General features: G+C 32.4%; 1 protein-coding gene and 1 pseudogene across 2 annotated transcripts; one reads left to right on the forward strand and one right to left on the reverse strand.

Annotated features, from left to right (window-relative positions):
* The first annotated feature begins 16,740 nt into the window (after positions 1-16,740).
* Positions 16,741-20,630, forward strand: LOC114183660 (trifunctional UDP-glucose 4,6-dehydratase/UDP-4-keto-6-deoxy-D-glucose 3,5-epimerase/UDP-4-keto-L-rhamnose-reductase RHM1). 2 transcript variants are annotated; one of them, XM_028070749.1, is made up of 3 exons: positions 16,741-16,894; positions 18,050-19,624; positions 19,709-20,630. In XM_028070749.1, the coding sequence occupies exons 2-3, from the start codon at positions 18,062-18,064 to the stop codon at positions 20,153-20,155; spliced, it is 2,010 nt and encodes a 669-aa protein (XP_027926550.1). In that variant the 5' UTR covers positions 16,741-16,894; positions 18,050-18,061; the 3' UTR covers positions 20,156-20,630. The 2 variants fall into 2 exon arrangements, with proteins under 2 accessions (XP_027926550.1, XP_027926551.1); XM_028070750.1 differs by having other exon boundaries at positions 16,752-16,894; positions 18,053-19,624.
* A 33,251-nt stretch (positions 20,631-53,881) lies between these two features.
* Positions 53,882-60,285, reverse strand: LOC114184641 (annotated as a pseudogene).
* Positions 60,286-60,948: the final 663 nt, after the last annotated feature.

Raw genomic sequence — 60,948 nt, forward strand, 5'->3', positions numbered from 1 at the left:
ATCAAATCATACATACACCAAAACAACCTACATACAAGCTAAAAGAAGAAAATATAACTTAAAATTTGAGGAAAAAAAAAATTAACCTTATACAAATTTATCACTATATGTTTTAAGCTTACTTATATCTTAAAAGTATGAAAGAAGGAGAAAAGAAGAAACTTATTGAACTTCTAAAGAGAAATCGAAGATTTTTTTTTTAAATAATGAAATAAAATAGATGAAGAATCAAACTTGTCCTTACATAGCTGAAAGACCCTCTACAAGAAAGTCCTCCTCACACTCTTCAATCTTCACACCAAGATGTTTCTCCTTCATTTCTAGGTAATCCGAGACGTATCTAGTCCCAAATGTTGTTGACAATTGAGATGGGGGTATGCTTGCAAAAGACACTCTAACACTTAAGTCAATTATGTGTTTTAGACGATAATAGATATTTTTATGAATGCGTAGTATTTACCTCCTGAAAAATGTTATATATGGTGGATTCATAGGCTTTTAACTGGTTGCACCTAGGTTGCCTAAGTGATTACTTTTCTTAAGCTTTTTATGTTTTCATTAATCCATCTTATGTCTTAGTCTCCCTGTCAATCATCCTTGATTCTCATTAGCTTTGATAGAGATGTTTAATCTTTATTAACCTTAGCTGAGATGTTGTCACACTATATTGTTCGAGAAGTTCTTGGTCATATATAGTACATAGTACAAAACTGACTGTGTTTTATTTATAGCCTAAACTTAAGACATAATTATCATTTTTCATTTAACTTGTAAACCTTCTCATCTAAATATTTTATGAAACAAGTCCTCATAATCTAGTTAAAAATAATAAAAAAATGTTTTATGTTTTAAAAGATAATGAAAAAACAAAGTGGTAAAAAAAGAAAAAAAGTGTGCTATCTTTATAAAATTTTCACGTTTTGAAGTTAAGTCCTTATGTTTATTTTCTATTTGAGAGTTAAATTCTTGTAGTTTAAACATTTATTTATTTGTATAACAAGAAGAAGTGATAATTTAAATATTACTAATGAAAGTCATAAGTGATTTAATGTAAAATAAAGAGTATTTGTATCTTTTATCTTGATAAAAATTTAAAAATTACTTAATGTATACACGGGAGTACTTTAAATAATATTTGGTTATAGTAAAATCTTTTAGTCTTAAAAGGATTTAAACAAAAATAAGATCGAATGAATCAACGTAAAGTAACTATTCGAGTGAAGGATTTTTGTTGCAAGTGAAAATAGAACAAAGATTAAGACGTTACTTTTTACTCTATTTAACCTTGTTTTTCTTTTTATTTTCGCTCAGGCAAAAATAAAACTGTAGTACAACCTAGTTTCTACCCAATTTTTTCTCAAGCAAGCATATTTTTGTTCAAGCTAAAAAAAATGAATGTTAATTTTTTTCTTTTCTTCTTATCTCTTTAATTCATTGAATATGCTCTTTTATATATGAAAAAAATTAATATTAATTTTTATATTTGATTGGTTTAATTTGAAAAAGTTATATTGTATTATAATGCTTATTTAGGTTGATGGAACTTGTATTAATTTGAGGCCATACATCTTGGATGATATGTGAATCATTATTGTAGTTGTCGATTAAGTATTGACATTTATATTGCAACAAAGATCTCCTAATTCTATTGATGGTCTTGATAACGTTGTTTTCTACCTTTTATTGGTGTCAACTTTCATGAATAAAATTAACTTCTCCATAACTTTTATCTTGTTTAAAATCCTCAAGTTTATGTTGTTTCTACATTGTTTTGTATTTTAGTTGTTTTATGCTTTTTTTTTTACTTCTAATCTCGATTATGAGTGTGCGAAATAAAACAATAGGAAGCAATTCTGGTGGAGGAAAACAAGCTGAAACTCAAGGAAGCATGATTGGACAAGAAAGATTGATTGTTAGACAAATACCCATGTTGGGGGGCACTGAAATCAAGCCCAACATTGCAAACATGGAGAAAGGACTCACCTATAGGTATATTTGCCTTGGACCAATCTTGGAATGCTAACAATAGACCATTGGGCGCCAGACTAACTTGCTAGGCGAGCTGGTGACTCGTTGAGCGAAAATGATAGCCCATAACTGTAGTATTCGAGTCGTTGGGCGAAAATATGGCTCGACTAACGAGTTACAAGTCTTAAAGCGTCGATTTTAGGCCTCACTAGGCAACAATGAAGCTGTTGTGCGAGAATATCGACCATAATATGCAAATATGATTATTTAATCATGTTTCTACAAGAGTTTTAGGGGATTCCTCATTTTGCACGAATAGAAACACCTTGGGTGCTTGAGAGAGGCTCTTGGGGGTTGCTAGGGGTGTTGGAAAACTATTCTTTCTCCTTCTTCATCCATGAAGGTTTTACTCCTTTTGGGTTGGAAAGGATGATGGATTACAAAATTGGAGATAGAGAAGCGAATGAGAGGGACAATTGGAGCATGAAGCAGTTGTCAAAAACCTTGGGAGAGGGATTCTTCTACTTTATGGTTCCAATTTCTTCTCTATTCTTCAATTTTGTAAAACCCTAGGTTCTCCATCATGGAGAGCAATTTCTATTTGTTGAGATTAGATGTAAAACATTGAATTCTTGTGTAAAATTGTGTTGTTAGTATATATATATATATATATATATATATATATATATATATATATATATATGTATATATGTATATATATACATATATGTATATGTATATATATATACATATATACATATATATATATATATATATATATATGTATATATATATGTATATATATATATATACATATATATATATATATATATATGTATGTATGTATGTATATATGTATGTATGTGTGTATATATATACATACCTATATATATATATATATGTATATATATGTATATATATGTATATATATATACATATATGTACATATATATACATATATATACATATATATATATATATACATATATATACATATATACATATATATACATATATACATATATATACATATATATATATATACATATATATATATATATATATATATATATATATATATATATGCATTTCCAATTCAAGTTAGTATTTGATTTCCATGCTTAATGCTTGATGTGGATTGTTCTCATGCTTGATTTGTGATTCCTGAGGTGTTGGGAAACATCTTTAAAATCTAGACTTGAAATTAAATACCTAATGGATGCTTGTATCTAGGAATAGAACTTGGTTCATTAGTAATCTTAGATTCTTGAAACTAATGAATGATTTTACTTGTTGAGGATTCAAGGGATTGAAATTTGATGAGTGATCATAGACTCAAAAGCTCTAGGAATAGGATTTGAGTATTCTTGTGAATTGATTTTAACATGAATATGGAATTGGGATAATTTAGAATGCATGAGAATGAAGTGGTTGAAGTCTAATCTTTACAATCTATAAATACACTATGTTAATTTCTTGTTGTACACCAATTGTTTGATAAAATACAAAAAGAGTTTCTTAGTGTTTTTGTGAACTTTGTATGTAATTGAATCGTGAATTGCGAGAGTTGTCATGCGTTGCATAAGTCCCTTGGGAGAGAAAGATAAAATACTTATTACTTACTATGTGCGAGAGACCCACTTGCCGTGTTGGTTTTTCACTAACAGGTCTAAGTCACATAGATTAGTTAGAAGTCGAGGGAGTAGTTCTCACATATTGTGACATGTGTAAATGTGCAGACTTGAGTTGTGATGAGCTTACCCTAATTTCATAATTCGTGGTTTTGTTTATAATTCCACGTCTTGGATTAAATCAAATGTTAGTCTCTAGTATACTTAATGAATATCCCAAAGCCATCAGTTGATATTCTATTGGTCGAAGATCTTTGATGAATAAGATCATGTGTGATGTTTATAATTTTAAAATAGATTAATTATGTCTTTTATCCCTAAATTATAACAAAATTTTGGTTTTAGTCCTTTTTTGAAAGTTTGATCCTATTATGTCCCCATACTTAAGAAATGCATGGATTTAGTACTTAATGCCCAAGAACATTAATTATTTTTTGGATGTGGCAAATAATGTGCTATTCCACCCCTTCGTTGGACACATGTCCTATTTTAATTACATGTGTGAATTGAAGAAGACAATTTGTATGCACTGTGTTTTTGAAGTTAATTTCATCTCTAAGGAATGCATGAAATGAAGAAGTCGAAGACAGTGGTGAATTGAACTGGGCTATATGTAGAGGAGTACTGCATCCAAATTTTCATGAACATTTGACTCATGTTCAGAATTAGGATCAAAACTTTGTGGTTGTGGAGAAAAATTATTGCTTCTAAAAGCAACTAAGTTGAAGGACAAAGGAAAATTATTTTTGAGTTGTAGAAATTGAGTCATAAGTCACAAATTACAGTAGTTATATTTAAGTATGATGGTACTTCTTTTCCCTTTGTTAATGGTACGTTGTTTTCATTGAATACCAATAAGCATTGTAATTACTTGAAATGGGTTGATGAAGAGGAATCTGACATGGAAGTTAAGGTAGAAACAAAAATAGAAGAAGAAGACGGTTTTGGAAGGGAAAAAATTGTACTTGGATTGTTGAAGAAGAACAATAAGTGGAAGAGGAAATTACTAGCAGACAAAAACATTGGAAAAATTGAACTATTTTTGTCTGTTGTATCTTGGGCATTAACAATAATATTTTAAGTGATTTGTTTTGTTAAGGATTAATTGTAAGTATTGATTGTATTAGTTACAAAATTGACAACTATATCAAATTGTGCAAGTAATACAAGGGACAAGTTTAAGTATAGTTTTCCATAAAGACTAATGTGATTTAAGATAATTGTGTGTTTACTAATAAATGGTAACAGTAACAAAACATTTTGATGTATAAAGAATGAATTCAAAATTAAACAAAATTCACGTAATGGAAATAATTAATTTGATTTAATAAACTATATGGTAAAGGCTTCATTAGGATTGGTTTCATGATTCCATTAAAAGAAAAACACTAAACAATATATTTCTACTTACTTCTCTTGCATTCAAACCTTTTGTAACAAGCCTCAATTTTGTTGTAGACAGACCTAAACTTGAATAATAAAAACTCTATGTCTAAAATTTTTCATTATTAAGTTTGCATTAATGAACAATATTATGATGTTATGAATGACCAATGTCCACATCTATGTCTAGCATATGAAATACATTAGTTGTTCTACCTTAATCAGGTTTCCCAAACTATCTTTTGGATTAATAGGTACTCCTGCATGTGCAACATGTCTAGACTATGCAGTTAAAGCAAGAGTAGAACACAAGACACCATGGAAGAGAATTATATTATGGGAAATTCACAAAGTTAAGAATACATTACGCTCAACCCCGTGAATGAGGGAGGTAGTTACTCCTTGACATACTTAATGCTATAATAATGATGAAATTGAATGCCTCCAGCTTTTAGAATGCGCTTCTACCATCAAGTGTTTTTAGATAAAGTATCTTTCTCCCCAAGAGTGTGTTTTGATCTATATCAAGCCTTCAATTTATAGATTTTTCGCAACACACAGCTCGCTAGGCGAACTAACTAGCTGGTAAGTAGAGCATGATTCGCTAGTCGAATGTATCTTCGATGGGCGAATGGCTCGAACTGGACTAGGTCTACAACTTTGTACTTTATCTTGTATTGGAATATTTTGAATATTTATCTTTTTAATCTTCTGAAACTCAATATCTTTGAGATATTATTCAAATATTCTGACTAGTAGTTGAATTAACTAACTTGGTGGATAAATGATGTTGATAATCATCCTAAATCTATGTGATTTTCATTTATTTACAAAATATAAACCAAATATTTATCTTTTCCATTTTTATTAAATAAAATCTGAAATGTCCAAAAAACCAAAATTAAAATAACAATAAAAGATAAAAATAAAAAAAAATAAAAACATGATAATGCTAATTATTAGTGACGTCGTAAGGTGTATCAAGCTATATATAAAGTGTGTTAGTTGCAAGGTGTTGACAATTTATGATGAAAAATTTCTGGCTTTTTATTCTTCTTTCCTTTCATTTATTAAGGTATATAATATTGTTAGTGATTACGTTGTTATTTTTAATTTTTTGATAATCATATATGTATACAAATGATTAGCTTAATATTATTGCGTAACATGAAAGTAGCTTGAAAGAGGCAGAAATTATACAACTTTTAATCAATCACAATTTGGCTTATACAATCAATCAATCATCATCATTCAAATTTAGTTGATTAAGAAATAAGTAGACAATATTGAACTTATATTTAGGTGATAAAATATTGTGCATGATACAACAAAAGTGGTCTAACATAAGTGGTCCATCATATGTGTTCTATAAGTGGTTGACAAAGTAAATACAATTACCAAAAGTTGTTCCAAATTTAAATACAACCAAAAAAGGTAGTCAGGATAGGCCCTTAAAAAATCACATGGGTGTCTATAGGGTCTATTAGAACTAGCTTGAGACCCTAAAATGCTTCTGTTCGTGCTTGTTGGTTCTTTGTTGAGTGTAGTAATTGTAGCACTTCTCAGGTTCCTCCTCTTTGATGAATATGCAAATATGGTACTGCCACTTCCACTTGTTGTAAAGTCCCATTTAATAGATAAATATAATTAAATAAAACATCGCACAAATTATATCCAAAGGGCACGAGATTTAAAATATAAAGGATTTTACAGTCATCCAAATATATCCACATCAAAACAGAGGCACTACACAATGCCAAAACAAAAATAACAGTTTCAACAAATGACCAAAAGCTTGTTCATAGAGCAAGAGATTACAATATAACAAAGGTCCTTCAAAACATGAGTCCAACATCAACCCATGACCATCTAAGTTGTAGTATCCCCATTGTCACTACGATCACCAGGGGTTTCCATATCTGCTCACACCAAGGAATTGGTGATCATTGCAAAAAGGAAAAACTACACAAGAAGATAGACACAAGCAAGAAAGGTAAGCTAGAGTAAAGGTTTTTATCATACAATTAAGCATGCAATTTAAAAGTCAAGAACACATCAATCAACCAAGCATGTGATAGCAAACAACAAGACTCTAAGACTCAATTTATTCAGATACATATAATCGGTCGGATTCACTGGATGCTTGCACTTGTGGTGGCCTCTACTACTCTGCAGAGCCATTGCCAATAGGTTTCACCCTACCACGCACAAGGTTAACCTACAAACATCTAAAACCATTATCTTGCCAAAGACTAGGGCTGCTACTCTCACCACTTGAGTCAATCCGCTCTACGTGAGACTAACTGACTCTTTAAAGTTTCAGGATGCAATCCTTACTTGAATCCTTACCTAATTATATACACTACGACACCACCATGAAACCTTACCAAGAGATTAATGGAATTACGTCCATCACATACAACACCACCATGAGATCTCACCAAGAGGTTCATGGAATTACGTCTATCACACCTAACACCACCATGCAACCTCACCAAGAGTTTCATGGAATAACGTCAATCTGATACCATAGCCATGTCCCACCAACCAACCATAGATTTATCAAGTATAACAATCTCATGCCAATATCCAACCAATCAACCAATCATGATTCATGCACTTATTCATACCAAGCTCATCAATTCCAGCCCCATACAATAAGAGAATACATGCATATTCACATATTTCATGCTTTAAATAGGGTAATCCAATCAATCATACAACCAACAATCGAAAACATGGAAGAGAACAACCATAGAGCAAGTTCCTGCACTAGTCTCGCTCAAGCCATGGGCCCTCACTCGGGCGAAAGGGGTCTTTCGCTCAAGCTACAAGCTCTCGCTTAGGCGAGATTGCCAATAAAGAGTCCTACAGGTTTTGTGAGTTTTCACTTGGGCAGGACCTCCTTGCCTGAGCGAGACTGCTCTTCGCCCAAAGGTGAGGTCCCTCGCCTGAGCTACAATTGAAGCGAAACACATCAAGCTCCCACGGATTCTTGCTTGGGCGAGACCTTCTCGTTTGAGCGAGATCACTTTAAACAGAAGCTCGTCGCCTAAGCGACAATTGCAGCAAAAATGTAAGGTGAACCTCTACTATTCTCGCCTAGGCGAGACTTGCTCGCTTGGGCGAAAACAGCGGGGTTCTTCCTTGCTCGCGCATGCAAATTAGGCAACACAGTCCAAAGCAAAATATGGATCATCCCCAAAGCACACAACACAGGTCCAGTACATTTCACACTCAAACTAAATCGAAAACCAAGCAAACAGTTTGAGAATCTTTGAGTTCTAGCTTCCCTTACCTTGGTTAAACGCTAACTCGAAGAGAATGAGATCCTTAGCGGACTAGCACCTAAACAGGAGCAGCTTACGAAACTGAAAACAACATATAGGTGAACTAAGATAAGGCTATGATAGAGACTAGTGTGAAACCAAAACCTGGAAACAGAAAAGGAACACATGGGAGCTTGAGATTCAAGTCCTACTTACTCGGTGAGGGAGTGTTCAACAGATTCGGAGGGGGAAAACTATGCCCTAGCAGAGCTTGTTGCTTCAGCAGGGGAAGGAGGAGAGGAATAATTTTCTAAGAATGGGCAGAGTGAGAGGGTTAAGGATGGAAAATGGTTTTGGGGCACCCTATAGGCTGGCCTTAGGCCCAACAGAATGGGTTAGGCCCTTAAACATTAGGGAGGTAAAAAAGTGGGCCTTACACTTGTAACTATCTTCTTATTTATTTATGTATTACATTGTTAATGATGTACTATAATTAAGTAAATAACAAAAATATAAAAAGTTGTAAGATATTATTTTACCTTTATGGATTTCTTCCCCTTTATGATCCACCATTAGTAACATTAGCTTTCTCCTTATCCTCATCATAATTTACACCCTCCACTTCCTCTTGTACAACTTCACTAACGTCTTTCCTTAACTCTTCTTCTCCTAACTCTTCATCATTTACCTCTTCTTCCCTTACCTCTTCTTCCCTAAGATTTTAATTGTTCTTCCTTTAACTCTTTTTCTCTAACATCTTCTAGTACTAATTGCTCTTCCCTTACTTCTTCCTCCCTTACCTCTTCTTCTTTTGCCTTTTCACCTTGTCCAATGACATATATTCAACTTCCTCTTGATTAGTCTTTGCTTAGTTAGCTAACTATTGCATCACTATCCATACTCAGTAGTTTCAAATTCTTATCCAATGTTTAACATCCTTGTCACATTTGAAGTCTATTACTATACCTAATGCTTCAAAATATGATCATACATTAGATTTAACTTTTTTAACCACATGTTTTTCCCTACCTAGGTAATGCAATCTCTTATTCTTTACAAACTTTCCCATATGATGAAAAACTACACAAAAACCCATTTCAAACCCTACAATTTAAATCAACAATCAATTAAACAAAGCCAAACAATCATAACCCAAAACTACATTGTTAACAATACAAACTAACTTGACTTGTAGAGCCAACACATGCGATTTCACTATATGTAATTCCCATTTTGCGGTTCCCCTTTTCTGATTTCCTCTTCTGCGATTTTGTAACCTTCATCAATGAAAACCCTTGCTTTCATGTCCTTCAATTTTCATTCAACGTGCAACTTTCCCTTCTTCGTTCAACTATCCTTCAATGTTGTTCTTTCTCTTCAATTGAATTTAAATTCTAATTCATATTTTTGAACATTAGATTTCCAATAAAAATAATAGAATAAAAATTTCAATTCCTTAAATTCTGAACTTCTCTTCTATTCTTTAATTCACACATGTAATTAAAAACAAAACATGTGTCCAATTACAGAGGGATGAAGTGGCACATTGTTTGCCATGTAAAAAAAGTTAAGGATGTTAGGCATTGAGAGCTGAATGGACGCATTTCTTAAGATAAGGACCTAACAAAATTAAACTTTGAAAGATGAACTAAAACTAATATTGTGTTATGGTTTAAGGACTGATAACATAGTTAACCCTTTTAAATATTAGTATCTAACTACAATGTTATCTTTATACATTTCTCAAGTCAAAAATTATTTAATAAACTTATCTTTTCATGTGTCGTTTGTGTTGTGAATTGCGATGACAATATTATGTATACGAGTAAATATAGGTGTAAATGTAGGAAAAATGCTTGGAATATAATATACTTATATAATTTTTACTTTATTTTATATGTATATATTTTTATGTTGTAATATTTTTAATATAATCTTTGTACATAGTCTCACTACAACAAAAATGACTTTAGACAACACTAAACGAGACCACGTGTAACATCCTGGTAGGATATTACTTAAAATAATATTAAACAATAAATTATATAACTAAAACCTCATTTATTAATGAAACTATTTCCAAAACCACGGAAAATTTAAAAACTTTAAAACATTAATAAACCAAAACCATAAAAACTGTAATCCAATTACATGGAAATCAAATAAAAACAATTATAAAAAAACCCTCGTGCGCTGAGCCCCCTCTCCGCCACTAAGCGTCTCCTAGTTCACCTGAAACATCATCTGCTCCCGGATAATAAATTACACGATCATCGCCACACACAAATAGATAGGGTGAGCTATGCACATAAACATAATTAAATATGAAATTAAATCCCCAATCCATTCATAAGTAATCATTTGTTTATTTTCCAAAAACACCCACATTCCCACACTCATATGCAATATGAGTTCATGCATGTACTCTAACTTTAGGATTTCATGTGCTTCCACGACCCTCTTCGCTCGTGGTCCAACCTACAATCCTATCCCACTTGTAGTCCTACTTCATGGACTCCTTCGCCCGTCATCCGAACTTCTCGCTCGGACTCGGACCGCATACCCGCTTTTCCTACTATGAACTCCCTCGCTCATAGAATTCTCAAGTTGAGCATGAAATGAACTCCCTCGCTCATTCATCCCAACAAAAGTACCTCCGGTGAGCTAAACAGTTCACGTTTCGCATGCGATCCACCCATCACGAACTCCTCGCTTGCGACTCAAACCAAGCACATCCCAAACACCATAAACACATGCATATAACTTCCTATAAGTTAGGAAATACCAAACAACAAGCCAAACAGTGCATAAGAACATGGATTCTCGCCATTCTCGCTTAAGCCATGCTTGTTCGCCCAAGCTAGAACCTCAGTCTCGCTTAGGCTAGCCCACCTTGCTTGAGCGAGCGTGTAACAATGGTTGTACCTCTTCATCTCGCTGAGGCGAGCTCTTCTCGCCTGAGCGCGACCTTAAGTCACTCAATACATACAAAGCTCCTCGCCTGGACGGGGATTCAATCAACAAAAACACCAAATCCCATCGCGACCTCGCTTAGGCGAGCCATTCTCGCCTAAGCGAGTGTATCCGTCGCTTAACACTCCAAACTCCTCGCTTGAGCGAGAAGTCGTGCTCAAACCGTCCAGGTTTCCTCGCGACCTCGCTTAGGCGAGCCACTCTTGCCTGAGCGAGACTGTGTTTCGCTCAACCCCAACCTTGGTCGCCTGAGCGAATTGCTCGAGCCTAAACCCTGAATGAACTCCTGCAACTCTCGCCTAGGCGAGAAGGATTCACTTGGGCGAAACATGCAGAGTTTCGCCACTGCTCATGCACCAAAGACACCAAAGCACTGCCAAATTTACAATGCAAACATTTTCATTCAATCTGTTTCATTAATCAACTATAAAAACACATTGTAAACACGTTTGGAACCTCAAAATGCATGATTTGGCCATAAATTAAAATAGTAGTACCAAAACCCTCATCCAATTCTGATTTCATACCAAAAAGGCTTTCACTCCACATTCCATTCATAAATTCTCAATTTGCAGTGCATATGAATACCACAGTCATACCACATTGAATCCAATTGAGTATAAAACGTAGACACACATACAAAATTCGTAAAAATAAACTCAGCACCCCTAACCTAGAATTCTTGGTTCACCAATGCCTTGCTTCAGCCCTTTGCACACCTAAACTTCTCACTTCTCACTCTCAAACTCGTGCTCCTTTCAAAGTTCAACTATTAGCACTGCCAAAACCCTATTTTTTCCTCAAATTGTCCCTTTTATACGTGTCTCCATTAAGGGTTTAAAAATAAAATGAAAATAGGCTTTATGGTGGGTTTAATTCCTATTCAAGGGTAATTATTCAATTGTTTTTCAGCCCTAGGTTTACCCCCACCTTTTCACATTCACTCCAAGCTAAAATTTGCAAAAATAAAGGTAAATTATTGTCTACCAAGGTTTGAACCCATGACCTTCCACTCATAAGCCCAAAGCATAACCATTATGACAATTCACATTTAATGATAACTATTATAATTCTATGATTATAATATTACTCGCTATTCACAAATATACTATCAAAAATAAACAAGAATGATTCAAGCAACACACATTTATAAGACTTGAACCCAAGTCCTCTTACACATATAAAGTACTCTCAATCGTTTAAGCTAGTACTTTTCCACATCATATCTATTAACATTTGATGACTTCAAAGTTTCCCACCACCTGCATTTATTACTTAATTAATTATTTAATTAATTAATTTCCACGAGTCTTAAGTGTGGTCTAAACATAGTAAATGCAACATTTTATTTAGATGTGACTTATATAAATCTAAAATACACTAAAAATTAAAGTTTTTAGATTAGAAATATCATCTTCCTCATTTCTTGATTGAAAATGGAAAACTTACTTCCAAAAACGCAAAAAATTGAATTTCTTCCTTTCCTTTAATTTTATACCGAAAACGTCAAGAGCTCATAGTATTAAATTGTGAAGTTTTGGAAAACACGTACATTACAATTGTTGCCTTTTATAAGGATTTTAAGCAACAATTTTAAAATTGTTGTCGTATTGAAAACCGTGGCCTATTACCTACAGCTACGCTTACTTAGACTACGCCTAAAAAATTGTTGTCTAAACTTTAGCCCACAATTTTTGTAGCTTAACTCACAATTTTGTGTTGTTGTCTAAAGTGATTTTTTTTTGTAGTGTCTTTTTATAGATTTATAATATTGTTAATACTTCAAATGTTAGTGTTACATGTACTTTTATAAAGTTGTTATTGTTGTTATATTAAAAGTTATGAATAATTTTAATGTATAATCACGTGTTATTATTCAGATGAAACAAAGAATGACTATATATACCTAGCACACTAGGAGTTAAAATTCAAGTGAATACATGTTACAAAAGTTATGCATATATAATATTTCTTAGATATAAAAATATGGATTAAATATGTTTTTGGTCCCTTAACTTTCAGTAAAAATTGGGAATTAATTCCTCTTCGAAATTTTGGTCTAATTTAGTCCTCTAACTTTATAAATATGTGAATTTAGTCTTTTTAACTAAATTTTGTTAAGTTTATTTGACCTTTTAAACATGTTTCATAATAACATTTGAATTGTTTACACTGTTTAATACATTTCCGTTTTAATGTTAGCTAAGAAACACATTTGAAACGTCAAATAAATTTAACAAAATTTGGTTAAAATGACTAAATCAACTTATTTTTAAAGTTGGGGGGGTGGGGGGTGGGGTTGAATAGAGTCAAAATTTTGAAGATTAACTAATTCTAATTTTCACATAAAGTTAAGGGACAAAATATATATTTAACCCTACAAATATTATATAAAACATGACATTTTGAATATAATAATATCTTTACTTAATACTAGCGAAAACACATGCTCTCGTGCATGTGTGTTCGCATTTTATAATTTTCATACAAATTTAAGTTAAGATTAATAAAAAATATATAATTAATTTTCAAAATATACTTGTAAAATTAGAAAAACAAAGTATGTACACAAAATAAATTTTTAAAATAAACATTTAACTAAAATTTGAAAAAACCAAACTCATTATACAAATTAGGCAAATCAAAATCAGTTACGAGGGAAGAAGTTATCTTTGGTATGACTAATTTTTCCATGTATGTGAATTGCGTAATTAGATTTAAAATTAAACTACAATTTGATTACAATCTTATCCAATTAAGAAATTAATAGTTAATTAGTTACGAACACGTATATAACCAACCATAAATGTCTTGTGGTGTAAATTATTTAGTTTCTCATAAATAATGGCGTTAATTATTTTATGTTTCTTATTTTAAAAACATTAAAATCATCCCAACTAAAAGTAAACCATAGAAGTAGAGGGAGTGATTTCAGTTATTAATGAAATCCGCATTTCCACACGTTTAAAATTTGTTATTTCGACAATTAGTAATAATTTCAATGTATCGTGTTTTACAAATAAAATATTCATTAATACGATATTATAAGTTGATTATATATATATATAAATTAAATATAACTCTTTTTTCCTTTTTCTTACTTATCTCTCCCACGTTAAATTTATGATTTGTCATCCTGATTCTACTTAATTGTTGGATCCACACAAATTATGACTAACATCTGGATTTTACTCAGTCACTCATTCATCTTTTAGTTCAAAATTATAAAATATTTATTTTCTTAATCTCGTACAATCACATGTCTCATAAAAAACAATTTTAAACTAATATAAAAGAAATTATTTTCACAAGTTTTTCATGGTGCAAATCTCAACTCGTCCAATGAAAGACATAAACAAAAATTCTCGCTCAACATAGCTTTGGCTTGTTGAGCGAAAGAGTACTCGGACTAAAATTCCTCAAAACTTGTACAATGTCCACTTTCCTCGTCCAACAAAAGTAAACTTGAGAGCTTTTTGAAATTTTAGTTTTGGTTGATGCCTAGTGCCATAAAATCACGGCCAATGACACCTAAGTTGTGCCTAACGACCTAAATCCTTGGAACTCACTATAATTTAGTTTCTCCTTGGCAGCCAACGCTTTTGAGGTCTCGTTGAATGAAACTTCAAACAAGACAAAAGTTTAGTACAAAATAAATTAAGTTAAAATGATCAATTCTTCCAATTATCCTTACTTAAATTGGTAACTAAAACATTACAAAAAAAAATTAGAAAAGAAAGATTCTATTGAATAAATAGAAACTTACTCTATTTTGAAATCAAATTAGTTTGGAATATTCATTAATCCTTGAGTTACAACATGGTGCAATCAAATTCTGAAATGGATGAAGATTTAAAGGTGGATTTAATTGAAAATGGAAAAAGGAAGTATGACTATGCACGGAAAGAGTAAAAAACATAGACTCAAAAGTGCATATTCCTATCTCTTTCTTTCCTTTTATTTTTATTATTTTATTATTATTATAAACTACTTTACAATCTCAACGAATTTAGGTAAAAAGTATTACTTCTTATGCGAAATGAAAAAAAAAAATTACAAATGAACATTTGTTTTCTTAGATCTCAATTGAAAAATTTGTTTAGATACGATCAGTAGACAAATCTAAAAGCAATTTAAATATATTTTCTTCTCTTAATAATTTAATTAATCTTTTAAAAAGAAAAAAAATAAGGAAAATCAAAACTTGAATAATATCTCAAATATGATAATTTATCCTAATATTAGTACGATATGGTGATTAAGTCTAATAATATTATTTTAATAAACATAACATATTCTTAAATAATTATTATTTTTAAAATTCAGAGAACATTAGTTATATATTTTTTATATAATATTTAATTAAGTTACTTAAATATATTGATGATGGTTAAATGTATTATTTCTATGTAAAATGTATATAAAAACTGCGTAAGTGCTAGAAGTCTTAACTATTTTTTTTTCTTTGGGTATATTATGTAATAAAAGAAATTAAAATATAGATAGCATCTCATTGTTATTGTTACCTAATAGGAGGGAAGCCACGAAAGATAGAAACCGTGTCTGTCGGTGGTCCACCATTTTTACATGTTCTATACACGTCTACCGGTCACACCCCTTCAAACTACGTCTAATTATGAATTATTAAGATTGTAATTTTATAATAATAATAATAATAATAATAATAATAATAAATTTAAATATATTATAAAATTTTTTAAATGAAATTTATAAAATCTTTCAGAAGTATATGTTCAATTTACTAGTAGAGTGATTTAAAAAGAATTATTCTTCACAATTTTAATATTTTGTATTTTTTTTTACTTAAGTAGCAATAAAATATAAGCTACTTAATACAACAATTAGATTGAAAGAGAATAAAATACTAGACGAAAAATGAATCTTTTATTTATTTATTTTTGAAAATCTTGATTTCTTAGATGATATAAAAGATGGTAAATGTAAAATGTTCTTAAATAATCAATATATTTCTCTTCTTAATTATTTAGAGGAAATAAAATATTTTTTTAGTAAAACTAACATATAATATTAGATTTAGAATATATTTATAAAAATTAAAATTATAACATACAATCTAAAATTTTATATTCCGATTGAGTAGATAATTAAAAATAAACTTAAAAGGAATGAGATAATTGTGAGAGATTCTTCTAATAATTATAAAATTACGTGAAATATACTTAATTTTAGAGATAACAGAGAGAGTATGGAAAATCAGAATGTGATACTTCACATTGTTGAAATTTCTTTTAAAAGAAAGAAATTTTGAGAAAACAAAAGTCTAATCTACACTCTGGCATGCAATCAATCTACAAACAACAAGGCTAATCATAAGACAAATGTCATAAATGAAATGGAATTTAGTTTAATTCATACAATTAGAAATAAAATGGGAGGTGGGACCCTCGTAAATACACCAATCTGAAAGGGTATTTTAGTTATTTTATATGATCCTCTGGCTCCCCTTAACTGTCTCAAACTCGTTGTTGATCATATTTTCATACAGAGTGTGTGTATATATATATACATACAAAGTGTGTAGAGTCCAAATCTAAATCTGAGAACTACCATTTTCCATCTTCCTCTTTCTGAAGAATTTTTTTCTTGCCTTCGTCTTTTCTCCTTTTTCGCTTCACTGGTCTACAATTCGTAAGTTGTTTTTCTTATTCCTCTGTTTTCCCCTGTTTCTCTCTCTATTTCTGTATCATCTGGGTGCCGCTGGCCCCATTTGGTGTTTCTGAAATTTGCTGCGTAAATATTTGATATTTGGGCTAATGCGCGATTTTTTGTGATCTGGGTGATGCTCTTTTTGTTGGATCTGTGATGATTATGAGGGTATTTTTGTTTGGTGATTCCCTTGGGTCTTGATCCACGTGATCGTTTCGGTTTAATGTTGTGAAATAATCAGATCTGTGCTTGATTTGTTATTCTTAGCAATGGTAATTGGTTTGTGACGATTTCATTGCATTTCGTAGCGTTAGTGTGGAATCTGAGTCATATTTTGTTTATTAATGTCTTTTTATTATGATCTTGTTTATTTGTTTATTTATTTATCTACCTTTTGTATTCATTACCAAGGTAGAGTTGAAGTTTAACTATTTCATTGTTCGTTGTTTTCCTGAAAGTTGGTTGCAGAATAATAACGATAACAAAATTCCCTTGTCTGTTTTTGTTTTTGTACTTTTGATCTCTAAGAAACCGGATCAAGAATATATGTTCCCATAATCCCTTGGTTGTTTTGTTTTACTCTTTCCATTGGACTTGTGTGAACCTGCTATACCCTCTGGATCATTTCATTTACCATCAAATGGACACTATCCTCATGGTTCATTTAACCCTGCACACAGGGCAGGGAGGTTTCAAACTATCACCTCGTGCAATGCTGAAGATTACCATAACATCTATCGTCGTTGGTTGATTTCCTCGTGTTACTCTCTTAAATGCTTATGCTAAACTGGCTAACCTTTAATGGGGCTGTCTAACTTAAACTTATCCAAAATTGGGGTTCTGATTGCAAATCATATTTGGAGTTTCACCTTAATATGATGCAATCACCTTTAATGGGATTCTTTATCATGCATATTTCCACAGTGGAGCCCCCATTTGATGGGATAACACTAGAAAGAAACTGAACCTATGGTACTGTATGTAGGTTTTTACCCATTTGTACTTTGGATAAGTTAGGCAATCCTTTGCTTGATGTGTGATTTAATACAAAATGGATATTTTGTTCTTACTTTGTTTATTTTTTGATGATTGTGATTCTGATATGAATTTTGGGATTTTCCCTTATTTTTATTGTAGAAGTTGGTTGACATGGCTACGCATACACCAAAAAATATCCTCATTACTGGAGCTGCTGGATTCATTGCATCTCATGTTGCCAACCGGCTTATCAGGAGTTATCCCCAGTACAAAATTGTTGTTCTTGACAAGCTTGATTACTGTTCAAATCTGAAGAACCTCATTCCTTCAAAATCATCTCCCAATTTCAAGTTTGTGAAGGGAGATATTGGGAGTGCTGATCTTGTCAACTACCTACTCATTACCGAGTCCATTGACACAATAATGCACTTTGCTGCTCAAACCCATGTTGACAACTCGTTTGGCAACAGCTTTGAGTTCACCAAGAACAACATATATGGCACTCATGTCCTTTTAGAAGCTTGCAAGGTAACGGGCCAGATCAAGAGGTTCATCCATGTGAGCACTGATGAGGTCTATGGAGAGACAGATGAGGATGCTGTTGTTGGAAACCACGAGGCTTCTCAATTACTTCCCACGAATCCTTACTCTGCAACAAAAGCTGGGGCAGAAATGCTTGTCATGGCATATGGCAGGTCATATGGGTTACCTGTGATCACAACACGTGGGAACAATGTTTATGGGCCGAATCAGTTTCCTGAGAAGTTAATTCCAAAGTTCATACTCCTGGCCATGCAAGGCAAGCCTCTTCCAATCCATGGGGATGGTTCTAATGTAAGGAGTTATTTATATTGTGAAGATGTTGCAGAGGCTTTTGAACTTATCCTGCACAAGGGAGAGGTTGGGCATGTTTACAATATTGGTACTAAGAAGGAAAGGAGAGTTATTGATGTTGCCAAAGATATATGCAGGCTTTTTAAGATGGACTCAGAGACTAGTATAAAATTTGTGGAGAACAGACCATTTAATGACCAGAGATACTTTCTTGATGATGAAAAGCTGAAGGTCTTGGGTTGGTCTGAGAGGACCACTTGGGAAGAGGGCTTGAAGAAAACCATGGACTGGTATATCAACAATCCTAATTGGTGGGGTGATGTCAGTGGTGCATTGCTTCCTCATCCAAGGATGCTGATGATGCCCGGTGGATTGGAGAGACACTTGGATGGAACTGATGAAGAAAAACCTGCATCATATGTCTCAACTAATACTCACATGGTGGTTCCATCATCCAAGAATGTTAGCTCTTCTCAGAAGCCTCCTCTGAAGTTCTTGATCTATGGAAGAACAGGTTGGATTGGGGGTTTGCTGGGGAAATTGTGTGAAAAACAAGGGATTTCCTATGAATATGGAAGAGGGCGCCTAGAGGATCGTACATCACTTGTGGCTGATATTCAGAATGTGAAGCCTACTCACATTTTTAATGCTGCAGGAGTGACTGGCAGACCCAATGTTGATTGGTGTGAATCCCATAAAACAGAAACCATCCGCACCAACGTTGCTGGGACTTTAACATTGGCTGATGTCAGCAAAGAGCATGGAATCTTGATGATAAATTATGCTACTGGGTGCATATTTGAGTACGATGAAGCTCATCCAGAGGGTTCTGGCATTGGCTTTAAGGAGGAAGACAAACCCAATTTCATGGGTTCTTTCTATTCCAAAACTAAGGCTATGGTAAGCTCACTTACATGTTATTGCCTCATTCCCTTCCGTTATTCTTGCAATTATATCTTATAATTGGATGTAAATTTTTATCAGGTTGAAGAGCTCTTGAAAGAATATGACAATGTGTGCACCCTGAGGGTTCGCATGCCAATTTCATCCGACTTGAGTAATCCACGTAACTTCATCACCAAAATTTCTCGTTATAACAAAGTCGTCAATATTCCAAACAGCATGACCGTTTTGGATGAACTTCTGCCTATTTCGATTGAGATGGCGAAGCGAAACTTGAGGGGCATCTGGAACTTCACAAATCCTGGGGCAGTGAGCCACAATGAGATTCTTGAGATGTACAGGGATTACATTGATCCAAGCTTCAAGTGGGCCAACTTCAACCTTGAAGAGCAAGCTAAGGTGATCGTGGCTCAACGGAGCAACAATGAGATGGATGGAACCAAATTGAAGACAGAGTTTCCTGAGCTTCTTTCCATCAAGGAATCACTGATGAAGTATGTCTTTGAGCCAAACAAGAAAACTGCTTAAAAGCATTAAGCAGTTTCACGATTTAGACATTACAGGTTATGCATTTTTGTAGCGGGCTACATAGATCACTCATTATTTCATTGTTATGTCATTGGGTTTTGATAAAAACCATATTGCAAAACTAGCCGATGTAGTTCTTGTTGTCTTAGCTATAAGTGCTTCCAGTTTCAGCATATAGTTGCATCACGTTACTTTGTTTAGAAGGTGGCAAGTATTATAATTGTGCCAGATGTGGTTTCTAAGTTAACATTTCAGCTGCTTTATTCTAGTTTGTAGGATTTCTATTAGAGCAGCTTTAGATAATATAGAGGTTTTGGTACTTAAAAGCTTATTCGTGCAACTTTTGCATCTGGAAAACATGTATTCTTTTATTGCTCATATATTATATCGTTTTTCTGGGGTATGTAGTTATGCTTGTATGGCATTTGCATGTATATTATGCAGTGAAATGGATGTTTCTGAGATATTCATTTAATTTCCTCCTGTTAAGAGTAAAATATTATGTTGTAAAACTATTAAAGACATGGAAAATACCAAGTAGGTACAGAAAATGTTTGGAATGGGAATTGAACCAGAGTAAGATTTACATGGTTATGGGAAATTATCTAATTGAGTTAGACTTATTTTTTAAAAAGAATAAGCTGTAAGAAAAGAATAGACTGTGAGAAGGAGTTAGATTTCTAGAAAGAAGAATAAACTGAGGTTGAGTTACACTTTTACTTTTTTAAAGAAGAATAACAAGGTTGTGGTAGTTACTTCACAGTTTTACATGTGAAAATATTAGGTGATACATTATTTATCATTTAACTAGTTTAATTATCTCAACATCCATATTTTGTAATAATGTGTGTGATAATGTATTACTGATAAATTTTTTTAACCCTACAAAATTTAATGCTTTATTATTCTTGAATTGTAACACAAACGAAGAAAATAAATTGTTGCTTCTGGTGGCTCTTTTATCTGCCAATTTTGCTCCCTGTTCTTTCAGGTTTTGCGCGTCCAAAGCAGAGAAAATAATAATAATAAAAAAAAATGGAAAGACCTTTTTCTAAAGTCGATGCTCTACAAGGGTTTTATTTTCATTCTTTAATCTTACCCTCGATTTCTATTTTGTTTAAGTTTATTCTCAGATACTTAGTTTGACTTGTATTTCTTGACTAAGTACAGGGATTAAATTTTGATATTGACTTGTCTCTCTTGGTCAAGTTTCGAAATTAAATTTTAATGATAGTGAAGATCTTCGATACATTAATTTTTACTTTCAATGATGGTTAATTTTTTATGTAAATTAATTTTAATGGTAATCAAATAAACTGTAATACAAATTATTAAAGTTTATTAGGCCAAAAATTGTGACCAGCAGCTTCATTCTAGTTTACTAGGCTGGCGTCACGTTGATTTGAACTTAGTTTGTTCTTGTTGATAAAAAATACAAAGCAAATTAACAAAATCATTTGTGCGTGAATACTATTATGAGTGATAACTATAATAATTAATTTAATGATAGTAATTGAAGTATGATACTAATTATGATATTATTTACCACTATAAATATTGTTTAATAATTCTAATAGAAAATTACTTTGTTTCATAATTTGGATCACAATTAATTTAATTTCAATTAAAAAGATATCATATATCTGTCGTGAAAAACGAGTTATTAACATAAACAATTTGATTATCAACTAAACATATCTATAAAAAATTCATTTTAACATTTGTACATAATAAATAAAATAATTTTTGGTAACAATGTTTGATTGATAAAAACAAGTATTAACTACTATAAAATATTAAATCAAATTAAAAGAAAAGAAAGAACTTTAAGTATAAAAAAAGAAGGAATGAAAAGTTGAAGAAATACATTTGAAAACAAATAATTTTATAAATAATTATTGTGTCAGGATGTTTTCACATAACTAAATGTTTTATAAATGTATTAGTTTTAAACCTGTATTTACGCACGGTTGGTGTTTGTTTGTGTGTTTATTAAAAAAAATTTAGAGGCTGAGAAAAGAAATAATAAATATTTTTGAGTTTATAATTAAGTTTTGAATAGACACTACTAAAAAAACTTATATTTCTTTCCAATTTTGTTTTGAATTTTTTTTTATAGGAAATACTTATAAATTTTGTTATGAAAAAAAGATTTGCAGGAAATTACTGTCAATTCTTTTGCAAAATATTTTATATAAAACACTTTTCGCAACAAATTTTTTAAGAAATACTTGCGAATTTTATAATTTTGTAGGAAATAATTACCCACGAAAGAATTACCTACCAATTAAAATTCTTATAAAAAATAGCAGGAAAAAGCCTTTTCTTGCAAATTTTTTCAACAAATTTGCAAGAAAATTCCCATGTAATATGAGAATTTGTAGTAGTGAGAATCAATGTGAAAAATAATGTATAGGTTTAAAAAGTCAATATATCTATAAAATATGTAAATAATAGATTTTTGAAAAGAACAGAGAAGGGTAAAACATGTACAAAAGTATAGAATAGACTCTCTAAAAATAGAAAGGATGCATGCAAAAATATGTAGAGTATACTCATTAAAAATAAAAATTAGTGTATGAACAAACTAACGTAGTTTTTCTAGACTTGTTTAATGTGTATTGCTAAATTCATCTAATAAGTGCATTGATAAACTCATCTTATATTCGTTGTTAGATTCATCTAATCAATATATGGATACACTCATTTAATGTGTATTGTTAGACTTGTCTAATCATATGGACATGGACAAACTTGTGTGATGTATATTGTAAGACTCGTTTAATCTGAGAATTGGTAGAGTCATCTAATGTGTATTAATAGACTCATTTAATATGTGTATGAATAAACTCGTCTAATGTATTATTAGACTCGTCTAATTAGTGTATGGAGAAATTCGTCTAATGTGTATTGCAAGACTCATGTGATTAATGTATGAACATATTCATCTAATGTGTACTCTTAGACTTATATAATCAATGTATGGAATGACTAATCTAATATTTTTTTATATACTCATCTAATTAGTGTATGAACATATTCATCTAATGTGTATTGTTAGACCTGTCTAATGTTTTCTCTATACTCATTTAATTAGTGCATGAACCGACTCTTCTAACGTATATTGCCAGATTTATCAATAAGTGAATTGAAGGACATACTAGACTCGTCTAATTTGTATGTGAAGAAACTTGTCTAGTGTATATTGTTAGAGTCGTTTAATCAATACATGAACGATTCATCTAATGTCTATTGCTAGACTCGTGTAATCAAGACACTAACTAATGTTTTACATAATAAAAATATAAAAAATATTCAACAATAATGTAGGGGTTGGCCAGTGTCATCCCAACCCAACCAGGACGCAGGAACGACCGACACCATCTCAGCTAAACCAGTGGCCGGCCACATCTCGGCCAAATGGTGGATGCTGAAGGGTAGCCTCTTTGCACAACAGCGCGATAGGGGCATTGGCAAGACAAGAAGACCAGGTATATCTCGGCCTAGTTGGTCGTGTATATCCCGGCCCAATAAGGCTATGGATGGAAAATGGAACTGTTTTGTAGAGGTGCAGAGGAGCAACGCGTAGTCTCATTAAATAAGGAAAGAGCTGATCTTTGACAAAGGCATATACGAACAATCTCATTCAAAAAGGAAAGAGATTATCTTTGACAAAGTGCAGACACACAATCTCAGAAAGAAAAGAACCGACACGTATAATCTTAGTCAGAAAGGAAAGAGTTGATCCTCGAATGCAAACGGCCCACAAATAATAATAACAGGTTCGTTAAGAGATTAGTATAAATTAGGGTCTAGTGAGCACATAAAGGTATGTTTTTCTCACTTTACTACATACGCCTCATATTGAATCACTATTTGACTTGAGCATCGGAGGACTTGCTGGTACCCCCACCCTCGGAGTTCATACAGCAAGCAGATCCAAGAAGAGCTCGAAGAGGAATAGTAGGAGGGTCGACACAGAGGGTTCTTGAGATCGTTTGGTTCCGTACTAAAACAGTATCGATCAGGTACATATAATAATATTTATATTATAATTTAATATAAAGAAATAAATAAAACTTTATGTTGACAATTTTTTAAAATAAAATTTATGCCAAGTGTAAATAATTTGTGTTATCAATAAAAATATATTATTTTTAAAAAATATTATTTAAAAAAATAGAAGTAAAATATATTTTTCTAAATTTAATTTTAATAAATGACCAAGTAATAAGAAATCATAAAAGAATAAAATTTTTAAAAAATAGTGTTGAAAAAGAATTTAATATTTTAAATATAAGTTTTTTTTTTAATATTTGACGTTTCAAATGTGTTTTTTAGTTCATATTGAGACAGGAATGTTTCAAACAATGTAAACAACTCAAATGCTATTATGAAATACGTTTGAAATGTCAAATAAATTTAACAAAATTTGGTTCAAAGAATTAAATCCACGTATTAGTTGGGAGACAATTTGGACAAATTTTCAAAAATAAACTAATTCTAATTTTTCACTTAAGTCAACGAACCACAAGCATATTTAACCCTAAAAGAAAAAAAATTAGTATAAGAAAAAATAATTAATTTATTTAAATAATATTATTTTATAAAATAAATGTAAAATATTTAAATAATCAAATAATTATAGAAAAAGAGAATTAATACATTAATTATAGAAAAACAGAATTAATACTTTAAATATAAATCATAGGTAAAAACATAAATTACATCTCTCGATACATGTGGCAGAAAAAACAAAGAAAAAGATTAAAAGAATAATATGACTAAAAAATTAACAATTGTGACACTAGTCAAGAAAATAAACATGGGTAAGAAGGTAAGAGAGTTGAATTTTATATTTTAAGCTTTCAAATTTTTTTGAAAACATATGATAGAATTGATTAGATGAAACTTTTAACATGACAAACACACCATTAATAATTTTTCATTGGAGAACCTTTTGATGAAAATCATTAAACATAACTTCAAGGTGACAATATAAAAAATTCTTTTCAAAACTTATTTTAGTAAAATTATCTTTCTTTGGTTAGTTTCACAACATGACGTTTAAAAAGATATAGATATTTACAAAAGGTGCTTTTATGCTATTTTTGTATAAAAACTTAGAGTACATCTAATTCTTGATCAACACAATCAAGTTCCATTAGTAGAGAAGCGATGCAAGATATAAGACGAGTATTATTTGTACTCTAGCCACTCTTGGCTAAAAACAATGTATTATTTATACCACAACAACTCTAAGCTATGATCGAATATTATTTGGAGCACACTCAGTTATAGCTAAACACTAAGTATTCCTTCAAAACATATCCATCATTGGCTAGAACTTGAGTATCATTTGGACCTCGCCAGTTCTGTCTAAATACTTTGTTTGCACAACGAGTTTGATCCAAGCTATCACAAGTTTACTAACTAAAAGAGGTAATGTCGTACGATAAATACAAGATTAAGAATAGTCTTTTAAATTGTTAACAAACACAATTCTTGGTCCCAAACTAAGGCTTGGGGATTATTAAAGATTACTTAAGATTAGTTGTTGTGATTGTCATTGTTGGTCTTTATTCTTCTAAAGATCTTCTATACATAGATGTTTAAGAGAAAAGAGTCATTGCAAATATTTTTAGAGTTATTGTGAGGACATGTGAATATCTTCTACTTCCTCATTATCTAGCATTTGTTCGTGTTTAGGCTTAAAGATGAATTGAATGCATTTCTCTTATTTATGCAACTACTTATTTGATACACAACATAACTTATCAAGCCAATCACATATACCCTTTTCCCAAACTAGAGTAAAGCTTAGGGCCTAACAAGGTTGATTGTCTTCACAAGACTGTCATTCTATCTTTTCTAAAAACTTGGAAAAGAATACTTGGAGCTTCAATAGTCACCCAAAACTAGAGAAAAATGAGGAAACCATAATCAGTCCATATCACATGTGTTGCTCGGCCTCCCTTGCAACATCCCGACCATATATTACTAATTTAAATAATTAAAATAGGGATATAAGTATAAAATCGCATTTACGATAATTCCTTTTCCCAAAACACGGGAAAAAAATTTAAAACTTTATTTCAATGCACCAATTATAAAATCCATACGACGTTCAATTATTACAAAGATTAATTGTTCATAATATTCATTACAAAATAGTTCATGAAGGAAACTAGTAAAAACTCCCATACCTGGTCCCACTCTGAATCTAAGCATCCACGTGCTTACCTACATCCACATCTGCTCCCATGTAACAAGTTATATGATCATCGCAAAACACACACATATAGGATGAGCTCAAATACAAGAAAGATAAACACAACATAAGTAATAAAGCAATTCAAATTATGACTCAAGTTAGCACCCTAATCCTCAATCCTCAACTCCCAAACCTTATATTGGACGCATCTTGATTCTACACCATTTGATGAGTACACTGATCGATCTTTGTTGCATGAGTGTCTACTCGCCCCTCCGACTACAGGCCACCACCTGATAGTCCACACGCGGGAATAAATTGCCACGGCCACATTCTGCGACACCAAGTGGAGTTCCCCAAAATGAACCGCAGTTGTCCCCAGACTACCAAACTCAATCAATTACACTAAAGAGGGCAATCTTCCGGAACCTCACCATACGAGCCACAATCTCGCACACTCCACTAGACTTCCAAAACCACCAAGCTACAACCTTGAGTGGCCACGTGTTACCCCAATACAAGTTACACTCATAATTGGGCCCCTAGCAAAGCATCGCCTCATGACATCCATCCAAAGCAGTGCAGGAATCCTCCCCACGATCCAACTTTGCACCCAAAACCGCGTGGCGCACTTCTCACGTCACTAGATGAAACTTGGATCTACATTGTCTGGCAGACACCTCACGCAGCTAGGCGCCTTCCAGAGCCTCTACCAAATCTTTTCCGCCTGGCGGGATCACATTTTTCGCCAGGCACCATGCGTTCCAACCTTCTCTGATTTTCCCTTATCACCTCGCAGCACACCCCAAGCCGCTAAGCAGCACACCCCAAGCCGCTAGGCGCCACACCAGTAACGTCACTACTATTGGTTTTTGGCACTTTGAAGCAACTTTCAAAGAACCCCAAGCACTATACATACAATCCATAACATGAAATATGCTTATCCAGTCATAATCACATGACTGGATCATAGTCCAATACAATCCTGAACAACCAAACAATATACAAAAGCAGGAAAAATACATAACCATTGCTCCAAAATATCGCACGGACAATAAAACAACAACAATAATAATGATAATAAAAAAAAACAACAATAATAAAAATAATGATAATAATTATAATAATAATAAAATGAAACAATACAAATAAAAAATAATAATAAAATAAACATAAACAATAATAATAAAACAATAATACTAATAAGATAAATTAATAAGATAAAATAATAATAATAATAATAAAATAATAAAAATAAAATAAAGCAATACTAATAAATAATAATGATAATAAAATCATAAATAAAATAAAGCAATGATAATAATAGTAAAATAATAGTAAAATAAAATAATAATAATAATAAAGATAAAGATAATTATAAAATAAAATAAAATGAAAATAATAATAATAATAATAATAAATAAAAATAGTAATATTAATAATAAAAATAATAATAATAATAACAAAATAATAATAATAATAATAATACAATAAATAATAATAATAACTATTATAATAAAATAATAACAAAATAATAATAATAATATAAATAATAATAATATAAATAATAATAATTATTATTATAGTAATAATAGTAATAAAACAAAATTTTAAAAATAAAAATAAAAATAATAAAAATAATAATAAAATGAAATGAAACAATAATAATAAAACAGTAATATTATTAAAATAAAATAATAATAACAACGATAAAATTAAACAATAATAATAAAACAATAATAATGATAATAAATTATCAATAAAATAAAACAATGACAATAATAATAATATTAATAATAATAAAATAATAGTAAAATAAAATAATAATAATAATAAAGACAATTATAAAATAAAATAAAATGAGAATAATAGTCATAATAATAAAAATAATAATAAAAATAAAAATAAAAATAGTAATCCAAATAATAATAATAAATAAAATAAAATAATAATAATAATAATATAAAGAATAATAATTATAATAATAATAAAACGAAATTTTAAAAATAAAAATAATAATGAAAATAAAAGTAATAATAAAATAAAATGAAGCAAGGATAATAAAAGAGTAATATTAATAAAATAAAATAATAATAATAAAATAATCAATAAAACAAAACAATGATGGTAAAAATAATATAATAAAATAATAGTAAAATAAAATAAAATAATGATACTAATAAATATAATTATAATATAAAATAGAATGAAATTAATAATAATAATGAAAATAATAATAATAATAATAATAATAAAATAAAATAAAAATGATAGTAATTGTAATAATAAGAGTAAAATAAAATAAAATAAGAAAAATAATAATAAAAAAAAATAACAATAATAATAATAATTATTATTATAATTATAATTATAATTATTATTATTATAATTATAATAATAATTATAATTATAATTATAATTATAATTATAATTATAATAAAATAAAATAAAATAATAATAATAATAAGTAATAATAAGGATAATAATAATAATAATGGTAAAATAAAATAAAATAAATAATAAGAATAATAAGAATAATATTGAGTTTGTTGTGTTCAGAAGAAAAACTCTAAACATCTCGTCAAGCCAAAAAGAAAAATCATGATAATCATAATAATGATTAGGTCACAAAAGCTAAAAAGAAGAATCATGATAATCATAGCAATGATTGAGTCACAAAAGAACTCAATACAACGGAAACTACAAACACACACACACACACTCTTTCTCTAAAACCACATACGACAAACACCAAGAAGTTAAACGATACAAGAATTTGATTCAGAAGAAAGCTTTCATGCATCAATATATAACACAATTGCATATAATATCATTAAAATAGGAAATGACAACTCCCGTAACCTGGATTTCCCACTCTATTTGTGCTCCTAACGTCCCTTCTTGGCCCAAAATTGCGCCTTAGGTCTTTTCTCCTATACTTGGGTGCACTTCTCCTCTCCAAGACTTCCCTTTGGGATTCAATTTTGGTGTTCTGGAAAACCCTCTTAGGCAGCCACACGAAAATACATCTTCTCATACACCACCTTTACTCACTCCTTAAGCTTTCACCTTAGTAATTACTAGGGCTATTTCATGCTAGTCAAGGTTCAAGACTTGAACCCAAGTCCCCCTGAAACATACCAAGTGTGTCTAACCACTTGAGTTACCATTGCTCCTTTGTCATAATTCTCCGCATTAATTACTTTATAGATTCCTTCCCTCACATTTATTAAATAAATATTTATTTATTTACTTAATTTTCTCAGATCTTACATTCCCCCTAACTTATAAGAATTTTCGTCCTCGAAAATTGCACTTACCCTAATACAACTACAGCTATGATTACCTCGCGAGGTCCTCCGTTTCCCACGTTTTCTCATGCGTAGCTTCATCCCCAAGAACTTTCACTGTCCGGATCTCCTTCCCTCTCACCTTCATGACCTAAGAATCCAATATTCTCACTGACCTTACGTTTAGAGTCAAATCTTTTCTAATCTGAACCTCATCCTGATCTGAACCTCATTACCCTCTAGTATTTGAGTGGAACTTGCAATGTATTTCTTATTTGTGACACGTGAAACACTTGATGGAAGTTCGCCTGGTGTGGTGGTACAACAATCTCCTATGTGACTGAACCGATCATCTAGTAAATTTGTTACTGCCCGATAAACTTTCGAGTCAACTTTCTAGATTGATCGATCTTCCAATGCTTGTAGTTTGGGTAACCCCAAGAATCACCTACTCTAACACTTCAAACTCTAATGACTCTCTCTTCTTATCTACGTTTAACTTATGTTTCTTCTGTGTCGCGTACCTCCGATCCTAGATGAAGCTAACCTTCTTTATTGTCTGTTGTAACAACTTAGTCCAAAAGTACCCAACTCGCCGTCCTGATACCCGCACACTGGCGTTCCGCCCCTCTTACAATCTAACACCTCATACGTCGTCGTTCTGATCTTAGTCCATACTTCACTTGAAGGGTTTAACTTACCAACTTCTCCTTCAAGATCCACCAAAACTTGCAATCATTCATGTGTTTATATTGAGTCCTTACCATTATGTCTTCAACAACTTTTTCACCTACTTCTCTTACTTCTCATTCCCTATAAAACCATCCAATTAGGAACTATTGGCACCAACTCTACTTCAGATACTAATGCAATAAAGAACTTCACCACTCCAAGGTGAAATTCTAGTACCCACCTCAAAACATGTCTAGGACTCTTCTACCATTAAGATCCTTTGTGTCTATTCTTCGCTTGTCTTTGCTAGGTAACTCTAGTTCACATAACACTCTGCCTTCACTTTTCTACTTGATCCACCATTGGTACACCATCGTCGATTTATCTCTTTGGATCATTGATCGCCACTTTGTTGGGGATCGCATCGTTCTAGGATGAGATTGGAAAATAACCTATTCACTCTTGTGTTTATGTCCCAATCTCACAAAGGACTCAATTCCATTTAACATTGGGTATGGATTCTACGATCATCCCGAGACACCACCAAACCCGAGTACTCCATACTTAGCCGCAACTGTAGCCGAAACCAACATCCTACTACCAACTCCCTCTTGTAGACAACCACAACCTAATTCCCATACTAGCGATAACCAGGAATATAGAATCTTAATCAAAACCAAAATCCATACCCCAGGCACTACTTTTATGCCTTGTATCCTTGAATTTACTTATTTGCTTCAACTGATTTAGCACTATCCATTAGAGACACCCATTTATCTTAGAACACTGCCTTGTCGGATAATCTTCCAAGCTTTGTCTCAACTTAAACTCCCACTTGAGATTCTTCCTCCTTTATTCCTTTCAAGGTTTCTACCTTTTTAGCCTTAGCCTTAAACCTTCCACCACTTTCCACCTCCAATCTCAGACCTATGCTAGGATGTAATACCAATTTGACTTCTCAACTTTGTTGCATAAGCATGCGCTATACACCTCTCATTATTCTAACCTTTGAATTCAATTCCTCTCGCAAAATTTATGGTATTAATTCCAAGAACCTATTCTTGAAGATCCCTTTTACCTAACACAGTGTTTCTGAGTTCCAACATCACTTTTCAGCTCATTAAACCAAACTTAGCTTTCCTTGTCCACCAATATATCCTTCTTCATATTCGTATCTTCGATCAAAAGACTACCTCAAAGGCCCTACCCAACCCTCGCAAGACAAGCAAGTCAAGTTTGGCAATGAATATGCACTCCTTTGCCACTCCAGACAACAAACACATACCACAAAAGTGCAAACCTAATAGGAAAAGGTATAAGAGACAAACTCAACCTATAACTTCTCTCTCTTTTACCAAAACCTTTAGAATTAAGAAAAAAAAACTTTAATATAGTCATGAGTGTGCACCCTCATCACTCTTACCAAGATATTTTTTGTTCTTAATGCTTCCAGTTTGACCACTCTGCGCAGTCCACAATCAATAATATGATTTATAGAGTGCCAGTCCATTCTTATAAGGTTCCGAACCGAAACATGACAAGCTCACTCCCCAAGGCCCAAAAATCATTTGAAAACCATTGCTTTGATATCAAATGTAACATCCCAGCCAGATATTACTAATTTAAATAATTAAAATAGGGATATAAGTATAAAATTGCATTTATGATAATTCCTTTTCCCAAAATGCGGGAAAATTTAAAACTTTATTTCAACGCGCCAATTATAAAATCCATACGATGTTCAATTATTACAAAGATTAATTGTTCTTAATATTCATTACAAAATAGTTCATGAAGGAAACTAGTAAAAACTCCAATAGTTGGCCCCACTCTGAATCTAAGCATCCACATGCTCACCTGCATCCATATTTGCTCCCATGTAACAAGTTACATGATCATCGCCAAACACACACAGATAGGGTGAGCTCAAATACAAGAAAGATAAATACAACATAAGTAATAAAGCAATTCAAACTATGACCCAAGTTAGCACCCCAATCCTCAATCCTCAACTCCCAAACCTTATATTGGACGCATCTTGATTCTACACCCTTTGATGAGTACACTGATCGATCTTTGCTGCACGAGTGTCTACTCGCCCCTCCAACTACAAGCTACCACCTAATAGTCCACACGCGGGAATAAATTGTCACGACCACAATCTGCGACACCAAGTAGAATTCCCAAAAAAGAACCGCAGTCTGTAGTTGTCGCCAAACTACAAAATCAATTAGTTACACTGAAGAGGGCAATCTTTCGGAACCTCGCCGTACGAGCCACGATCTCGCACACTCCACTAGACTTCCAAAACCACCAAGCTACAACCTCGAGTGGCTACATGTTACCCCAATACAAGTTACACTCATAATTGGGCCCCCAGCAAAGCATCGCCTCATGACATCCATCCAAAACAGTGCAGGAATCCTCCTCGCGATCCAACTCTGCACCCAAAACCGCCTGACGCACTTCTCACGTCACTAGATGAAACTTGGATCTAGACCGCCTGGCAGACACCTCACGCCGCTAGGCGGCCTACGCTTTCCAGAGCCTCTACCAAATCTTTTTCTCCTGGCGGGATCACATTTTTCGCCAGGCGCCATGCGTTCCAACCTTCTCTGGTTTTCCCATATCACCTCGCAGCACACCCCAAGCCGCTAGGCGCCACACCAGTAACGTCACGACTACTGGTTTTTGGCACTTTGAAGCAACTTCTAAAGAACCCCAAGCACTATACATACAATCCATAACATGAAATATGCTTATCTAGTCATAATCAAATGACTGGATCATAGTCCAACACAATCCTAAACAACCAAACAATATACAAAAGTAGGAAAAATACATAACCATTGCCCCAAAATATCGCATTGGCAAAAAAACAACAACAATAATAATGATAATAATAATTAAAAAAACAACAACAATAAAAATAATGATAATAATAATAATAATAAAATGAAACAATACAAATAAAAAAATAATAAAATAAAATGAAACAATAATTATAAAACAATAATACTAATAAGTTAAAATAATAAGATAAAATAATAAGATAAAATAATAATAATAAAATAATAAAAATAAAATAAAGCAATACTAATAAATAATAATGATAATAAAATCATAAATAAAATAAAACAATGATAATAATAATAAAATAATAATAATAAAGATAAAGATAATTATAAAATAAAATAAAATGAAAATAGTAATAAATAAAAATAGTAATATTAATAATAAAAAAATAATAATAATAGAGCTGTCAAAAGGGGTCACCCGACCCAACCTGGCTCGGCCCGCGACGGGTTGGCCACTTAGTGGGTCAACCCAACCCGACTCACTTATTAGCGAGCCAAAAAAATTAGAACCCGACCCACTACGTGTTGACGGGTTAAACGGGTTGACTCACTAACTCACTTAATTAAAAAAAAACACACAATTTTTTTTCTTCAATCCTAAGAAAACTAAATTTATAATTCCGATTAAAATCTAAATAAATTTCAATACAATCCAAATAAAATTCCAAATTATGTTAAACTCCAAATACAAACCAAAATCACAAAAATATAAATTACTATCGAACATCAAGTCATTCTTGTCACTTATCAAACTATAGTATTAGAGTCTTGAATGGATAAATCCACAACATTTTCTTTACCTTCTTTTATTCCAATTTTTGTAAAATGATCCCAAACCTTAGAAATAGTTTGCTAGGTCTCTTACAATAAACTAATAATTATAAAATAATAACAAAATAATAATAATAATAATATAAATAATAATAATAATAATAATTATAATAAAATAATAACAAAATAATAATAATAATAATAATATAAATAATAATAATAATAATAATTATAATAGTAATAGAAATAAAATGAAATCTTAAAAATAAAAATAAAAATAATAAAAATAATAATAAAATAAAATGAAACAACAATAAAAACCGTAATATTAATAAAATAAAATAATAATAATGATAAAATAAAGAAATAATAATAAAACAGTAATAATGATAATAAAATCATCAATAAAACAAAATAATGATAATAGTAATAATAATAATATAAATAAAATAATAGTAAAGATAATTATAAAATAAAATAAAATAAAATGAGAATAATAATAAAAATAATAATACAAATAAAAATAGTAATACAAATAATAATAATAATAAATAATAATAAGAATAATATAAATAATAGTAAAACAAAATTTTAAAAATAAAAATAAAAATAAAAATAATAATAAAATAAAATGAAGCAATGATAATAAAACGGTAACATTAATAAAATATATAACAATATATAAAGGGGATTCCCTTTTTGTGTCCACATTTCAAAATACCAATTTTACCCTTTAAATATAATAATTTATTAAATTTTTAAAAATTGACCGTTATTTTTACAAATTGTTGATAAAACCGGCTATCTCTGTTTCTTTTTTTCTTATTTATTTATCAATGGTTATTCTTTCATCTGTTCAGATATATTTCACTTACTTATATATTAACTTAATAACATTACAATATTATTATCTACTTATATAATATTACGCATATTTAAAAAATACATACATACAGGCTCGATAGCGCCTGTATTAATGCTAGTAAAATAATAATAATAATAAAATAATGAATAAAACAAAACAATGATAATGAAAATAATATAATAAAATAATAGTAAAATAAAATAAAATAATAATACTAATAAATATAATTATAATATAAAATAAAATAAAATAAATAATAATAATAAAAATATTAAAAATAAAAATAATAATAAAAAAATGATAATAATTGTAATAATAATAGTAAAATAAAATAAATAAGAATAATAATAATAATAGAAATGATAATAATAATAATTATTATTATAATTATAATTATAATTATAATAAAATAATGAAAATAGAATAAAATAAAATAATAATAATAATAAATAATAATAATAAGGATAATAATAATAATATTAATAATAATAATGGTAAAATAAAATAAAATAAATAATAAAAATAATAAGAATAATATTAAGTTTGTTGTGTTTAGAAGAAAAACTCTAAACATCTCGTCAAGCCAAAAATAAAAATCATGATAATCATTATACTTGGGTGCACTTCTCCTCTCCAAGACTTCCCCTGTGTTCATATATACACCCACACTAAATTAAATAATTAAAACATCACATTAATGGCATACACAAGACTTGAACCCAAGTCCCCCTCAAACGCACCAAGCATGTCTAACCACTTAAGCTACCATTGCTCCTTTGTCATAATTCTCCGCATTAATTACTTTATAGATACCTTCCCTCACATTTATTAAATAAATATTTATTTATTTACTTAATTTTCCCAGATCTTACATCCATCTCTATGGCTGCTATTCTCAAGATTGCAAAGCACCAAATTTACCTAATTTTTCTCTCTTTGGGCCCTTTCATCTTCAACCAATAGTGCAAGTGTGAGTCAATGTAGTTAAAATCGAGATTATGGTTAGGATAGTGAGGGGTTTATAGAATCGCAAGTTGTAAAATCGTAACGCGAATCATAGATTTTACTTTCTACAACAAAAATGACAAATCATTAAAATAATTCAATTCATTAGTCAATACATCATCAAACTTAAGCTTACAAAATAATTCAATTTGGTTCTTTCGGTTAGTATTGTATCAACGATGTTAACTCATGTGTCATATGTCAGTTCATGTTTTTTTTTTAATTTTTAATTTTAACTTTTTTCTAATTTATAAAAAAAATTGTCATCTTTATTGAATGTCTTGCCACGTGATAGAAAGTGTGTAATTTGGTAGTGATAATATTTTTTTCAATGGAGCAATTTCGTTGACTAAATTTAATTTTTATATAAATGTTATACTCATATTTTTTTTATTAAAATTGATATTTTTGTTAAACATTTTTAACAAGTTTAAATTTATTTAAATATATGTTTTATATTGAACTTTATTTTTTTTAAATTTTAAATATATTTGTGTTGATACTTTGTGACATCATACTTCATTATTGTTTTTCTATTTAAATTTATATTTTAAATAATTGTATATAAATTTATGAAACTATAAAAATATTTGAAATATAAATTTATAAATGGATATAATCTTAAAATTCATTTTCATCTTTTGCTATTAATAAAGGAACACTTATTTGAAATATAAATGCATCCACTTGTTGATTAACTATCATGTGCTCACCATCATTAAGCCATTGGAGTTTGTAAGGTTGTGGGTGGGGCAATATAGTTAAAACTAACTTTTCAACCAACCTAGTGCTACAACAATTGTAACATGAGCCACTATTTACAATGAGAGAACATGAGTTTTCTAAAACTTTACATCTTGTGTGAAAGATGTTCTCTCTTTGGTTTAGTTCTTAGGGACTAGGTTGATTGTGGAGAGTTCTTCTTATCATAAGAATATACCTATTGCAAGGGTAGGCATCCTCACTTTTGTTCTTACATTCAACCCCACTTTCACTAGAGCTCTTTTCATGTTGATTACTATACACATCAACACCCTTTAAGATCATGGTTCTTTTGGTGGGGCAATGTGATGCAACATGACCTCTAGCAAGACACTTGAAATACTTAATGTCTCTAGTATGAGTGTGTGATGATGTTGCATCCCTTGGTCTTTCTTTTGCCTTTTCCCTCCCCAGGTTTTATTAGCTAGTTCTTCTTCTACCAGTTGCTTACCCCCATTATCTAGTCTTTCTTAAAACTAGAGTTAAAATGGAGAATTTTCAAACCTTTTCTCAAAAGTTGTTGCTCTACCTTGATGTAAATTTGTACTAAATCATTTAAGTCTTGGTAGGGCAACAATTTTACTCCATCTCTAATATCCAGATTGAGACAACTAAGAAACCTAAAGATAATTGTCTCTTCTTCCTCTCTAATTCCCGCCCTCATCATATAGAGTTCCATATTTTGCTTATACTCTTCCACACTCATGTTTATATGTTGAAGCCTTTGGAGTTTGTCGATAAGCTCTCTATAGTAGTAGGAAGGTATACGCATTCTTCTTATGACACTTTTCAAGTCATTCCAATATTGGACTTTAGGAAAATTGAAGAGTCTCCTTTCTCTAACTAGGGAAGTCCACCGATACATAGCATTCCCTTGGAAGCTTATAGTGGCTAGGGCAACTTTCCTATCTTTTATGATTTGATGATACTCAAAAAGTTTTTCTACTTTAATTTCCCAATTTAGGTATGCCAAAGCATTTTGTTTCCCATGGGAATGAAGAAGGTCAACCCTAATATCTCTTGGTGCATTCTTTCTTTCACGCTCCCTTCTATGCACTCTAGGTGTTGGAGATTGGCAATTCTACTATACTCCTTAAATTGTGTGATTTGTGTGGGAGTTTTGGATCTTTTCTTGGACCTCCTACTTTGTCTTATCTCTTCTTGCAATTTTTCTTGTTTTTCATTAAGAATTCTAAACTTTTCTTCTAAGGTAGCAAGATATTGTTCTCTCTCAGCTCTTTCTTTTTCTTTCAAAAGGGTTTCTTGCTTTTGCCAAACTTTTCGTGATTTTAGTTCCTTAGCCAAATGTTTTAAACTTGGTTGGGCCTCTTCACTAGAATCACTACCAATTTTGTAAGAAAGTGCCTTAGACATTCTTAAGTTTTTTGAAATATGCAATGCACAAACAAACTTGTATTTCAAAATTAAATTCCTTAAGATATTTAAAAAGGCTAGAGGATCTCAAGTTCACTTCCACGAAAGGAGGGGGAATCACTAAGGATTACTTAAAATCCAAGCATTTCCTAGCCAAAGTTTACCTTAAGCCCTTTTGCACCAAACTTCTCAAATGAAATTATTTTTGAGATAAAAGTCGACACACACTAAACTATAAGCAATAAAGAAAGCAAGTACGAAAAACAAATAAGCTAAATTATGCGGCCTAATGGTAAGGTTGTAAGGCACTTTGAACCTTGAAGCCCTTACCAACTAAAAGTGTTTGTAATATCATAAAAGAGGTTCTAGTTTCGAGATGAGATTGAGCATCAAAAACTCCTCCAAGGCACCTAACTAGGCCAAGAACTACAAGTCCAAAACAATACAATTTTACAACTCAAAAATTACAAACAAATGATGCTTGTTTCTCTCCAAGGTGTTTCACTCCTTCTTTTCTTGTCTCTTCCTTAAGGCTTCAAGATCCAATTAGGCCTCCACTTCTCCCCAAGATGCTTCCACAAGGGTTGGCAGCCTTTATGGCATTAAATGCTAACCTTCATGACGTGGAAAAGTACTAGCTCAAGTGGTTGAGAGTACTTAATTGTGTGAGAGGACTAGGGTTCAAGTTCTATGTATGCCATGTTGTGTTATTTAAACTTATTATTTTCTTCTTATGATATGTTAGGCGTGTTAAGAGAGTATGAATTTTAGATTTATAAATATTATCATGAAAGATGACTTGGTTGAGTTGGTTATGCACTTGAATTGTAATTGTGTGGTAATGAGTTCAAACCTTGGCTTGAACAAAATAACTTTCTATTTGTTAAAACCTACTTTGGCATGGATGTGAAGAGACACAGAAACCCTGGGAGGCCTGGGGAGAATTCTGGATGTGTGGCTGTCTTGGAAGGCTCATTGCAGTGGCTTGGAGCTAGTTTAAGGGGTTCATAGTGCCAACATTAAGAAGGGAGTTTAGCTTTTGTCTTGAGCAAGTAATATCCAGGTTAGGGGAGTTCGACTATAAGTTTTTAATATGAATTAGATGATTGTGTGATATGCTTGGTGATCATGATGCAATGCTTGTTATTTTCGCATGAGTTTTTTTCATATTTATGGAAATACCTAGAAACCTCCTAGCGGCGTCGAATGGACCGCCAGGCGACACATGTCACAGAACCCATTTCTGGGTGTTTCACTATGAACCGCCTGGCGGCAGTGCGTAACCCGCTAGGCGACGCGAACTGGCTTGGCCAATTGTCCCTGTTTTGATTGTGTTCTGAGAATTTTGCTACTTGAATTGGGTACTTGCTTAAAATCACAAGATCGTTTATATGCTTATGTGTTTATGGGACGAAGATTAGATGTATTAGTGATGTGTTTATGATTTCGTGAATGAATTTGGGGATGTAGGGTTCATGTTAGGGTTGGTGATGAATAAGCATTGAATTGGTAATTTATGTATGTGTTGTGTTATAGAAATAAGGTTCATAGGCTTACAATATGATCTCTGTATGATGTGTGCACTGGAAATTATGTTAGTATGATGGTGGGTACTATGATTGGGTTTGATTGGGATCACGATGAGTGCAAGGAAAATCTGGCAGAACTTAGATTGTCACGTACCGCCTGGCGGTACTTAGACTAGCGCTAGGTGACACCGCAAAATAGGGATATATTTGATGAATGGGTGGAAGGATTCACGTAATAGACGTTGTTTAATAATTTTAAGTGAAACTGAATTTGTATGCAGAAGGAGGGAAAGGTAAACACATGTGTATGTGGAAAAAGATATGTATACCCTTGCCATGAGCATAAAAGTGGTTGGGAAATAATAATTCGAATGTTTTCAATACGTAATTTATGCCAACCTGAGTTGCAATACGACTATTTTATATTTCAATTGATGTGTTGTAATTTCCAACTATTTGAGTAAGGACATGCCTTGAATTGAGGAAGTATGCTAAATGAAGTGTGTGAGAGTGCAGTTTAGTTGTATGATTATGGATGGATGAATGAGTTGATTTGATGTAAGGCAGTCTAGAGTGCATGCTTATTGATAATTGGCAGGTGTGATGTTGCTTTCGTTATTAAAATCTATGTGCTATATTGATAGTGTTGTGGCCGGTTGAAATTATTAAAGAGAGAGAACATACTAATACTTGCTTTGGGGATGTGATAAAATGCGTGCATTTCAATTTAGTTTTGGTGTTATGACTGGATAATTGTAATTGTACTATAATTGACATATGGAATGATTTGGGGTCTATTCAGACCTGTGAGAAAGCATAAAAACCAGTAGCATCACGCTACTGGTATGGTGCCTGGCGGCATGGAGCGAGCCGTCAGGCGATAGGGTCCCAAAATAGTGGCAGTGGTCACTGTCTACGCGAGGCGCCTAGCGGTAGGGTTGGGTCCGCCAGGCGTGACGGTGTGATAGGTCTACTATAAGGCGCGTTGCGCGTGGCGGTGAGAGATGCCCGCCAGGCGATCTGGAACCATGTTCCACTTGGCGACGTGAGAGGCGCGCCAGGCGGTGTTCAGTGCAGTGTTGGTTTGAAGTGGAGGATTTCTACATGGCTTCGGATGATTGTCCTAATGCGATGCTTTGGCTGGGGGCCCAGTTACGAGTGTAACATGTATTGGGGTAACACGTGGCCACTTTAGGTTTTAGCCTAGTGGTTTAGGAAGTCCAGTGGAGTGTGCGAGATTGTGGCTCGTACGATGAGGTTTCAGATGATTGCCCTTTTCAGTGCATTTGATAGAGTTTTGGTAGTCTAGGAACAACTCAAACTTCTGTTCGTTTTGGGGAACTCCACTTGGTGTCGCGATGTGAGGCCGTGGCAAATTTGTACCCGTGTGTGGACTATCAGGTGGTGGCCTGTGGTCGGAGGGGCGAGTAGACACTCGTGCAACAAAGATCAATCAGTGGACTCACCCAAAGGGTGTAGAATCAAGGGGCGTCTAATGTAAAGATGGAAAGTCGAGAACTGAGAAATGGCAAATACTAACATGAATTATATGTTTGGGATGTTTTAAATTATTTCATATTATATCTGTTTATTTTTATTTTGAGCTCACCCTATCTATGTGTGTGTGGCGATGATCATGTAACTTTTTACATGGGAGCAGATGGTGATGCAGGTGAGCATGTGGACACATAGCGTCAGAGTGGGGATCAGCGATGGGAGTTTTCTAGTTTTTCTAATCATGAACTATTTTTGTAATGGTTTAGAGAACGATTATGTTTTGCATTAATTGAACTCTGCGGTTTTTAGTTATTATTAGTGCATTGACTTTGGAGTTTAAATTTCCCGCGTTTTTCGGAAAAGAAATTATTAATAAAAAAGGTTATTCATATATTATCTAATTTTTGTTTTGTTTTAAATAAGTAATTTCTGGCTAGGACGTTACAGTAATGGTCCCCTGTATTCTCTTTTGCTTTTCAGTTTTACTTTTTACTTTTGTACTTTTTCTTTATTTTTTCTTTTGTAGCTTTTATTCCTTCTCTTTTCTTTTGTTTTCAGCACACATAAGCACCACTACACACCAAAATTTTATTTGAAAAACTCTTTTGGATGCTCCATAGTCAGATTCTTAGACTTCTCTCTAGAGTCTCTCAGTCTATCATTTCACTTGTAATATCTCTTAAAATAGGAGAGATATGAGGGGATTAAAATAACTCCTAGGATTGAATGTTAGAATCAACATGAGTTGTTGAATTTCCTTGTGTTGAGATTAGATGTAGCACTCTAAACTTTTGTACTGGTACTATGCTTTATATAAATGTTCTTTCATATGTTAATGATTCATTTGCTTTATACGCGTGATGAATTGATCACTCATCCTTCACTTATATAACTCGAACTAGACGAAAGCTAATTTGTTGTTAGGTGGAAGACATGCATCTATATGATTTAACTAGTTAAAGAGTCCTAATCTTAATGCAAAAGCCTCTTCACTAGGACGTGGAGAATTCACCCTGAGTTAGAATGCTTTTAGGTCCTAGGTTGTACACATAGGTCTAGGATTACCTCAGTGTACTTCCAAGAACAATGAATGAAACTTGTTAATTCAATGAAACAATAACCATGCTTAAATCTTATCCCAACACATTTTATCTTATTAAATTCTTAAATCTTAATTTTATGTTCTGGATCATTCACCATTTTACAACCAAATATTTTAATTACAAATCAAATTAAGTATAATTTTTGATAAAGATTGATCAAATCACTATGGATACGACACTTAGTACTACAACTGAACCAGTGCACTTGTTGGTGTGTGATAAACCTCTTATGGCCTAAAGGTTTAGTCAAACTCAATTTCCTCACTAATACTACATAATATAGCAAAGCGGTCAACCGAAGATCAATCCAAAGGATAGGCAAAGGCATGATTTATTGAACTTCTCTTGTGGAAAAATGAGGAAATCTATCAAGTTATATCCAAACTAACACTGAAACAAAATTAAAATGCTATGCAAATGCAAAAATGCAAACTATTTGATGAAATACCTAAGTGAACTAAAATGCACCTAAGGTGTTTGATGAAAAGGTATAACTAAATATGTATGCCAATGTCTGATTATGCAATGGAATGCTCCTAAATTCAATCTACCGATGCAAAAATGCTTCTAACACCTAAATGAACCACTGAAAACGAATCAAAACTTAATTATGAAGAATTCCAAAATCTGAAAGTTCTCCTAAGAGCACCTCACTTGTGTAGACACAAGGAAACGTTTGAACTCAAATTCTAACGCATGAATAAAAAATTTAACGATACAAAATATCTAGGAATGGTCTGTATTGAACATGGGAAAAGGAATCACTAAAAATCATTGAGTATAGCTCGATATCCTAATTAATGAACCCTAATTGATGATTTTAACTAACTTATGAACGAGCATGAAATTGGATACAATGAACTATGAATTAGATGCAGAAATGATGCAAATGCACTACATATAGTATCACGACTAAGATGAAAACATGAAACGAGCACAAACAACATGAAATCACAAAATTCGAAATCAAGGTGTACTGGAACAGAAACGTGAAACTGCACAATTGAGTAGAGTTATTCAAGTAGCTTGGTTTATGTATGATTCATCATAGATCGAGAGACATTCGATATCTAGTTAGATGACCACACATCTCTGAAATTCAAGAAGACTCCATCTGAATTTTAGTGTTGTTTTAGATCAATATCACTAAACCTTTAGCTTCCTTGAATCACACACTTAATTCAGCCAAGGAAATGAAAAAACATGATAATTGAACGGTGGAATTGAAAGAAAATCATCAATATAAAGAACAAGAATGTCTTACAAACAAATTGAATGGTAGAAAGGAGCACAATCCTCATGGTATAACTCTATGAAACATCAAAAGAACAACAAAAAATGTGTAGGAATAGTGCAGTGAAAAGTATAATATGGTTCTGCGGTAGCGGTGAATGTGTGCATAGTGGAGAGTTTGTGAGAGGGAATGGATGAAGTGTGTGTATCTAGTGAATGGTAGTGTGTTTCAATTGTGCTTTGCACCACACATAACTGAAATCCAGAACTTGTTACTGGTTCTACAAGTTTCTAAGACTAACTTAACTACCACTTCTATGCCTAGACTACTTTAAATTTCCACTTGAAACTTGGGTGCCAGGTTCTCCAACAATTGCCACAGCTTCTATTAGGTCATTTTCGTGTACTTAGTGATGTTTCAACATCCACATGACCTGCTTCAATGGGTGAATGAATCCAGTGGCTCATAGTAGCTCCAAATCCAATCTTTCAATAGCCTTCCACATGTTAACCTTGTATGATTCAGATTCCACTTCACTTCTTCACCTTAACAACAACATTCCTCACTCAACTCCCTCTCAACAACTTCAATCTACACTACTAAGTATGCTACAACTAAGAAAACAAGTTAGAAAACACTAAATCAAAATATGTTATGCCTACAACTCACTTAAAAGAACTAAACATGCAAAAACTGAGAATTAAGAGTACTATGCATCTATGGACATGTTCCAGCCATCTCAAGATCAAAACAAGTGTATTTTAATGCCCCAAAGCTTTCCCAAAAGGTGCCATCTCATTTAAAATTAAAACTTAAAAAGTCAACTCTTAGATTTCTTTCAATGCTTCCTTTGGTTAGTTGCAACCTTCCTTGATCTTCAAACCTGCATAAGAATCAAAATTCTCACATGATAAGTGTTAAGCACATCAAAACCTATTTAAAAACTCCTAAAACTAGACTAAAACTAGGTCAATTATACTTCTAGGCTTTCCAAACTAAGCTAAGACTAGACTCAAAGGCTACTACCTATTCATGAACATATTTCATGCATTGAGTTAAGCCTAACTATTGGCACTCCTAATGACTATGCTAAAGAATGCACTAAAAACACCTAATTAGACTACTTTTGTAAAACTAGGCTAGAAACCTAACTAAACTAATTCCAAGCTAATGAATTCTAATTAACGACTTAAACCTACCCAAAACAATGAATTGGCTAAGAAAAACTAATGAGAATAGGGACTTATCAATGTGATTGCTCTTTTCATAGAGAGGTGATCACATAAATTTAGTGTCAATTTTTCCCACAAGAAAAATGGGTTCAATTATGAGAATTTTGTATCTATGATACACAACCTTTATATTCTTTTATATCTATGAAAGCACTTAAGAATTTTGTAAAATCTCAAAAAATATCAATGTGATTCACTTTAGAGTGAATGTCTATTTATAAAGTTTTCAAACCACTAATTAAAACATTACACTTTTAATTGATTAAATCAGGTTTCTTATTGCTAATTTTAATTGACTTTTAAAAATCTTTGTGACATCTTCTGAAATAATCGAGTAGTAACCATTTCAATAAACTAAGTATGCTCCTCATTAAATGTTTAAAAATAATTTAATTGATTATGAAAACACTTGATCAATTATTTTATGGAATGCTTTAGACACCCTTAGTTTTAGATATCTCCCTATTTTAATCAAATATTTAAGCTTGATAGTTAATTATTTTGTTATGAAAATATTTCAAGAACAATTTAATTGATTATATAAAAATATAAATTGATTAAAAACACTAAAAAATAGTTTAGGCTTGATTTTAACTTTGAAAAAACATTTTCTATTTTTAATATGATTGTGTACTAATCTTTAAAAGCCTTAGTGAGTACCTTATGTGAAAGACACAAACAAAATAAAGAAAGTTAGACTCTAAAGCTTGATTCTTTATCACCATCTTCAATAATCCACTAAGCACTTGAATCTTCATCAACGTCTTCAAAAAGTATATTTTCAAACTTTGAATGTCTTCTTTAATATCGACAAAAACAATAACTCATTCTTGACTTAAAACAAATACAACATCTTTGTGATCAAGAAATCATTATTTTTTTTCACTAGAAAGGATAACGTCTTTTGATGTATACATGGTTTAGGCTCTCTCTACTAGTTTTCTAGATTGAAATCAAGCAATAGTTTTACAAAGGATTTTAGGGTACAAAAAATTTGAGAAAATTTCATCACTCTTAAAGAATAATTATTCTTCTTATATTGTTCTTCAAAGAGTGTGTTTAAATAAGCTCACGAAGAAATAATTATTGCAATCCTTCTTTTGGCTGTTGAGTATCTTTGAATAAGAGTGAAGGTTGAATAAGTCTAATTTAACTATTATGTGTTGTGATTATTGTTTGATTTAATGATTTTTTATGCTTGTGGTGAGATAAAATGAGTATAATTTCTAATAGCTTTGTTGAACCAAATGGTTATGTTGTAAGGGAGGCTAACCACTCTTTTTCATTTGTTTGGGCATGATTTGGGTTCATGTTATTGTTATGGGCTAAAACACATGTTAAAAGCTAGGTTTTTTCCATGGTTACATGTTGGTACTGTACACATGGTTATTATCATATGATGCAATATGAGTTCTTGTGATCCAATATGTGTAAATACTGTGTTGATATTGTTGTTATATCGTTAATATGTGTGTTGATCTCAAAAGAGTAAGCTAAAGTTTTTGATTTTTTTATTTGTTTAATAAATGGTAGGTTGAGTAGGTAGTAAAGGAAGGATTTTTATGTTTTATAAGAATGTTGATATGCGTGAATGGGGTACATTTATATTGTATGAAGTGAGGTTCTTTGTTTTCATAAGAATATAATATCTTTACATTATTATGAATGATGTGTTGTGTGTCTCAACAAAAAGGCAAGATTTGTGTGAGCAACCCTATGTGGGCAATGGTCCCTTGTGGAATCATAAGTTTTTGTGTGAGCATGAGTGGACATATAAGTCTTTGTGTGAGCATGAGTTTTAAGTCCATGTAAGCGAATGATTGGTAAACTCTGTGTGGGTGGCACAATTGATAACCTTGTGTTATCTGTTAAGTTATGTGAGAAAACAAGTTTGAAAGCTCTGTGTGATTGAGATAATAGATAGACTTTGTGTGAGCGAAGGGTTTGACCTCTACAAGAGTGTAACAATTGGTGATTTCACATGACCATGATATTCGGTGGCTTTGTGTATGCTGATGGCGGTTCTATGTGAACCTATGACTCTAAGTGAGTATGAGACCTTGTGTTGAGACAATATTTGTTAATTTACTTGTATTACTGTGTGTGTGCTGGAAACTCAGTAAACTCTATGGTTAAATTATGATAACAAAGTGTGTGCTATTGTTAAACTGCAAGTTTTATGTTTTTTATGTTACCTTAATCTTCTGTTTGTTATGTTTGTGTTTGACTATGATGATCGTGATTTATCATGGGTGTAGATGATAATACATGTGTTGAGGAAGATGCAGAATAGTGAATAGGGTTCTGTGATATTCTTTATGATATACTTTATGTTATTGTTGTTAGATTTTGGGAAATTAAGTCAATGTGGGTCAATCCTTCATTGGTTTGCTTGAGCTTCATGCTATGTGAGAACGACCTAAGCAGGCTAGGGGGATAAAATAATGTCAACTCGCCCCGCATTGCCTCCCAAACTAATACAAATTCAAAATGTATTCAACATTCTTGGAAATCAATCAATCACCTAGAAAATCAATGGAACAATTAACTTCCTTTACTTGATTCAAGCTTCTTCTTCTAATGAGTTTTTACTACAATAGAGTTGATTTCTAATCATTTCAGCAACTAGTTATCTTATGTTTATATGATTTTCATGTTAAAAGATTCTGAAATCCCAAAGAACATGAAACTTGAGAATAAATAGGGTAAGAGAGAGAAGAGAGAGATGGCAATGATGTAAGAATAAGGCTATATCTAGAAGCTTGATGACATAGTTTTTCCTTTTATTAATGAAGTATAAAAGTAATAATAAAATAATACATATGTCATCACGTTCCACGTCATAACTGATTATTCACTCTCATCTTTCCTCATTTGACTAGCCTACTCTCTCCTGACACATGTATCATCTAGCTTCCTCTGATCCATGTATCATTTGCTATACAAGATATCTCTGATCTGATATTTGTAATAGACACATATCGTCTGATATATGTAGACACATACCGTCTTATATGTGTAGACACATATTGTGTTAGAAAATGATTACTCAAATAATACTAGTAATAATCAAAATATGAAATAATATAATAATAATTATTAGAGCAATAATAATAACGACATGTATCTGAATCAAAGAATATTAATAAAAGATATAATATTATTAATAATAAAATTATTATTATAATAATAAATAATAGATAAAAATATAAATGAGGTAAGGAGTAGAAATAGCCTGGGTTGAAGCACGAATAACGCTATTCTTAGAGAGAAAACACCCCTACTACATAGGGCTAAACAAATACACTATCATATATGTTTCAAATCATATGCGTTTCTCTCCCAAGATACAACAACCCGTCAGATCGATCGAGTGCAGCGAAGGATCACTAAACCTTATGAACACCAACGTCTTAAACATAATATAAAGAAGAAAAGAAGAACACTTCAGAGAAAACTCTAGTGTTTGTTATTCTTTGTTGTTGTGTCTTTCTCCATGCAGCTAGGTGATATTTATAGGTAGAAAAGCGAGACAAATAAGTAAATTATAATAAGATTGTAGTCATTAGCCGTAAAAAACATTAATCTATAAATTAAAGGTATATAAAAACATAAGTAACAATAAGTTTTTTATTTTAATATTTATATTTTAAATTATATTAAAATAGTTCTAACATATTGTCTTATATGTATAAACATACACCGTTTGTTCTCCAACTAAGGGTATCGTCTAGTCGGTTATGACACCTATACTTCCTTCCTTGTGATTTTATCTATACTTAGTTTATTGTCATTTCCCCCTATTAGTGTACCTCATAGCGTCTAATAATACTCCTTTCTGCCTTAAACCTTAGCGCATACAACCAGATTCTTGCAGACAACATGTGATATCTATTTGTTCAAAATATTGACGTGAAAATAACGAAAGTTAATGTAGGAGAAACTTTAAATTTAGATTTTTTGGTCTTATGAAATATATGATCTAAAACTTTAGAAGAATAAAATGTTATGATGTTGGACAAATTAAGAAAGGAAGCGAAATTTTTATAAAAGTAAATATTTTGTTATCGAGGTTGATATTTAGTTTATAATGGTATTTTAGGAATTGTCCAAATGGTTGTTTTGATTTTATGATATACAAATTTCTTAAATAGAATGATATATTTAGAGTTTGATTCTCTAAATTATATATATATGTTTGTGTATATTAGGTATGAAATCATTTGATATATTTTAAGTACGATGATTATATGGTTTGCGTATAGAAAAAAGTAAGAAATGAAAATAAAGTTGTTAGTGGTGTAGTATATTTTAAGTACGATTATTATATTTTAGAAAAATAATTATTTGGAGAGGAAATATATGGAATGTGCAGTATACTTGATTTTATATATTTTAGTTATTATGTACCAAAAAAAAATATATAAAAAATTAAATATGTTTTGTTTTGAATTAAAAAATAATTATAATTGATTTTAAAGAAATAATTAATTATATTATAAATTTTATTTTATTATATTTGTTTGAAGAAAATAAAACTGTACCGTCAAAGAAGTTATTTTTTATTTATTGTATATAAATTTTGGGTTGGTAGTTAATATGAATTTATAATTGTTATTAATGTGAAATTATTATTGTTGTTAATGTAAAATTATTGTTGTTGCTCATACAAATTATTGTTTTTTGGTTAATGGAACATCCCATTTAAATAACAACCTTAATTAAATGAAACGTCACACAAAATAATACAAGAAGCAAAGTCAAGGAATATAATGTCACTTCTTACATATACTCAGATACCCAAGATACTTAAAATAAAATACTAAGGCACACCACGATGCTAATAATAAGACAGAGAAACAAGTTCGACAGTATTCAAAATAAATGCTTAGAGAGCAAATAATACATAGGCCACAACCCAAAAAGGAAAACTCGAGAATAAGAAGATTCGACCCAAGACAAGCTAAGCAACAGAATCTCCATTACCTAGTAGATCACGAGAAATTCTCGCATCTGCTCCTATCAATAAATTGATGATCATCACAAAAAGAGAAAACCACACATAGAACACACAAATAAGCAGAAGGGTAAGCTAAAGTAGAAAACGATTTATCATGCTATTTCATACAATTTTATAGCCAAAGATACATACATCAACCAAGCATGTGAAGACTCGCAAACAAGACACTAAGACTAAAAACACTACTTATTCGGATACATATAATTAGTCAAATTCACCGGATGCTTATACTTGTGGTGGCCCCTACTACTCTGCAGAGCCAATTAGCAATGGGTTTCACCCTACCACTCACAAGGTTAGCCTTCAAACATCTAAGGCCATTATCCTGTCAAAGACTAGGGCCTCCTACTACTCACACCACTTGGGTCAATACGCTCTATGTGAAACTCACTGACTCTTTAGAGTGTCAGGATGCAATCCTTACTAAATTATATAATGAGGCACCACCACGAACTTCGTGGAATTATGTCCTAAGTATGAGGCACCATCATGAGCTCCCACTAATAGGGGTCATGGAATTACGTCCTGACCATGAGACACCACCACGCAACCACCGTGGAATTATGTCCTGACCAATGAGGCACCACCATGAGATCTCACCTAGAGCGTCATGAAATTACGTCCTGTCCAATGAGGCACCACCATGCAATCATCGTGGAATTACGTCCTGACCACACCAAAATCATGTTTCTCCAACCAACATAAAGTCATTATACATACCAATTCCATATCACATTTATTCCTAACCATCCATTCGTGTTTCATGCCAAGATCATACCAAACGCATTAATCCAGCCCATAACATTAGGGATTTTACGCACATTCACATACTTCATACTTTAAATAGAGCAAACCAGCCAAATCATACAATCCATAACAATCATCCAAGAAAACAATGTGGTCTACGTCAGGTCTCGCTCAAGCCAAAAGCCCTCGCTCAGGCGAGAGGAGTGCTCTCCCTCACTGTTCTACACCTGCAAAACCCGAGATTCATCCAAACAATAAACCATGCACATTCATTCCATCGTGGACATCACACAAGCATAAAAAATGCTAAACAGAACCAAAACAATAGGTGGAATAGATTTAAAATACGAAACCCTAGCTTCCCTTACCTGGAAAGAGCTAGCCAAAGACTCGCACACTCAAACAGCCGAGCATAGTAGCTCTAGGAACAAATTAATGAGCTAGAAAAAATAGCGGAACAATATGGAAATGAGTTCATTAAGATGAGCTTCATAGGAAGCATGAAAAATAAGATTAAAGGAGAACTAGTATGAGCTAAGAAACAACTTACGTAGAGTGGAAAAAGCTTGAGCTTGCTTGACCAAGATTTGGGACCAAACCCTAGTAGAGCGCGACTGTAGTTTCTAAGAGAGGGAAGGCTGTTTTTCTGAAAGTGGCAGAAATGAAAAGGTTAGGGCTGATTTAGGAGTTTTGACACCCTATGGGCCAGCCTTAAGCCCACCAGATTTTGGGGCAGCCCTTAAATATTGGGGCAGAATTAAGTGGGCCAGTTAATATATATGAAAGTGTTGTGTTTAATATATATGAAAATGTTGTGATTAATATATATATTATATTTTTTTGGTTAATATATATTAAAAGGTACTAATTAATCTATATTATAATATTATGGTTAATATATATTAAGTCGTCGTGTTTAATATATATTATTATATACGAAATTTTGGGAGCTAGTATTTTAAGTATCAAAATTTTATTATTAAAAATAGTTCATGATTTTTTTGTATGACTCTAATTTGAAAAGTATTATGTGGAAGATTTCTCAAACTAAAGATATTGTGTTAAAGATCCGTAGTTATGCAAGAAATACAATGAATGAACTTTGATTTATTTATTTTTACTTAAAATCCATGTTTTATGAAAATTGATGAATTAAGTAAATTATTAAATACCTATGAATTTATTTTTTATAAATAGTTTTATCTTTTAATTTGATTTTGGACTTACCCTTATTTTTATTATTATTGTTAGACGATGTAACACCCAAATTTTTATTCTTCTAATTTTTATTTCAAATAATTATTTAAAAAAAGGTTATCACTTTATTAAAGTCCATAAACAAAAATAAATAATGTCTTACACCCAAATTTTATAAATAAAATGGTAAAATTACCGATGAAGTTAAACTCTAATATTTGTCTATTATTTCTTGATCTTGTCCAACTCTCATTCTTCATTGTTTTCCATCTTTGCCTGAGTCATCATGATAGAAAACTATCCAGCCACAAAAATCATGACTAAGAAGATTGAAGAAGGCAAAGCCTCATGGAGGAAGACTCTACATTTGAAGAGTGAAATATAATGGGTTCTTCCATCCTTTTAGTCCTGTAAAAATGTAAATAAGTCATTTCTTTACGTTTTGGTAATATTGTTGTTGTGAAGCGATCAAATTAACATTACTTAACTATAGCAACTTCAGTATTGTCAAGTTAGTAGTGAACAAAATAGATAGGGTTAAGCTAACTCTGAGTCGTCTCTCAATGAATACAAAATTGATTTCAAATATTTGATTCTTATAAAAATCTATCCTAATGCTAAAACTAGTAACTATGAAAATATGGGGTTTTGATATGCAAAGAATAAATGACACACAAATAAAAGATTGTAAACACAATAATAGTAAATAAGGTTAATTCCACTGCTGTTTCAAAATAGGATTCATCGTCGGTTTCCTAAAGATTATTGTTATTGATTTTTTGTCTAAGATTTCAAATTAATCAATGTAACTTCTTAATTAATTTATTAGCGTCCTCACTTTTAATCAAAGTAATTTCTCAATCAAAAGCATGAACTTTATAGATTAGTCATAGTAAATTTAACTAAAGTAACTTCTTAATTAAATGTTACTATGCCTAATCATGTTTATTCCTTTACCTCTTATATCTAGTAAAAGTTAGTTAACCAAAGTAACTTCTTGATTAATTTTAATCTAAGTTTTCACCTTTAATCAAAGTAACTTCTCAATTATTAGCAAAAACTCATGCAATCATATGAAAGTTTTTAAAATTAATTAAAGTAACTTCTTAATTAAAATTTAAATATCATTGGACTCATACGATTATTATGTTTGTAGATTTAAAATTATGCTAACTTGCTATACTGTAAAAATTGTTACTTTTACTAGATTAAGAACCAAAACACATAGATGAAAATAAATCTCAACAAGAATCAAAAGAGAAAATACAGTAATTCATCTAACCTCAAAATCCAGTTAAGAAATTACAGTGAAATCAACCTTAAAAGCTTAGCTCTCCATGGATTGGATGGAATACATGAATAATGATGAATGAGAGAAAAAAAAAATGGAAGAACGAGAGATGTAGTGGATGGATGGTAGCTGACAAAACCAAAGAGTTGTTAAGTGTCCCTTTTATGCTCCCTTATGTCTCTTTATAAAGGCCTTGATTGGACTTGAATCTTATATTTTTTGTTGTTGAAACCTTTTATCTTTTGATATAATATGTCTCAAATGATTAACAAATTTTATCAATTTCTAAAATATTTGGAAGATTTTCTTTATTGATAATTTGAGATATATCAAAGATAATTAATTTAAAATCTTTAATTAATTATTCAGCAACTTAATTTCTATCCAATCTTGAGTTCTATCCCTTTTATTTTACTATTTGACCATCTTTAACCAAAATATGCAATGTTTGACCAACCTTTGAATGCTTGACCAGAGTTTGACCTATTTGACTGACCATTAGAGGCTGCCACGTGACACACACTCTCTCCCTCTTCAGAATTAGGGTTCCGTTAGGGTTGCAGATGGTTTCAACATTTGAACATCATGAAGGCTTGGTTGCGGCATGAATGGAGGCTTGTGTCTGCAGTGGTCCGAATCTACGTGAATAGTGGAATCCATGGTTCATGAAGGTGTGGTGGTTTGTCTCGTATTCTTCATTTTCTACAGGTATATGATGGAACGACATTGATATTGCTCCATTGTGTTACTACGCGTACTGCATTCTAGTGTTGGAGAAGTGTGATATGTTGGTGTGATGTTTGCGTGGAGGTTCGAAGCAGCTTGTAACACCCTAGGCGGATATTACTTGATAAAGCAATTAAATATAAAATATGGAATTAAAATAATATATAGAAAGTTCCCAAGTGCGGGAAACGTATAAAACTTATATCGCGGAAGTTCAAATACATGTAGCCATCCTTATTACAAAGCCATAGTAGAGAAAAAAACACAATTAAGGCTTATTAAAAAATGTTTATAAATAACTTATATAGAAAATCCCCCGTGGTCTGCCCCGCTCCGCCTCTAAGCATCGACGTTCTCACCTGGATTCACATCTGCTCCTGTATAAAAAGTCACACGATCATCGCCAAACACAAACAACAAAGGTGAGTTGAGAAAGAAAAACAATCATATTTCATAATTACTAAAAATTAACACCCATCCAAATTATCTTAGCCAATTCTTAATTCATTGACTCCTTCATACCAAATCACCATAATCTCATAACCTATATGAGAAAGATCCATACACAACCTTGATCTTCAGGGATTATCATGTGATGTGAATCTCATTGCACAAGGGCTGATGTAGGATTTTTTTTTCTTTTAGGGTTAGAACCAGTTATGACCACGAGATATTTTGTGGGCAGAATTAGGTATTCTTTTGAAAATCGGGTGAAGAAGAAAGTAATAAGGGGTGAATCTAAAAGTGGAAAGAAAGAATCACTCTTTCCAAAGGAGGCAACACACAAAGGATGGCAAAATCCTTTGATACAGCCAAGGGTTCTTGAATCACTCAAGAACTAGGAGAATCACTCTCACTATTAGATAGAAAATTGAATTTTTGAACAAAACTTAACTTGATTTCATTGATAAGAAATGGTTCAGCTTATATAGGAGCTTTAACCATTAGGATTACCAAAAGACCATTAATTGTCATTATATCCCACTAGTGCTAATAATAAACAAATCAAGCTAATAATTGTCCACTACCTAATGGCTGATTATAACTGAAATTGGGGCAGCAAAAAGGTCATCCAAAAGTATTCATCAAGGTCTTCTTAATCTTCCAAGGCTGGTTCTTAAGATGTCAAATGGGCCCTTATTTTAAATAAAAGAAACTGCATTAATCTAGCGAGTTAGCCTCTTCCATTTGGGCCACGATGCAATTTTCAACTTTTGTGTTTTCTCCTTCTAACTTGGGCTTGTACTAAAATAATATTGACAACACTTGTTGTAGAGCTTCTTTTGCTTTCTTTGCTCTAGACCTTGTCATAGGTCCTCCATGTTCTTCAAGTGGATCCTTATCCTTGCTCATTGTCACATCTCCATCATTCTCTCCCTCTTGAGAAGGATTTGTCCTCAAATCAGATTCTCCATCTACATAAAAAAGGAATAAGTTAGACACATTGGATGTGGAACTAACATTATACTCACCAGGCAGATCAATTTTGTAAGCATTGTCATTTATTCTTTCAAGCACTTGGAATGGACCATTCCCCCTTAGTTGAAGCTTTAATTTCCTTTGTTCTGGGAACCTTTCCTTTCTCATGTGCACCCAAACCCAATCTCCAGGTTGGAAGACAACCTTCTTTCTACCTTTGTTAGTTTGCCTTGCATAGCTTTCATTTTTCTTTTCAATTTGACCCCTTACTTGCTCATGTAACTTCTTCACATAGTCAGCTTTAGCTTGTGCTTCTTTATGCTTAAACATGGAAATGTTAGGCATAGGTAGCAAATCAAGAGGAGTTAAAGGGTTAAATCCATATAAAATCTCAAAAGGTGAATAATTAGTTGTGCTATGGACAACCCTAATATAAGCAAACTCAACATGAGGCAAACATGCTTCCCAAGAGTTAAGATTTTTCTTTATAACAGTCCTAAGTAACGTGCCTAAAGTTCTATTGACTACCTTAGTTTAACCATCAGTTTGTGGGTGACAAGTAGTAGAAAATAACGATTTAGTACCAATCTTACCCCACAACGTCCTCCAAAAGTGATGTGATCCCAATAAGGCTTACAGCATTGGGCCAACGCCTGGGCCCATTCCTTTTTAATTTCTTTTATTTTTCTTTATTTTTAATTAAATAAATTGTTCTAATTGGGTTTGTTTGTTAAATGCAGCCTATTTTCTAAGCTGCCAATTATTGAAGAATTGGCATTGGGCCTGCGGCCCAACTCTCCTTTACACCAACAATCACACTTCTTCAAATTGTTTCTTCCGCAGCCAATAAGATCTCTTTATTGGGCCCGAGCCCATACGCACCAAGGAGGAGAACACGCCTTTTTCCTGCAGGCCAAATTCTTCCACGGTTCTTCAATTGTTCCTTCCAGCACCACATCCTTGCTGCCACATCCTTGCTGCAGCCAACATAACACGACCCATCTCTCTAAGTTTGCTTTCTGCACACCCCGTCGTCATCCATTTTGGGCTTACAAGTAGCAGCCCAACTCCTTTCTGCGACCCACGCAAGGATCTAGCGCCTTCAATCTGCTAGGTTTCTTCTCTTTTGCTAGGAGCACATCCAAGTGACTTCACGCATAGCTCCAAACACATTCCTCACGCCTTCGCATCTTCACACCAGCCAGGCCACCTATGCATATGTCTCACACCTTAGGGTTAAAGCGAATTTTTCTTTCACGCGTTCCACCCCTAGGATTCGTTAGGGTTTTCTGTTGCCATTAGGTTTGTGTTAGACGGCACCTTCTCATGTTTACTGTTCTGGTTGCCTTCATCTATAAAAGGCAAACCAACCATTGTACTGATTAGCTTTGATGAATGAGAATATTGGTTGAGAGTACTCCCACCGTTCGTCTTAGCTCCCCTTTCCCAGTAGAAGAGGATTTCTCCTCCTAGGGTTCCAAACACAGTGTGCGTGTGAGTTCAGTGTGAGAACGAGAGCAAATTCAATCTTTAGAGTCTTCCGCTGCGTTTCCTCGTCAATTCCACCGAACAATCGACGATTGGAGGCCATTCTCCAACGAACGGAGCACGTTTCTGCCGATCAATGGCGTCGATGGCCTCATCAAAAAGTGACTAAGGAATTTTGTATCCCTATCACTCACAATGCTCCTTGGTAGTCCATGAAGTCTTCCTATTTCCTTGAGAAACAAATCAGCCACATGACAAGCATCATCCACCTTCTTGCAAGGTATGAAGTGTGTCATTTTAGAAAATATGTCAACAACAACAAAGACAAAATCCTTTCCATTCTTTGTTTTAGGCAATCCCATAACAAAGTCCATAGAAATGTCAGTCCAAGGATATTCAAGAACAGGTAAAGGAGTATATAATCCATGTGGCTTCACCTTAGATTTAGCTTTTTTACACACAATGCAGTGATCACAAAACTTATGTACATCACGTTTCATAGGAGGCCAAAAGAAATGCTCTACAAAAATTTCCAAAGTCTTTTGAACCCCAAAATGACCCATCAAACCTCCTTCATGTGATTCAGTCACAAGCAACTCTCTAATGGAACACTTAGGCACACACAATTTATTTGATTTAAACAAGAATCCATTATGCTTATAGTAACCATTTTCAGAAAACTTTTCACATGCAGCATATATTTCAGCAAAATCCGCATCATCCTTGTACATGTCTTTCAAAGATTCAAGATCAAACAATTTAGTTTCAAGCATAGAAAGCAATGCATGCCTCCTAGAAAGTGCATCAGCCACTATATTTCCTTTCCCCCTTTTATACTTGATTACGTATGGAAATTGCTCCAAAAACTCTACCCATTTAGCATGCCTCTTATTAAGCTTACCTTGTCCTTTCAAGTATTCCAAGGACTCATGATCACTATGATTGACAAATTCTTTGAGTAACAAATAGTGTTGCCAAGTCTTTAAAGCTATAACCAAAGCATACAATTCCTTATCATAAGTAGAATAGTTAAGGGCAACCCCACTTAACTTTTCACTAAAATAAGAAATGGGATGTCCATCTTGCAACAAAACAGGCCCAATACCCACATTTGATGCATCACACTCAATTTCAAAAGATTTTACAAAATTAGGCATGGCAAGAATAGGTGCATTAGTTAGCTTATGCTTGAGGGCAGCAAAGGCCTCCTCTTGTTTCTCTCCCCATTTAAAACCCACATTCTTTTTAACAATTTCATTTAGAGATGCAGCCAGGGTATTAAAATCCTTAACAAATCTCCTGTGAAAACCTTCTAAACCATGAAAACCCCTCACTTCACTGACAGTCTTAGGTGTAGGCCATTCTTGGATGGCCTTGACCTTTTCCGCATTAACTTGTACACCTTTAGCACTCACAACAAAACCCAAAAACACCACATGATCAGAATAAAAGATGCATTTTTCCAAATTGGCATACAATTTTTCTTTTCTAAGAACAACAAAAACAGATTGCAAATGCTCAACATGCAACTCAAGACTGGTGCTATAGATCAGAATATCATCAAAGTACACCACAACAAATTTACCAATAAACTCTCTTAAAACATGATTCATTAACCGCATAAAAGTACTAGGTGCATTTGTCAAACCAAAGGGCATAACCAACCACACATATAATCCACATTTAGTTTTAAAGGACTTTTCCATTCATCACCTTCTCTAATCCTAATCTGATTATAGCCACTTTTAAGATCAATTTTAGAAAACACACATGCACCATAAAATTCATCAAGAAGATCATCTAACCTTGGAATTGGATGCCTATACTTGATGGTGATGTTGTTTATTGCTCTACAATCAAGATACATCCTCCATGAGCCATCCTTTTTGGGCACCAAAATCACAGGTACAACACATGGACTCATGCTATCCCTCACCCAACCTTTACTCATGAGTTCAGTAACTTGTTTTTCAATCTCTTTGGTCTCTTGTGGGTTGCTCCTATAAGCTGGCCTATTGGGCAAAGCAGCTCCCAGAATGAGATCAATGTGATGCTCAATTCCTCTCAAACATGGCAAACCATCAGGGACACTTGCTGGAAACACATCTTTATAATCCTGCAAAAGGGACTCAATACTTGAGGGCAATTCAAATTTGTCAAATTGGTCAGAATTTGAAATCTGATTTTGACAAAACAATAAGTAGAGCGGCTGTCTTGCACAAAACACCCTCCTTACCTCCCTTTCTCTTGCTAAATAAACTTGCTTACCCTCAAATGTTTCATTTTCTCTCATTTTCCTGTCAAGTGTTTCACTCTTTTTCTTTTCCTTTCAAGTATTTCACTCTTTCTCTCATTTGCTAACTTTTCTCTCATTTTTATTTCATCCTCACACACCTCTTTAGGAGACAAGGGTTTGAGGACCACTTTTTTATCTTGATACGTGAAAGAGATTTTGTTAGTGAAGCCATCATGGATGGCTTTGATGTGCCATGGTCTTCCCAAAAGAATATGGCTAGCCTCCATGGGAACCAGATCACATAAGATCTTATCTTCATATTTCCCAATGGAGAAAGAGACTTCAACTTGCTGTTTCACTTGGACTTCTTCTCCTTCACTAAGCCATTGAAGTTTGTATGGCCTAGGATGTGGTTCAGTGTCCATGTTCATCTTTGACACTAATCTTGAACTCACCACATTGGTATAACTTCCTCCATCAATGATTACCAAACATACATTACCATTAACTGAACATCTTGTATGAAAAATATTCTCGCTTTGAGATGCATCCTCGGCCTTGACTTGACTTCCCAACATCCTCCTAATCATGTACAACTCTCCTACATTAGCTTTCAACTCGCCATCACTCTCTTCTACCTCTCCATCATTATCATCAGAATCGCTTGTGTACTCCCCATTATCCTTAAGAAAAACGGTCTTCTTTGTAGGACACTCATAGGCATAATGTCCCATGCCTAAACATTTAAAACATTTCATTTCTCTAGTCCTCTTTGGTTGATGTTCAGGTTTCTTTTGAACTATTTTTCCTTCATTAGAAAGCACTGAATTGCTAGAGGAGGCAACACCTTTTTTCTTTACTCTATCTCTCCAGTTTGAAGAATTGAAATTGGTAGAACTCTTTCTTGTTGTACTTTTTCTTTTAATTTGTTGTTCTACCTGTATGGCCTTATGCAATAGATCCTTCATCTCCACAAACTCCTACAACTCAACAACATCTCTAATATCATGATTTAATCCATTAAGAAACGTGCCATAGTTACCTCAGGATCTTCTTCAATTTTGGCTTGGATGATAAGAATCTCCATCTCCTTATAACACTCATCCACTCCCTTGCTTCCTTAAGAAAGTCTTTGTAGTTTCAATTTTAAGTCCCTATGAAAGCTAGAAGGTACATACCGCTTTCTCATGACCCTTTTCATCTCATCCCAAGTGTCCACCAAAGCCTCCTCATCTCTAATCCTCTCTCTTTGCAACTTGTTCCACCAAATTAAAGCATAATCAGAAAATTCAGTTGTTGCAAGCCTTACCTTTTGCTCCTCACTATAATTATTGTAAGAAAATACATGCTCAATTTTGAGCTCCCACTCCAAGTAAGCTTCAGGATCACTCCTCCCCTTGAAAGGTGGCACATTCAACCTTACTCCTTCTATTCTCCCTTCATTCCTTTGTGGCCCTCCTCCTCCTCCTCCTCTTGGTGGGGTTCTATTCTCTAGTTGGTCCAACCTATCATGAAACTCATCTTGTTCTTGCTTCATCAACCTCTCCAAATGTTGAGATAATGCAGCAATTTGCATCTGAATATCATTCCTTTTTACCATGATTAAGAAACAGATCAAGGTAACAAGAAAAAAAATATATATATGGTATTTGAAAATTTTCTCACCACTCAAGTGTGTGCACTCACAGATTTGCTTTTACTAAAATAAAACACTCTTGCCTTTTACCATTCAAATTCTCCTTGGGTTCTTATGCAATTCAAGAGATTATGGCCATAACAAAGAATAGTTCTCCAATATGTGCATGGAAACGCTTGTAGGTAGACAAAGAAAGGTTAACAAAGAAAAACAAAAGGCCAAGAAAAGTAGGTAAAAAGAAGGAAATCAATTTCCATTCGGCCCAATTTATTTTTTTATTTTTTTTATTCACTAACAAAATCTCTTTCACGTATCAAGATAAAAAAAGTGGTCCCCAAACCCTTGTCTCCTAAAGAGATGTGTGAGGATCAAATAAAAATGAGAGAAAAGTTAGCAAATGAAAGAAAGAGTGAAACACTTGAAAGGAAAAAGAAAAAGAGTGAAAAACTTGACAAGAAAATGAGAGAAAATGAAACATTTAAGGGTAAGCAAGTTTATTTAGCAAGAGAAAAGGAGGTAAGGAGGGTGCTTTGCGCAAGACAACCCCTCTACTTATTGTTTTGTCAAAATCAGATTTCAAATTCTGACTAATTTGGCAAATTTGAATTGCCCTATAGTATTGAGTAC

Source organism: Vigna unguiculata, chromosome 5 (assembly GCF_004118075.2).
Source record: "Vigna unguiculata cultivar IT97K-499-35 chromosome 5, ASM411807v1, whole genome shotgun sequence".
NCBI lineage: Eukaryota > Viridiplantae > Streptophyta > Magnoliopsida > Fabales > Fabaceae > Vigna > Vigna unguiculata.

Coding starts and splice junctions, on each gene's coding strand:
- LOC114183660 (XM_028070749.1), top strand. CDS start 18,062: ATGGCTACGCATACACCAAAAAATATCCTCATTACTGGAGCTGCTGGA. Junction 19,625..19,708: donor ATTCCAAAACTAAGGCTATG/GTAAGCTCACTT, acceptor AATTTTTATCAG/GTTGAAGAGCTCTTGAAAGA.